This window comes from Molothrus aeneus, chromosome 12, assembly GCF_037042795.1.
Source record: "Molothrus aeneus isolate 106 chromosome 12, BPBGC_Maene_1.0, whole genome shotgun sequence".
Classification (NCBI taxonomy): domain Eukaryota; kingdom Metazoa; phylum Chordata; class Aves; order Passeriformes; family Icteridae; genus Molothrus; species Molothrus aeneus.
In genome coordinates, this window is record NC_089657.1 from 5,700,797 (window position 1) to 5,772,602 (window position 71,806).

The window sequence follows — 71,806 nt, forward strand, 5'->3', positions numbered from 1 at the left end:
GCTCCTCTTTCAGTCTGGTTTCCATCACCCAGGACATGTGCTGTCACTTTTGGCTTTTCAAGGAGCCTTCCTGCACATCACAAGCCTACTGAGGTAGATGGAGGTCTCAGAATCTGAATTTTTGACTGGCCAATAACTCTCCCTGCAGTACAAAAAGAGATATTTAATGCTGTATACACTGACAGCCATCTCTAGAATACTGAGCACTGCAATCTTGGCAGAATTCATAAACAAATTTTGGCCACCTTCCAGTGCTTTCTGAATTTGTTTCCCAGAGATGGGCAAGAGGAGGAATACTCTCAGCCCCTGAGGACAGTGACTTTCAAATTCACCCATTCAGGCAGTTGCAGAGCACTTTCCTAGAGCAGCAGTGGCCTCAGGCAGGCACAGCCCTGGGGGCTGACACATCTGGGCAGCTCAGAGCTGCAGGAGACTGAGCCCACATCTGTCCTCAGTGCACCACTCAGCCACCTTGGTTTCTTAGCTTTCATTTTCAGTTTTTTTCATTTTAGTGGAGAGGCACAAGAGCAGTCTCATCAGTTTAACCCAACCCACAGGTAGGTTTTTGCAGCATGGCACAATGAAAACTGATGTACATTTTCCCAGAAAGGGCTGTAATTAATTAAAAATACCTATTGCAGCTTAACCATTTAACTCTAATAGTGAGCCCAGTGTCCAAGACGTGTGTGCACCAGGTGAAATGCATGGATGAACATTAACAGCAATCTGGCACAGAGCTGGGACAAAGCCTGAGGGTGAACCCAGCTCTGCCTGAGACAAACCTGTAGCTGAGGTGCTGTGGCACAGATGAAGGTGGAGGCCAGGCCTTGGCATTTTGCATCCTTTGGTATGCCAGGTGCTCCTCACATCTACACCACCATTTGTCACAGCTGGTTACATCCTCACATCATGTTCAATGCATTTCCCAGGCACAGAATGAAAGATGATCAGGGAAGTTCTGAAAAACCTGACAAGGGGAAAGTGGGAGATTAATTGCAGCATTAAGGCTGAGTGTGGCACAGAGTGGGAGCTGGAAGAGCTCTGCTCCAGGGGCAGAATCTGCAGCGTTGCTCCTTGTGGAGGACCCCTGTGTTTCCACTTTGACATTTTGGTTACTGATACCACTGTCCCCAGAATCCCCAGGGTAAAAATGAACTGCTGTGGGCATGGGTGGGATGGAGGATGGATGCCCACCAGGCTTGCCTGAGCTCAGAGAACTGCTGGGCTTGTCCTGCTGCCCACTCCAGTCTCAGAGACCATGTAGCACGGGATGGGAGAGCCCTTATAGAAAAGCAAAATAAGCTTCTCCTTCATCTGTTTTTATCCCCCTCTCCCAGATCCGTGCGTATCTGAGGATGGCAAATGTCAGGCATAGCATCAAGACAGTCACCTCTCAGCAGATGGGAGTCGGGGGGGAAACAAAACTCTTACAAGTTTATAGCAGAGGACAGTGTAAAAAGGCAGCTAAACCAAAGCAAACAGCCTCGGGGGCAGAGGGAGTTGGGCATCTCTGCTGCAGAGAGACGCACACACTCCCTCTGCAGGAAAATTCACCTCTCCTGCTGCCGGCTAATTAACCCCAGCCGAGCCCAAAGGTTCGGAGAGAAGCACGGGGGAATGTCGAAATGCACGGGGAAGAGCACTCACATTCCAAAGGGAACCCGGCGGGATGAGAGCATCCCGGGGGGAGGATGTGAGCATCCCGGGGGGAGGATGAAATCATCCTGCGGGGAAAGGTGTGAGCATCCCGAGGGGAATGGTGTGAGCATCCCGGGGGGAAAGGTGTGAGCATCCCGGGGGGGATGATTTGAGCATCCCGAGGGGAATAGGGTGAGCATCCCGAGGGGAAAGGTGTGAGCATCCCGAGGGGAAAGGTGTGAGCATCCCGAGGGGAATGATGTGAGCATCCCGGGGGGAAAGGTGTGAGCATCCCGAGGGGAAAGGTGTGAGCATCCCGCGGGGGATGGTGTGAGCATCCCGAGGGGAAAGGTGTGAGCATCCCGAGGGGAATGGTGTGAGCATCCCGCGGGGGATGATTTGAACATCCCGAGGGGAAAGGTGTGAGCATCCCGAGGAGAAAGGTGTGAGCATCCCGAGGGGAAAGGTGTGAGCATCCCGGGGGGAATGGTGTGAGCATCCCGGGGGAAAGGTGTGAGCATCCCGCGGGGGATGATTTGAGCATCCCGCGGGGCTGGAGGAGCGCAGGGCGGCCGCAAGTGCGGGGCAAGGCTGATCTCTAGTGGTGCGCTGCAGCTGCGGCTGCACCGCTCAAAACTTGGCCAGATTTTTTTTTTTTTTTTTTTTTTTAACTTTTAAGTAACACACCAGAATGTGTTTTCTCCCACCAAAGCCAAAGTTTCTGTTTTAGCCCTATGTTTCTGTTTTAGCCCTACATGTAACTCTTGGAGCAGTGTTCCTCTAGAGTACCAGGCTTGTGGTACTCTAGACCAGACAAAGTTTGTTTGGATAAAAAAGGAAAAGGTTGATTTTCAATCTTTCTAGAATTTTTCAAAGTTGTTCAAAGTGATTCTCTTTATTCTCTGCTGAGTTTTTACTGGTTTTTATTTCCTTCCCTGCCCTGTCCAACCTAGCTCCTCCTATGACTGATGGAAGGAGGAAAGGTGGAGGAAGGAGAAGTAAATGCCAGACTTGACGTATTTTTCTTTTGTTTTAAATGGTTTTCTTCGTAGTTCCAACAAAAATAAGTGGTGGCCCTTCATGAATAATATTTTCAGGGTGAGAGGAAAGTGTGCAGGTCTTGCACAATGCAGAAGTTCATGCCTTGAGCTGGTCAGGGCTGGGCTGGGCAGGAGCCTCTGGAGGCTTGAGGGCATGGTGTGGAGTCATATTCATGCCAGCACAAGCTGGGAACACACACACACATGTAGAGGAATCTCTCCAATTTTTTCCAATCTCTCCAATTTTTTTTTACCTTTTCGGGACCTCCTTGGCTTGGGTTTTTGTGGGGTACACACTTCTCCAAACTCCTGAGTCCTGCTGGGGAATCCTCCTCATTCAGCTGAATTCACAGTTCCAGAGGCCAAGGGTCCATTTGGGGGCCTCTCAGAGGGGGCACCAGAGTGGGTCTTTGTCCTCTATCCCCCCTCCAGGTATGGCTACTGTGCTCCCCCATTTGGAGGCCACAGTGATGGAAGACACACCTAAAAGTCTTCCTGCTTATTTCTATAAATATTTAAATAGCTGCTGCAGGGCATTGAAGTTTTACCTGTTACAGGCTCCTGATTTTCTAGGTTTTCCTGCCCATGTTGAAGTCATAATGTCATGGCCTGCAAATTAAAGTAGGATGTCTGGAAAGTGCAGAGTGCAACCTGTAGGTAAGTGTATGAAGGTGCCAAGTGTTCTCTGCAGCTCTAGGGAACACAGAGAGGGTAGGAGCCACCAGCCCAGCAGAGCGTGGGGCTCATGGATGGCAGAAAAGCCACAATTGAGGCAATAATGGATCAAAACCAAGGACCCAGTGGTGTCTCAGCAACAACAGGATGTTGTTAAGGCCACTGGAAAGCTCTAGAAGCAGCCTGCACTGGTAGGACTGTCTGTCACATACATACATATATAGATATATATATATATATATATATTTACATATATAGGTGTAAATGTGTATTATATGTTCATATATTATATATAATATATTTGTATTTCTAATAATTAAAATAATATTTATAATAATTATAAATTTATATTTATAATATTTTATATATGTATATATATTTATGTATTTATTTTATATATGTATATGTATATATATTTATAGATTTGGCTTCGTTTTTGTTGTTTTTTTTTTAATATATGGTATCTGTTGTCTGCATGCAGCACATGCACAGGTGTGTGTGCAGTGTCCAGACACATCTGCACATCTGGATGCTCTGCACACTGGCCAGACCTGGGGCCTGGGCTCGTGGCTCACAATGGCCCTGAAGCAAGAGCTGGTGCAGGCCATGTCCCTGGTGTTGCCACCAGCTGTCCCAGCTTTGTCCCCTCCTGCAGTGGCTCCTGGAGCCCTCACTCACATTTCTGTTCACACCATGCAAAGCAGGAGCAGAGGCTGCTGCTCCCAGCAGTGCTCACAGCCCGAGTGTGTTGAGGGCAAAGCCCTGCTCTGCTCATGTGCTCGCTGTCATTTCTCACAGGTAATGGCTGCTGCTAAATCAGCCCCAAATTGGTTCTCCAAACAGTGCTTAACTGCTTACATGCTTAGAAGTAAACCACGTTCAGCTGCCTTTAACGCTTTTCCATCTTTATTTTTATGCATTAAGATCAATTTCATGAACTTTCCTAGGTAAGATGATTGCCATCGGCAGGAAGAATGTAGTAAATTAATTATAGATGTGTGTTAAATTACTTTCATTACCACTCTGAGTTCTGGGAGGGAGTTGTGTGAGCAGGATGACTGATGAAACAGTGTTTTTACATATTCCCCCAGTAATGGATATTTTTACTTGGCTGCCAGTGCTGTTTCTCAGCTCGGAGAAGCTGGAATTGCACATTTCAGAAAATGCAGGCTCACTCTAAAATTGATCTCCAAAGATTGCCAGAAAGCTGTGGCTAAGACAGGCTGGCTGGAACACAAACTCTCTGCTGAGGGCCTTGGTGAAGCACAAAGGTGAACTGAGGGGAGGATTCATCCTGTTTACCTCAGACACACCCAAACCCAAGGGAGTCACTCAAATCTGGGGTGTTGTTCCTACACCCTGACAAAGGCATAACAGCCAAGACAAAAGTCAGCATGAGTGGAAAATTATTTTCCATATTCACCTTATAATAACCTTGGTGCAGGGTATTTTCTAGGGATTGATGGTCAGGCCAGTTTAATAGCTCTCTGCTGAACTTCAGGCTATCAACTTTCCACAGTGTGTCATTAATCCCTGGAAAATATCTAGGTTTATAGCAGATATGAGTGAAAAATAATACACATGTGAAGGTAAGTATAGTGTTCTATATACTGGGATTGGTGAAGGTAAGTGTTTAATCATGTGCTGGCCCTAATTGCTAACTCCAGATGCACGTCAGAATACAAGTAAATGAGGTACAGCTTAGTTACACTGTAATTACAAAGCAGCTTCACTGCACTTCTATTTATATGGTGTATAATTACTGTCTTCTCTGTCTGAAAGCTGAAATCATAATATCATTGTTCCTCATGTGTCATACTGAAATGTGTTATAAAATACTGTATTTTGAAGGATTTCTGTAACAGGTAAGTCAGAGGACAAATACCTACTCAGTAAGCTAATTCTATTTATTTCTAGACTCTGCACTCACAGTCTTTTTTGATTAAAAACCCAAAAGTCTAAAGAAATAAGAAATATGAATTAACATACATCATGTCCCAGGTCATGAGCTGTTAACAAATTTTATTACATGGTTTGTCCTGTCTGGAAGAGTGAAAAGTGGAGCCCAGAAATGGAGAGCAACCTGTGTTCCTTCCCCAGTCCCTGTCTGTGGTCTGGGGATGATGCTGAAAAGAGCTCCCTTCTCACTTCCCATTGCCACTGCCACCTCTGGGATCAAAGATGCACCATCAAAGATGCTTGAGGATCCCTTCTGATGCAGGTTTGAGTGACTCAGTCCTTTGACACATCAGTGCAGGCATCCCAGAGGAATGCAGCCCCTGCATGCCAGCCTTCAGCAGGTGGGTTTTCCCTTAGATCTGTCCCAGTGCTGGCTGTGGGTGTGTGCATGGGCACACAAGGTAGGTAGGGCTATCTCAGAGATTTCCCTGCCCACGCTGCCTCTGCAGGAGCAGGGTTGTGGAGGTTTCCATTAGATTTGTAAAAGTGCCAAAAATCCCCTCCACAGTCTGCTGGGAGAATAATTAGAGTTGGCAAGTTTGCTCAACAAGCAGTTCTTGTACATAGTATTAATGGGTGATAGGTAATGTCTGTGGGTTTTTCACTTAATAATGCATGGAACCTCCTAGATATTCCAAGGATCTCTCTCTGGAGTTGTGCTTTGTGATCACAGGCATAACTAATGGTCAGGAGTGATTACATACTCATTAAAACTACTTAAGAATCTCATCTGTCCAGGAAGGGAATGCCAGGCTCTGCAGCAGGAGGCAAGGGCTTGTCCCTGTTTCATTTCAATCACACCCATTCACCTGAAAAACTCTGCTTTGTACATTAAACAGGATCCAGGATTCATAAGGAATCTGATGTGTCAGAATTAGACCTTGAAGCTGCCATCTTTGGTGAATTATCTTCCCCTTCTTGGCAGCCAATGGATTTGACCAGAAAAACATTCTTGTTTGGTGCCTGTTCCAAGCAGCAGTGTTCCCACAGGACGTGGGAGTTTCTTCATGTGACACATTTTGTGTCTTCTGTCTTCTGTCTGCACCCAGCAGACAGAATCCAAAACCTCTGGAGAGCCTATGGGAAGCCTGTGTTTCTCTGCCTCTTTTTCCATGGATTTAGTCTGAAAAACCTGTAGAAAAATGACAAATTCATGGGCTGGGGAGTTGGGCCAAGAGCTGGACCATTCAGAGATGATGATGGTGTGAGGGTGGGCAGTACTCACTGAGGTGTTTGCACCATCAGACTGTCAGATACTTTATCTGAACTAGAAGCAGACTCTGCAGGAGAAAGGGTTGTACACTGTATAAAAGGGAATTTTGTTACTGGTGGTAGCAGGGTCTCGACCACAGTGACACAGAACATCCCATTCACCCATGGATGTTCATTTTCTGGTGTCAGGATGTGAATGAGCCCCTTTCCAAACCCAAGCTGAAGCACAGCAATATTTTAGTGAGTGTCAGAGGACAGCAAATCAAATCTGTGCTCCTGAGCCACGCTGCCATTGTGGGAAGCTTTGCTGATAGTTGTGAATGTCACTCATCAAAACGCCCTCACACAGTTCTGATAAGTCCAAATAATACTATTTTATAGACAATGTCACTGTCAGTGCAGAGGGCACAAAAGTCATCTTTTAAATTCACTTCAGATGTAATCTGAATGCACCTGTGTTGTCTATGAAGTGTTTTCTGAACACAACCAAATAAATTTGGTGTCAGCTGCCATGGGAAGTGTCCTTCTGAATAATCTCCTGTGTTGTCTAAAATGATTGCATATTTCAAATACATGGGTTGGCACTTCATTTGTTTGTTTGCTTGCTTGCTTACTAATTTTTAACAGAGTTACTACCAAGTTGCCTCTACTCATTTGTGGTTCCAGACTTCTAAAGTCTCCTTGTGTGTTTTGCACTTTCTAGACATGGTTCATTCATTGCATTTAAATGATTTTTATATGTGGGGCAAAGCAGCACCTGGCCCAAGGTGTGATGGCAGAAAATGTCCCCTTCTAGTAGCATGACACTCCATCGTGTGGCAGAGTCACTCCTTTAACATTCTTTTTAAAAGGGAGGAAGAAATGTGCACAAATTTTGCCGCACCAAAGTAATGAAACATTTGAATTCTACCTCGATGCCTTTGAATTTGGAAAGCTAAATATAGAGAGGGTAGAAGTTAGGGCAACTGTAAACAAAAAATGAGTACATGGGATGAATCTAAATCCAATCTGTGGCACTTGTCACACCTCCCCATCAAACACCACCACTCTGTTGGCTTCTTTTGTGGTTGTTGGGGATGATGGTCCAGCATCCAAATCAGGCTCTTGATGAGGTCTGAGCAGCCCTGGAAACAATGGCAATTACTTCTAATAAGGTCACAAGCTAATGAAATATAAAAAGAAAAGTCTCATAATTGCACTCCAAAGAAAGTGTTTGCAATCATCCCTGCACATCTGATATCCCAAATATCCCCCCTGTGCCTAGCACGCATATTTATGGCACAACTCTCACACCTCTTGACTTCCTTACACGGGTGCTTTCCAAACCTAAGTAAATATGAATTTTGTGTTCAATTTGCCACACAAATCACTAAATTAGATGCACAGGCAGATTCTACTGCGTCACAAGAGCTTTTTTGTAATGGTTATTTCATACTGCACTAGTTATTTTTAATAACGGAAGATGTTCTTCGGAAAGTTTGAGAGCTTTCCAAGAAAGGATTACAGCTTGAGTCTGCAAGGTGTTGAATTCATAGGATTTGAGTCAGGGAAGCATTTCTAGGGCTTATAAGTACAGAATTATTTGGCATTGCTTTGCTGCAGTGATTAGTGGGATGTCATGCTCAGGGGTTTGGGTGCGGTGCGGCAGCAGGAGCAGGCAGCAGGGGAGAGTCAGGCACCCACCACTGAACAGCAGCCACAACCACCAACATTGCCTTAACATTGTCTGGCTTCCTACCTGACAGAAATAGTGCCATAATCTTAAAGGCAGTGTAAGTTTCTTTGACAGGAGTGAGTAGGTTAAATGAAATACCTGCTTTGTGTTAGAAGAATTCTGAAGCCTTAAAGACCTACTTATCCAATGAAACGTTTTTTTGCCCTCAGGGGCAGTTTCACAAAGGTATCTTTTCCAGAGGATTTTCACAGATAGTTGAACAGAACACCTTTTAATTAAAAATGGTACCTGTATTAACAAAGTTTTATGACCTAAAAAGCTTGCTTGGGGTTTCTGAGAGACGAGGAGCCAGAGTATCAGCTCCTGTCGTAAGGACAGCTGGGGATCTGGGTCATTGCACTGAGGATTAATTGGTACAACCTGGTGGAAAGGTATGAAAATCATCTTGTCAGGTCCTTGCCAGGTCATTTTGCACAGCTTTCAGTCTCCTGGGCCCACACAACTGGAGCTCTGAGTCAGGCTGGCCCAGACCACCAAAGATATCAAAGGAATCCAAATCAACAAGAAGATGAGGTTGTGACCAAGGGTTCTGTGATCATGTGCATGGAGCCAGGGCTAGAAACCCTCAGGGGATAAACTCCTTACTGAATCAAGAAGCTGCATTACACACACAGGAAAATGCAAACTAATTTAATTTTTTAAAATAGTTTTATTAAGTATATGACAGAAGGCGTATTGGAAAACATTCATGACCTTCTATTAAGGCCTTTTTAAATGAAATATCACAGATATATTTGATAGAAATAAAGAGTATTAAAAACAAGCTCTGAAGGCTAATTATTTTTTAGAGATTTTGTTTTTTTCAGAGAAAATAAAAGTTATGACATAAGGCTAAAATTTAAGTCCTACTGAAGTCAAAGACCACTATTCTTCAAAAAAACAAAAGAATTCACAGAAAAAGTTTTGTACAATAAGACCAGAATTATCTAATTTTAAGAGTACAGGGTATTTATGAAAGTATTTTTACAAGCCTTTCTTCATATTGTGTACACAAGTGACAAGAAAATACAGTTCTTCGAAGACAAAACCATGAAAAAATATGATCTGACCACATATGGGTACCATTGAAACAAAGAAAAAGGAGAACTAACTTCTGGACAAGTTTTAGCTTTGGATTTGGGTGATCTGCCTGAAAAGTCCTTGTTTTCATCTAATCCAATCCACGAAATTCCACAGAAGTCTGATGACTCAACTGCATGATGCCATGCTCAGCATCCACGGCTCTTGGGCATCAGCTGCTTGGTATAAAATACATCAGAGAGCAAATCTTCCCAGATCAAAATTGCCACCACAGGATGAGAGCCTCCCACGTGGTCTCAGCTCCACCTCTGCATCACTGCCCTGGCAAACTTCACTTTGTGCAGCAGGGTGGCATGAGGCCAGCAGGAACTGCAGTGCCAGCAGCAGGAAGGTGCCCACTCCTGCCCAAACAAGGGGGAGGCAGCTGGGTTTGGATCCCCCCCAGGATGGATGCAGCTGAAGCAGGTTAAAAAAAAAGCTTGGCACGAGGTCTCAGCTCTGAGACAGTGCTCAAAATCACCAGTTGTGATTAGTGTGAGGCACACAGCGAGCAGAGTGCACTGTGCACAGGTTTAATGCACTGCTATCCATTGTATTCCCTTTTTCTAGCAAGGGGATACCTGTGCTCAGCAGGGCTTTTGGGCAACTCTGGGCAGTGGATTCCATTTCAGCTCTGGCATGCCTAAGCTTTATTCACTGATGCAAGGATGCCCAAAGCTCCCCTGTGCTTCAGTTCTTCATTTGTACAATTAATTAATAGTGGCAACACTTACTGTCTCACCAGGGTGTTGCAAAGAAAAAGCTCACTAGAAACGGTAAGGCACTCAGAAATTGGATAATAAGCACTTTGTAACCTCCTAGGGAAAAATTAAATTTGCACTGTTGGAATGTAGGTCAAGGGTTAAGCTTAAGATTAAATTTCTGCCCTGCACAGACAAAGCACCTGAAAAGGACTCCTGTCTCATGCCAGCCTTGTCCTGCCCCCCTGCAAAACATCACATTTCCCTTTTCTCTGGGAAATGGGGAATACCTAAAGGAAAATCTTGCAGGAAATTGGTAGGCAAGTGGATACTGCAGTGTCCCAGCAGTTTATGAGAATCAGGACTTGTTTCTGTTCTAGTCTTCTCCTGCAACAAAGAAGAGGATGCACATGGCAGAGAATAGAGTAAAATTTTAAAACCTAGTGTGATTTCAGAGCTGGTGTTCACTTGAGCAACCCAAAAGTCATTTACCATTCAGCCCATGAAAACAGGTTTAAACTTCATTTGTGCCATTCATTTCCTTCTTTAATCCTTCTCTCTTCTCTTTCAAAGGTTCCAGCTCAGGCCCATCCTGTATGGAGTCTTTGTTCCAGGGTTTTTTGCCTTCATTTTCTGTCCTTACAGATTTAGGATCCTCTTCTTTTGCCTTTCTTTCCTTCTCCTCCTTGGCAAGCATACGATAATTATAATAATTCATGATGAACAGAAAGGTTCCTGCCAGGACCATCACAGCTCCACATTTAATGAACATATATTTATAGTCCCCAAAGGTATCAATAAGAATTCCTGTAAAATATAAATTAAAAAAAAAAAAAAAGAAATTTAGAGATGAAGGCAAAGGTATTGTGTTTTCAGATCCTGTATATCAAGGAACAGCCTTGGGGCTTTAGGATAAAATATTCTCTGAACTTCTGATCTCTTCCACAAACATTCTGAGCCTGCAAATACTGAACATGCGCTGCACTATACAGCCTGTGGGTAGCTGACATTGGTACAGGTAATGCTCTGATAATTTGCACAGTTCAGTAGAAGGGGACAGAACCTACACTGCAAAGTCTGGACCTTTTCAATGCACCTTTTTTTTTCCATGCTCCTCTGATCACAGAGCCTGCAGGCAGCCTTTCCACTAACTCCCATGATCAATTACAAGGATGTCCATTTTCCATTTGGCTTGGCAGCCAAAAAGCAGCAGCTTTTGGGAAAACTTTCATGAAAAGGCACCTGCCCACTGGGTCTCATCTCAGGCTCTTGGCAAAGACCCTGTGATTTACCCACCACGGGTCACCCACCAACATTAGAGGAGGCTCAGCTTTTGGTCACAGCTGCCCTTTCTGCAGTTACACTCTTGATCCAAAGAGGAAAGGGCACAGCGTGAAACTGGAAAACATTTGTTCCAGGGAAAGCAAAGATGATGCTGTCAGTGTCAGATAATTTCAATGCCAAGACAAATGTGACAGGTTCCTCTCAAAGGTTAATGCCTCTGCTATGGAGTTACAGAGTAATTGAAGGGAGATGGCTTAATTGAAATGTCACCGTTCTCCATTATGTCAAAATGTAATGCAAATCTTATTGGGATTATGATCCTGAGCATTAATTCCCATTTACTGGGCAACACAGACCATTCTCAACATCCCAAATCCTAATTAAAGTAAGACCCACTCCTAACCTGGCCTTCACAATACAATCTTCCCTGAAACTGGCCCATCATCCCTTAGCTCTCTGACGTTTTGGAAAATGTTCTCCTCCTCAGAAAGAGGGACCTTTAATTACATCCCAATTGACCCTTAATGTTGAAAAGCTGATGATTAATTATCCCGGTGCATTGCACTAATAAGGGTTTTTACAGTCACCAAACAGATTTCCTGATCACAATAATAATAATAATTTTTAACTGGTTTTGGTCAGTGGCTTTTCCTGAGTCATCCCTAGCTGACTTGGTACACCATTTTCCATGCACTGTGTTTTTCAAGCAACTGGTGGAACATCAACCAAACGCTAATTGCAACAATTTTTCCTTTTCTGCTCATCAGGATGACCTAGAGGTCTCCTAAATAGGTTTCAATGAGAATTTTAATGAGTAGAGTATTAGAAAATTCAACAGTAGGATAGTCTTGCCTCTTTTCCTTTGAGAATAAGATAAAGTCATAAAACACATTGGGAACAATTTACTTAGTTCATTAAAGCAGAACCCTGCAGTAGGTTATTAAAATGCCAAAGAACCAATAAATTTGCTGCTTATTAAAATGGTGGGGAAAACCCTACAAAACTAATATTACTGATTATTACACAGAACTGTTTTAGCCTCATTAGCAGTCTCTGGTCATTAACTTAATCTCCCACACAGAAAATTACATAATTCAGAAAACAGCCATTTTAAAATTGTATTTTATTTTGTTTGTCATTAATTAAATAATGAATCTCTAAGACAGCAAGAGGATACAGCTGCTTCTGTCACACTGTATGAGCTACCCAGTAATATGAAGAATTAAACAGCTCTGCAGGATGTGTCATATGAAGCATTAGCCAGATCTCAGTTTTGAATCCAGGAAAAGGGTTCAAACTGCAAAAGGAGCACATGCTACATAGAGGGAATATTAAGGCTGTTAAATCACAGCAGATCACTGGCCTGACTTATCTTTAGATGACTGAAAGTCCTCCTGGACACTGTATTGTCTCTTTGTGGGCTCTGCCTTTTGATATTTCAAACCATGCCATCCAAAATAAATATTTTTTAAAATTACTTTTAGAACAGACTTAAATCTTTCAGCTGCAATAATATGACTGAAATTCCTAAGTGGCATAGTCAGAGCCTTACAGACAAACAGTAAGGTTTGAGTCAACAAGAGGCTTCCACAGAACTGTTGTGTTTTACTTAAATTGTGGTGGAGTCCAGCCTTTTGCAAAAGGAGTCCAGGAGGAGGTGTCTGAAGTGCAAGGTTCTTGGTGTTGTAGGAAGTCCCACTCAGCAAGTTCATTTCAAGTGTCTAAAGAGATCCAGGATTAAAAGATGACTCTCCAAGACTCACTCCAACAGAAAGGAGGAAAGAGGAAATGTTGGAGGAGACCTCAAGGACACCCTTTCCTGTCCAGTTACTAGTGGAAAAATGGTGATTGTGAGGCAGAGAAAACACATCTAGAATAATTTCATGTCGCCCTGTTTTTTTAAGATTTTCTAAACCTTCTGATGTTTACATTCTTGTAGCGAACTTTCTCACACACTTTCTGTAAATAACTTATTGTTTTGCATTATTTTATGGAAGAAGAGAAATTTGATGGATTGTTAGGTTGTCCAGTGGCATTGGAGAGGTGGCACTGTCACCCTCCAATCCACTGTCTCTTTTAGAAAACTATAAATGTTGGAGTCAGAAAATAAACTTCCCTTTTTCTTCACCTTGAGAGCAGCAGTGTGCGCACTTGTGTTGTTTCGTGTCCTATAGTGACGATTTCCCACAAGCTGTGCTTGCCGAAGTCTAAATCCGAGTGAGAGCAGGGGAGGACAACACACTCACCTCCGATGGGGGGTCCCAGCAGGATGGTGCAGCACTCGGCGATGGTGACGAGGCCGACGGCGCTGGTGAAGCGGGCAGCTCCCACCAGGTCCATCAGCGTCTCGAAGAGCATGGCACACACCATGCCAAAGGCCAGCCCAAAGAAGCTGGAGTACACGATGAGCCCCGTGTAGCTGGAGGCCAGCGGGCACAGGAGGTGGCAGGCACCGTTGAAGGCGATGGCGAAGCTGAAGAAGTACTGGATCCTCGGCCTCACCCACCTGCTGTTGGCAATGATGCCCGTGGTGGGGCGAGCAACCATGTCCACAATGGCCAGGATGGAGAGCAGGAAAGCAGCTGAATATTCATCTATGCCAGTGTGCTTGGCATAGGGTGCCAGGAAAACGATGGGGGCGAAGAACCCCAGGAACATGAGCACGTTTCCGATCAGGTAAATCAAGAACCCTCTGTGTTTAAAGAGGGAGAAATCAAGGTACTGATTGACTTTTTCAAAGCAGTCCTTTTCTCCTTCCTCTTCTGTTTTGTTCTCCATGGGGCCATCTTCAGTGATCTTTCCTTTCAGAGCATCCTTCCCTTCCTCAGTCACCTGGGTTTTGACTGGTGCTGTGCCTGGCCCTATGGGTCTGAAGAGAGCTCCTGCCACACAGCAGTTTAATAAAATGGCCCCAAGAATTAAAAAGCTGCCCCTCCAGCCAAAATTGTCAAAAAGGAATTGGTTGAGAGGTGCCAGGGTGCAAAGCATCACGGGGCTCCCTGCCATAGCAAGGCCATTGGCAATGGGTCTTCTCTTCAAGAAGTATTTCCCTATGATTATCACTGATGGCTGAAGGTTGAGAGCAAGGCCAAATCCTGGAAAACAGTTCAGACAAACAAAGGAAGATTTGAGACCCATTTCTCCTCAGCTCATTGTTTAAGGAAATTCCTAGTCAATTGGCTCACTGGTGGCTCTTCAACACAACAATCTGGATGAAAATGTTGCTCAGGGTGTCTCTGAGTTCTGGCTGCCACATTTGGGTAACCAGACCCCAGAAACACTCTTTCAGTCAGAGAACCCCCTTCCTTCTGCACTGCAAATCTCTTGGGTGGCAAAACTAGCACCAAGAATTTGCTTCAGAGGGAACCAAAACTATTCCCTCACAAAATGCTGGTGGGTTCTGTCCACACACAGCAGCCTTGCAGGGGGAGAGGATGGATCTGTTTTTTTAAAAAATAGCAACTCCCAGTTTGAGGAAGGTTGTTTTGGCTTGGACAGTGTCAACCACCAAAGTTCATCCATCCAGGGCTGGCCTCCCCTTCCATGGGCACCCAACTCTGCTGCTGGGCAGCCAGACCTGCACAGAAAATGACATCATCATCCTCCTCAGCCACCCTCCTCACCCTCCTCAGCCGCGACTGATTTGGTGCTGTGAGCAGCTCAGGTCTGATCCAAAAGATTAAGAGGTCTGCAAGTACACAGCAAAACAGCTACTGAGGATGCTAATTACACAGGACCCCAGAGTGTGTCTTTTAATTAGAATTTATTTTTATTATATTTAGATATATAAATGCCATTATAAGTCTGCATTGCTAATTCAGTTGGCCAGCTTCTCCTGCACAGGTGGAATCTGCAGGCAGAAATACCAAAGGCTGTGGTGGTCTCAATTTTCTGTGGTTTTGTTTGAGAGCACTGCCATACAGAACCATAGGATCACACAATCAGTAAGGTTGGAAAACACCCCCAAGACCATGGAGTCCAACCTCTGGCCAATCATCATGAATTAGACCAGGGCACTGAGTGCTACCTCCAGCTTTTTCTTGAACACTTTCAAGTATGGTGAATCCACCACCTCCCTGGGCATCCCATTCCAAGGCTTAATCACCTTTTCAGTGAAAAATTCTTCCTGATATCCAACCATTCCTCCTGATGCCCAACATCAATAATCAATAATTAATCAATAGTATTTTCAAGCATTTCTTTGACATGCAGTATTTTCATAAAAAGTTCATTTTTTCAGAACTCCATCAAAATGGCATTTAAAAGTCATGCCACATATTTTCCACTCCATCATCCAGGAAAGAATGAGCCACATTAGAACAAAGCAGAAACGTAATCCTTGAAATGATTATATCAGAGAACATGAATCCTGAAAATAGGGTCATGCAGATTTTTTCTTGTTCATTAGTCGATATAATTAGTTTGTTTAACTGTGCAGTACATAATTAGGCATATTGCTTTACAGAAGAGAATTTACAAAGGTCAAGGTCCTCAAAATTAATTAAGGAACACTATCATTAGTCACTGATAGAGTAGAATCCAACTGATGCAGCAGAATCCAGCCAATGCTGGATAGTTTCAGTTTAAATGGGTTTGCAAAATTATGATTTTTGCCAAGTCTAAAGTTATTTTTTTTAATTACTTTGAAGTTTACAACATTAAAAATAAATTGAAATGGCAACACATTAAAATAATTCTGGATAGAAAACATTCTCAGCATGAACTTTTTTAGAGACTCCATATGTTAGGCAGGGCACATCTTTGGGAAGTGCAGCCTCCTTGTAATGCCTATAGGGCCAAATTCAGGGTGACCTGGGAACCACAGAGGAAAACCACAGCCCTGGTTAGAAAACACCATTGGACAGAGCTGAAATACAGAAATGTATCTTTTTCCACCTGAGAAGATGCAGCACAGCAGGTGAGAGTTTGCATTAAGTCCCCATTTCCCAGGCTGGTCAGTAAGGGCAGAAATTGAACCATCATTTCTACAGAGTCAGTTTTGGTAGGGACACACCACACGTCTTCCAAAGGAGGAAAATCAGACTGGATGCCAGCTACCCACTTAAACAATAATCATCTCAATTTTTTTTATTATGTGAACATTAATTTGCCAGTCAGACAAATCTAATTTAATATTACCTCATGCTCTTCCCATTAATTAAATTTGGAGAGTTTCAAATTGAATAACTGGAATTTCAATTTACTTTAAGCTTTTGGCTGACTTTAATAGGAAATATTTGCATCCATTTTATTGCAGTTTTCAGAAGCTACAGCAGCTTTTCCATAGCTGGAATTGTTACTCAATAACCACATTTTCTCCCCAGGGATATGACAGAGAGGTCTGTCAGTGGTGTTGCAAGAACAGAAGCAAACCTGTGCTAGAGGGAGTGTCCTTTCCTGGATTAAATACATCTCCCTCATATCAGAAGGAAATAGTGGGGCTACAGGACTCAGCTGTGTAGTTATTGATCTTGTTCTCACTTTATTAGCAAGGAACAATCTGACCAGGTATTTCAGTACTCAACAACTACAGCCATGGCAAAGACTCTGCTCTCAGTCCACCTGCCTCACCCAAGATCCCATTTTATTTCATGGCAGTCTAAGATCCCATTTTATTTCATGGCAGTCTAATTGGTGCTCATTGAGCTAAACTCTGACCAGTCATTACCACCTTGCAATTAGCTTTGAAATTTGCTGCTTCTACCTCAGACTTCAGGAGAGGTTGCATGTTGAAGCACCTACTGAATGCATCCAGGCTGGCACCTGTCCAGGTGGACAGCTTGCAAACCCCATTTCTTTTTCTAAGCGCTGTAGGGAAACAAATGGGAAGAGGCTGTGGGGTTTCCTGTGCATGCAAAGTGCCTCATGCAGCCCAGAGAGCCATCAAGGACAGAGCTGCCTCCACCAGCAGAGCCTGGCTCCTGCTCTGCATGCAAATGGAAACAGGCACAATCAAGTCAGCAGCTGAGATTGCTGTGTCTAATCCCTCCACTGCAAACAGATACTTCCTGCTCTGCTCCTCTGAAGAGATTTCTATTAATATGCCAAAGGCACAGGACTGTAGCAGAGACCTCCTTGTACCAAGACCTTGTTTTTACCTCCATCCCTGTGACTTACATGAGCCCAGGCTTTTACATCAGACTGTTTTCTTTCCAGGCTGGCAGGAAGGAGGCTAGAAAGAGTGTGATGTTTACAGGTTGCCTTACAGTTACTGCAAATCCCCTTCACAAAAGCCTCTCTCCTCATGCAGCAGCACTGTCACAGCTGTGTGATGGGCAGGTGGCTTCCTAATTGCCCTTGAATGCTTCCATGCTAGGCCTGACCAGAAAAGATACTTCAAGCTTAATTGGAGGCATCAAGCATGTTATCAGGCTTGCAAGCATCTTCCCTTCTCTGTCAAATTAATATTCCTTCCCCACACTCCCCCCTGTGCCTGGGGATGATTGGTTATCAGCCAGCACCTCACCCCCACAGCTGCCCTTGCTCAGCAGGCAGGAGGAAAAGATGTGTGATGATGCTCACAGGGGTTTTTGGACTGGGGAAGAGATGAGGATCTGACTCCATGCTTCAGAAGGCTTGATTTATTATTTTATGACATATATTACATTAAAACTATACTAAAAGAATAGAAGAAAAGGTTTCATCAGAAGGCTAGCTAAGAATAGAATAGCCAAGAATGATAACAAAAGCTTCTGTCTTGCACAGAGAGTCCAAGCCAGCTGACTGTGATTGGCCATTAATTAGAAACAACTCTATGAGACCAATCCCAGATGCACCTGTTGCATCCCACAGCAGCAGATAATTATTGTTTACATTTTGTTCCTGAGGCCTCTCAGCTTCTCAGGAGGAAAAATCCTAAGGAAAGGATTTTCCATGAAAGATGTCTGCGAAAAAGATGCACACAAAAATTGTGCCCTGCTCAGAGGAATCAGCACAGCAGTGCAAAGAGAGGTGGGGGTTTCAGCTCTGTACCTCAGGGCTGGCACGAGGTCACCTGTGTGCACTGAGCACTGCCCACACTCTGTGCTGGGTGATGCACCAGACTTGCAGACACGTTCAGGGACCAAGAGCAAGGCCTTTACCAATCCTGGCTCTGTTGGGGTTATGCACAGAGCTCCCTCCTGTCACCTTTTTGGCCAAGTGCTTTAGAACAGAGAGGCTGGTGCCTTCCTACAGCCCTGTTTCTTGTCTGAGTCCTTCTGCTCACCAAAGTGCATGGAATATTTTCAGCAAAGGATTTATGGTGTCCATGTGCTAATCCAGCATTAGTCAACTTAGAATCACAGAATGGTTTGGGTTGGAAGGGACCTTAAAACTCATCCCATTGCAGCTCCCTTGCCATGGCAGGGACACCTTCCACTGTCCCAGGTTGCTCCAAGCCCCATCCAACCTGGCCTTGGACATTCCAGGAATGGGACAGCCACAGCTTTTCTCTCTGCAACCTGTGCCAGGTCCTCCCAACCTCACAATAAAGGATTTCTTCCTGGCATCTAATCTAAACTGCCCTCTGTCAGTTGAAAGTCATCCCCCCTTGTCCTGTCATTTCCCCCTTTGCCTTCCCAGAGGACATTTGTTTAGGAGGAAATGATGCAAGCTCATGCATTGAGAAATATTGGGAGACATTGGTTAATTTTATTTCCCATCTCTTTGTTTCTGGAGTCTCTTTCAAGGAATCTGCAAGATTTATTCATCCAATAATAACACAATTTCATTTAATTACAGTGACAGTCCTTAGGAAGAGTAAAGTTTAAGAGGAGGAGCGCTACACAGGGATTTATTCACTACTGTACAGATTTAATAAAAGAATATTGATATAGAAGAACAGGGTGACAAACTTTCTGTCCCAATTTACTTTGCTAGTGGCTGGTTTTATTGATTTTAAATGTTGAGCTCACATTTTCACATTCAGAAAGCAGCAACACTTAATGCATCTGCAGAGAGATTGGGAACATTCATTAAACCATACACCTGGCAACCTCAGAAGCCAATTTGAACTCATTGTGTCATGCTTCCAAGCAGATGTCCTAGCTGCACTGGAATAAACTTTGGCAGTACCTTATCCAAAATAATAAACCAAAAATACTTGCAATTAAGCATCTATACCCACAGAGGTGGAGAGCTCTATTCCATCTACCTTTAAAAGTAATAACCTGGCACCTGCAGGCTTTAAAGATGCTGGACTGAGCCTGTGCCTTATTCTACTTGAGTTTCCAATACGGAATTTCATATTTCAATACAGGCAATTCAAATTGGAACTTCAAGAAGGAAATACAGGGGGGTTTTGGGTTTTTTTTCACAGTAGGGATATTTTTGGTCAACTCCAGCAGTTCTTGTTTTCAGATAAAGGACCTCCTCACCTCACAAGCTGGAAATGGGCAAGTGAACGGAAATCTCATCCCATGTATCTCACAGAGAGAAGATAACACACAGAAAATAGGAACAAGGGTGCTTTCTTTATAGTCACAATTGTACCCAGAAGGACTTGCTGTGCCCAGGGTAGAGCACAGCCAACCTGGGTTTGCTTCAGGGGGAGCTGAGGGCTCTGATGGGCACCATGCCCAGCTCCTGGCCCAGAGCACTGAGCTGCACAGAGCACAGCCCTGCCTGGATCCCACATGCCATGTCCAGCCAGGAACACAGCAAAGGGAGCTGCTCTTTGCTCAAGTTCATCTGGAGCATTGATAAGGAGTGTGGCAGTCACATTTTCTGGAAAAATCCCTTTGCCCAGGATTTCTGTCCTGGGAAGCTGAGAAGCCTCAGAGGAAAAGGAAAACAATATTATCTCATTTGCTTCTCCTGGGTTTTGCTTCTTTGGAATGTGGTTGGAGATTGTTTATCCAACAGGTGATTGTTTCATTGGTTTCATGTGAATTGTTTTGACTCAGTGGCCAATCAGTGCCAACTCAGAGTCACAAGTTTTCATTATTATCTTTTTAGCCTTCTGTAAGTATCCTTTCTGTACTCTTTAGTATAGTTTTATATAGCATTCTTTAATATAATATAGTATCATAAAATAATAAATTGGCCTTCTAAGAACATGGAGTCAGATTCATCATTCCTTCCTTCATTTGGGAACCCCACAAATACAATAAAGGAGGGCCTTTGTCCCACCAGATTTTATCTCCCAAGCTTTTTATCTCTCCAGCTTTCCTGTGTTTGTGTTGGTGCAGACATTGCCCAGGCATGCCAGCCCCAAGCCATCAGAAGGGAGCCTCACTGTGCAGGGAAGGAGGTGCTGTGTTCTCACCTGTGATGAAGCCCACGCAGATGTAGAGCTGCAGGATGCTGGTGCAGAAGGCAGCTGAGATCATCCCCACCCCACACAGGAGCCCCCCAAACATCACCACGGGGCGGCTGCCGTAGCGGTTCACCAAAATGCTGCTGATGGGACCTGGGGAAAGGGGGCAAAAAGGACCTTGAGGTTGTGTCTTCTGACAGAAGGGCATGTTTGACACACAGCAGGTAAAGCTCTGCAGTACCAATGGGCCTGAGTGCTGCTGACAGCTCCTAGGGTGAGCTCAGGAAGAAAATGGAAAAGCAGAGATCCTCCACATGGAGATGGCAGCATGTCCATTGCCATGGGTGTGTAACCACACACCCATGGCTCCTGCCCCCAGCATTTCCATGTGTCACCAGAGAAGGGAAACAGCAATAGCAAATCATGTGAGTCATGGGAGCTCCTTGATTTATGATGATGTTAAACTGCACACACAGAGCACTGACTCATATTGTGAGGCAGATATCACAAATGCTGTTGCATTTTTAATGCCTCTATTTAATGCAATTCCAATATTGCTGACCAGGACCGAAGCTTCAGCAGAACAGTTGTTAATTAAATCTTAATAGCAGTCCATGTAGGTAGGAAATATTGGGGATGATGGATTAGCCAGAGCTCAAAAGAACCAGTTTGGACTTGCATTTATGCAAAGAGGAGGTTCAGGGCAGTGCAAAATTATGAAAGAGGGAAATGGCTTGACAAAAACTGTGCACACTGAAACAAAGCATTGAAATCGGAGGAAGTGAGACCAGTAAAAATCAGAATCACAATAAGATAAATATTGGAGGGACTTTGATGGTACCTCAGGACCAACCTCCTGCTCAAAGAAAGCCAGCTCTGAGAAGCCAGAACTAAGAAGCCAGAACTAGAAAAGCCAAGCTGAACAGCAAAGAGCAGTCCAGAAGTCCCAGCTGTGAGATGTAAAGAAAAGATTCTGTATTACTAAAAGTCCTGAACCCAAATGCTTCAAAAGTGATACTGGAAATGAGGAAGGGGAATAGAGACAGATTCAATATCTGAATTTACCTGGCTGTTTGTGGTGCTACTCATCAGACAGTAATGGTGTTTCAGAGCCCAGTGTGCCTGCTTGCCTTCATTCCTGCCACTTCCCACACCACTCACACACACAATACTGCAAACTGGTATTTTAAAGCCACAGGCATCTCTGAGGAGCTTGGCTGTGGGACCTACCTCACCACAGAGCCATGGTGGAATATTTACCTTTGCTTAAATAATCTCAGTCAGAAATAGCTCCAGAGCTCTCTGCAGACCCTGCAAACCACAGAACTCCTGATCACAGGAACAAAACCCAGAAACCCCAACCCTCCCTCAGAATGGCTGACAGCATCCAAACAAGTTCTCAGCTGTTATAATGTGCAAGAACAGAAAGCAGTAGGTATGGCTGGTTTAATCTGGGGAATGAAGCCCATAGAAATAATTTCCATTTGATATCTGAGGTCAAAACACTCATAAATTAAATGCACACAATCACAGTCTCAACAACATCCCTGTAACTGTGATCTGTGATCTAGTCCCATCAAATGCACCATTCAATTAAAATTTCTGGGTGTCTATAATTTCATGGAGAGTTTTTCTGCTAATCCTGTAACTGGATTCACACAGGTGCATCCTTTTGCTGCACAGAGCACTACAGAATTCAATGAGAAGTTCTGGGGAAAGGGATATACATTTGAGATCAACACAGTGAGAAAGACACCCCCTTCTGAAGAGTTTCCCCCGGTCAGGGCCTGAACTTGCATTGTGCTTGAGCTGCTCTCAGCACGTCCTGTAACTCAATAGATTGAGCCAATGTTCCTCAGAAAGGCACCAACATATTCATCTGCAGCCTCAGGGCATGCAACTCTTCCATTTTTCAATTTTCCACATGTCTGCATTTCTGCAGAATCAATCTAATTACTCAGCTAAGAAAATGTGGTTTCCATTACCTTTGCCCACTGGCAGAGGGCTTTCAACCTGCAGGATGTTGTACCAGGGAGCAAAGCATTTCAAGCCCACAATGGTCCTGCTAAGGACAGCAGAGGACTGAGTGGGGATGCTGAGCCTCATCCTGCTGCTGGCTCCACTCAGAGCTGTGCCTGTGGCTCTGCAGCTCCCCTGGCTCTCAGGGACCTGCTCCATCACCTCCATCAGCCCATGGTGAGAGCAAGGAATGCCTGCTCAGAAATACTTCACTTGCAGAGCAGGGTGCACACCCTGAGGCTTCCACTTCTGCCTGCAGTACAACTCTGCAGCCTGGAGAACAACAGTTTGCACCAAATACCAAATAGCCCCAAAAGATGCAGCTGGGATCATGGAGCCCCTGGAAGACTGATGAAATGTAAAGCACTGCCCTCAGCCCATATAAATCACTCTGCTTTAGTGCCTGTCCTGTTTAAAGGCTCTCTTTTCTCATACCTGTGGCAGATTTCCATTCTTTGTTAGCTGGTACATGAAAGGCCATGTCAAAGAGGCTGCTCTTGGTGGCAAGAGAAACACAGAGACTCGCCAGTGGGGAATGCAGCAAGCCTCAACTCATTTGTTAGCTTGTCCAATTACTTTTCACCTTGAGTTTTGTGTTTGCACAAGTGAAAAGGACCCTGAAGAGGAGACTGTAAAATCATAAAAAAGCAGCAAAATACCCTGGGCTCTCCTCTCTTCCCCTCCACAAACTCAGGCCACCTTGTCATTCATTCTTCTCGAGTCACTGAACTATGATCCAGAGAGGATCATAATGCAGAGCTGGCACGTAACAAGAAATATCAATCCAGACTGGCTTAAACTCTTGCAAGTATGACAGTGCTCAAAAAATAGACACCTGAATTGCCTTCCTGTTTTCCTCAGCAAGCCTTATGAATTTTTTATGAGCTGCAAAACTTCCAGTGCCCGTGTGAAACACTGATGTATTTCTAATAGGGATTAAAACATTCTCCTCTCCCATACCTCTGACCCTGTGTGTGTATATATATCCCTTATTTGTAAGGTCTGGTTTGGCTTTTTTTTTTTTTTTTTCTTTTTAATTTAACTAATAGTGTTCCTCCTTTCTGGTGGAACTTGGCCTGGGTGAATTTCTGCTGCAATATTTTTGTGTAGGGCTTTCAGACAAGCAGTGAGGAGCTGAGGCCCTGACAATCTGTAACCCAGAGGCTTCCAGCAATGTGGGTTTTTGCCCCAGGTTTCACAACACTGACCTTCTGACAGTGTAAAGTGGCACAGAGCCAGTGCAAATGTTCCAGGTCAGCTGGTAAAACCATTTGATGACCACACAGGTGATAGAACAACAACACTTTAAAATACTCAACTGCACAGACCACCACTGGAATATCTGGGACCACCAGTGTCCCCACAGCTGGGGCTGGAACATGCAGCTCAGCTTTCCCTGCTTTTCCACAGTGGCTCCAAAGAGCTCTTCCTGCCCAGGGACACTGGCCAGCACCAAAAGGACTGCCCAGATAGTTAATATTTTCCAAACTATTGTGAAAATACAAATAGGAACTCGGCATGCCAGGATTGCCACTGACTGTGGGGAGTCACTGGGGACATAAGAAGGAGTGCAATGTACTCAGAGGAGAGGGAAAGGGGGGGGAAATCGTTTATACTAATGGAACAAAGTCTATTATTACACCAGTAGTGAAACAACAACAGGAGCAGGCCTGCAATTTCCTCAGTAATAATCTCACTCTCTCCATGGAATAACAACCCTGCCTTTGGCTTGGTAATTTATCCACCAGGGTACCAGCCCATCACAACAGAGCAACCTCCTCATTACCCCTGAATGAAAGCAAGTGCCCCCACGTTATTAATGAGCTGCCAGACCCCCCCAGCCTCGGGAGATGGGGGGGATCAGCAGCAGCTCCTGGTAACAATGCTCAGCCTGACAGGGAGGCAGCCAGAGAAAACACAGGGCCCAGCTGCAAACGTGGGGAGAAAGGGATGAGAGGGTCAAACCTGCAGCCTTTCACTCTTTGTCATGCCAGAAGAGGCTTGGGTAGCTCCTGCTTTTGAGTGCTTGTGTCAGCAGGGTGTGGAGAGCTGCTGCTCCCCCCCGAGCCCTGCTCCTGCCTGCTGCAGGTCCCTGGAGGATAACTGGTGGTACCTGCTAATCATGAAGCCTAATGATTATTAGTCTCAGCTGCTTGGTTCAGATGGTTTGGTTTTCTCCTGCATGGGCTGAGGAAGCCACAGACCACAGACCCTTCCTCAGGCAGTGCTGCTGGGGACAGCATGGCCACACACTGGGGACAGGTGGCAGTGAGCACACGCCCCAGGTGACAACCACAGTCTCAAATATTCCTCTGCCAGACCTGACAGAGCAGCTTCCAAAGGCCTGTCCACACCTAAATCACACTGATGCCTTCTATTAGTGGTACATTACATTGCAAATAATCAATTTTAAATAAGGAGGCTGAAATCCAGCACATGCCACAGCAGCTCCAACAGCTAACCTGGCCCCAGAGAGGCTTCATTTGCTTCCTCACAGGTGAGGAGAACAGTCAGCTCATTTAAGGGGTAATGGCTGCAGCTCCAGCACAATCCCTGTGAGATGATTCATAAGCCAAGCATGGGAGAAATTGTGTGGACAGGCATTATTGAGTCATCAAACTGGTCAGTCCTGTGGTGCCTGGGCAGGACTGGCACTGTGCTCACTGGGAAGGTGTTGAGGGCAGTGATCCACTGCAGCAATCCTCCCTCCCCTGCACCCACCAGGGATGCCCTTGGGAGCACAGGGACCCTGACCTCCCACCTGAAACTGGCCACAGCAGCAACCTGATGTCAAAAAAAAAAAAAAAAAAAAGGAAAGAAGAAGAAGAGAAACAAAGCAGACAAGGCCCAAATTTCAGAAAGACAAAGTGTTCTCTTCCTTACCCAGCAATCTCATCTGATCAGTGCTCTGGCATTTCAATTTCCACATTACCCAGCTCAGATGCTGTTCCTGCAGTGCAGGAGGAGCCACAGGCCCGCAGGTCCCAAACTGGGGCTGTGGCCAAGGTCCTTTGTGTCACTTTGAGTTTAAGCAGTTAAATAACCTCTCCTGCAAAGGGACAGCACTCAGGAGTTCCCCCAGCTGCAGGTGTGGATCTCACCGTGCAGCAGATCACAGCTCAGACCTTCACAAGGTCACAACATCACAGTGTTTGAGTTGCTCTCCTGTGATTTCTTTAGCTGCCCTTTTGCCCTGGCAGGACCACTGGCTGTGATCCCTTCCATCACTGGAAGCCCAGCTGCAGGGCAGGAGCTCCCTGTGTGGAAACCCAGGGCACTGGGAACATTCCTGTGTCTGCTCTGGGGTGCCCTGACACCCAGGGGAGCACTGGCTTTGACCCTCATCCATGGAGAAAGTTTCCCTGACTTCAAGATAGACTGGAACCCACAAAAGTGTGAAATGGATTATAGAGAGCAGTGTAGGGGTATCACTGGGTGAGAAATTGAGGTTTTGGGGTTTTTAGTGTGTTGTGGATGGAAGCAAGATGGAGGGCACAGGGTGTCATCCTGGGTTTCTTCTTCTTGCTGCTTCTTCCTCCTTCTCCATGGGTTTGGGTGGCATTTTGTAATTGGGCAGAAAAGTCCCCGTTGCAGCTCTTTGGGATCAGTTATTGGGTTAAAAGGGAAAATAATCCAAGTGTCAGCTCTTAATTGGACAGTTTAGTCCTAAAAGACCTTGTACCAAGAGGTTGTTGGCCATTTTGTGCCTTCTAATGAAAAGCTGCCCAACTGACAGCAGTGAGCCTGCTTTACTGATCAGAAATAATAAACACCCGAGTCCCAACATGAACTACTGCCCCAAGTGCCTTCAGTGCAGACCCAGAGAAACCCACAGCTGGTATCCCCACATGGCTGGAACATCCATTCCTGGAGGTCAACAGCCCTTGGTCTCTGCTCTTGACAGGCTGCTCCAAGCTTGGCCCCTGCCTGCTGGTGGTCTCCAAAGGGCTTTGCCCACCCTGGGACCCTGCAGGACTTGACAAGAGTTCAGTTACAGTGGAGAGCCCATCCTGGGGCAGAAGAGGATAACAGAGGATCACAGGTCCTGCTTCTCAATTCCACTGCAATGCTCTGGGACAGGCTGGCATCTGGGGGAAAGAAGTTTTCACATGTTTGAATTCCACTTGGGGGGAATGGATTATAACTTACTCCTTGTCTTAACACCATTAACAACTCCCCAGCCAAAACTCTTCACTTCCTTCTCCCTAGTTCTTATTAATCTTGGTTTTTATTAAGTCTATCACATCTCTATTACTGCTGCCTGGTGACCTTGGTAGCTCCAATGAAGGGCAAAATGATAAAGCTTTGTGACCAAGTCCACGAACACAGAAATATTTCACCTGAACCTACAGTGCTATTATTGCTTTTAAGTAGAACAGAGCTATTTAAAAAAATAAAAAATATAAGCCCATACGTGGTGACCTTGCAGAGCTGGAGTGCTCTCTGAGAGTCAGGAGAAGTATATGAACCTGCAGCACCATCCATTACACAAATCAAATCATTCCTCATCCAGCTTTCTTATCAAAACCTGGGATTCTAATGGTGCTGCTGCCCAGGGGATTGCCCCTGCCTGGGGAAGATGTCTTGTTTCCACAGCCTGGGGAGGCTGATGGGGTGGGAATCCCAGAGGTGGGGAGGGTAAGGAAAAAGGTGAATTCCATCATCAGGCAGGTCCAGGGAGCACCTGGCAGGGCTTGGGCCAGGATAGCAGGATGCTGGATATCCACAGCTCTGTGAATAAACAGAATAATCTTCCTCCTTTTGTTCCAGCCTCCACAAAATACCCAGGTGGAAAAGCAAAAAGGGAAATCCTGGTAAAAGCCCTACTCGAGAATGAATGTTTGTGGAACCAGCTGACACAGGTGAACATAACCTTGTCCTTGAAAAAAAACCACTTTCCTGCATGCCTCAGTTTCCCCTTGTAGTGCTGTGGTGCTTCACAGCTCTTTGAAGGCAACTGAGATGGGTGGGGAGCCCTGGGTGGGGTTTTCTGGAGGCAGAGGAGGTTTTGATAGAGCCTGGGCTGGAGCAGGAGAGAACATTGGCAGTTTTGATTAAGTTAAAAACTGCAGAATCAAACTCATTATTAATATAGCTTTATGCCACTGCATGTTGTAAGGTTCTTTCTAAACCTGTCACTGCAATTTATCATGCTAGCAGTGTAATAAAATACAGCTATAAAATTTTGGATTAAATGTTCAAGGTCAATGGTGGACTTTCAGCTTCCCTATCTCTTCCTTGCTGCTTTAGCAGATGCTCTATTAAGCACTTACAAGCTCTGGGAGAAAGTTTTTTTGGAGGAAAAGATTTAGCTGTGGAACATTTCCAGAATTAAATCTTCAGGTAATTTGATCTTCACCAAATTACAAACCAATAAATAACAAGACTAATAAACACCGGTTGTTTCAGGTGGAGGCTTTTTCAGCAGAAGCACTCTCATTTTTATTGTGTTTACAAAATGTGGCTCTCTGATGCTGTCTTTGTAAAATAGACAGAGATTCTTTAATTTTAAGGGAAATTTGGATGTGAGAGAGCAGCACCCTGGAGATTCTGGGGGGAGTTTTACAGCAGGGTATAGCAAAACCGAGACAAGACTCCACTGCAGGGCATTCTGAATAAAACCAATGATGGTGCTGATGCCATGGGCCTGAGCTTTTTATGTATTAAAGGGCAACAGAAGCAGCACATATTTACACCCACAAGCTGCATATAAACGTGCACAGCAATCACAAAAGAGTGAAATTCTTCAAAATTACTAAAAAGAAGCTCCAATGTCCCCTGGTGTTGCCCCAGCTATTCAAACCAAGCAGCTGAAATGACTCTGCAGGAGGATCTGCTCTCTGAGCTCTCCTTGGATGATTCCTGTTATTCCATTATGAAGATGGAGGAAGCATTTGGCCACACAGTCACCATTTAAAAAAATTTAAAAAAGAAAATGCAGATCCTGTCCTAGTATTAAATTATTCTGTCTATTCTGGCACATGTGCCAGGAGGCTGGCTCGTTGTTCAAGCTCTAACAGTTGGCCATAATAAAAGATATTACTTCTTCCCACAACCCTTACCTCTCTTGCAGCCTCACTGGAGACCATAACAGCTACAAGAGCATTACTGCTATTAAATTAGTGGCATCACTATTCCTCATTTTCAGAATGTTTGGCTGTTTCCCCTGATGCTGAATAGGGCAACTAATTTACTAGCAAATTAATACTGCTTATCTTTTCTTTCCTGAGAGCTCTGCTGCCTCCTGCTTTCCCTGGCTTTCCCCAGGGACACATCTGTGGCCTAGCTTGAAATGTGCCACCCTTAAAACTGGGACAAGGGCAGCTCAGTTTGGTGAACCTGGCACCACCACACAGCCCAGATCAGGAGGTGCCGAGGCCAAAGGCTTTTGGCTTTGCAATGAAATTTTTTCCTAAACAAAACTCACCCCTGTATGTGAGGCAGAACCTTGGGAATGTTGGTCGTGTGCTGGCCCAGTGCCCAAGGAGGCAGTTTGCAAAAAGCCCTGCCCAGGGGCACCTGGCAGCACGATGGGTACCCTGTGGAGCTCCACATTTTGGGACACTTGCTGTGTCCTCCTCCCCCCCAGAGCCTGTTACCTGGGGGCTGAGGAGCAGCTGAGAGCACCTTTAGGGAAGGATGATGCCATGGCCCTTGGCCCCTTACAGAATCAGAGAATCATTAAAAGACCTCTGAGATCATTGATCAGATCCTTTTTCCTATTTTTTTTTCCATGCATCGAAAACTCTGCTCTGTAATACCTTTCTCATTTGGGGTAAGGCACGAGCTCTTCACCCATGACAAGAAAGAAAAGAGAAGTAGAAACATGGTAAAACAAATCCTTCTCTATCAGATTGATAGGGCTTCAGCCTGTGGGATTTGGTCGGAGAAAAGCAATGTTCCCTCCTGCTCCTCACTCCCAAACCTCCCAGCCTGCCCTCTGCAATTGGAAATGTGGAATTGCTGAACAGGAGCTCTGGCAAGAGCTACAAGTACCCCATCATAAAGTCCAGGCTATCCACTTTACTGCACAGTAATCTGTTTTACTGCTTGTATTATAGTGACAGAATTGTTTTCTGCAACCTAGTTGAGATTAAGAAACTGGGGGATAAGACACATTAACTTCTGTAATATATATTGCCAGAGCCCTGGCTGGTGTAAAACAGCTTCCTGGGGGAATTCAGCAGAAAGTGAAGGGCAGAAACAGTCCTGGCTGCTGATTTTCAGTTTTAGTCTGAAAAACTGGAACTCCTTTGGTGCTACAAGCAAAGCCTCAGGTGGTCACTGTAAATCTGCAACCATGCTGTCAAAATCAACACAGCTTCTCCAGTGGAGATTTGGGTTAGTTCATGTATTTTCAGAAAATAAGCTTCATTTGCATTATTTATGAAATGCAAATGCAAGCTCTGCTACAGTGTAAGCAGCACAGTCCAAAACAAGTCCTTAGACCAAGGAGAGCACCAAGGAAACCAGGCACTGTGTCAACAAAAGCTGTGGCCAGTGAAAACATCAACCTCTGTGTGCCCTGCAGGGCACCAGGCTGCCCCTGGGGCTGCAGGCAGCTGGGGTGGGGCAGGGATTGCCTTCCATGGCCACACCTGACACAGCAAATTGGCCTCTCCACACCCCAGGGACGTGTCCCCCCCTCCAGGGACGTGTGCCTGGTGCTTCGTGTGCTCAGAGCCCCCAGTGTCCCCACAGGGCTGCAGGCAGCATCAGCACACACAGCCTGTGGCCCTTCTGCCTCACTGGGCAGAGGAAGGGAAGGGATGGACAAGCTGTGGCAGTAATCATCTGCTTTGGTAGCTCTGTTAGCTGCTCAGGAGTACGTTGAAATCTTGGCTTTTTTAGAATTTCTTATTTTGGAAAGATTAGCAAAAATGTTTTCTGTTTTTTCAGCAGAGCAAATCAAGCCTTGCATGCCCACAGTTCCAACAGGCACTGCCACAGAGCAAAGCCTGGGGAGCTGCCCTTTAATGAGGATTTCCAAATCACTGGAGTCATGCATTAGCTACACCCACTGTGGTGTTAAATGCCCAGTCAGTCAAAGCAGAGTGTTAAACACACTCTTGGGCACTCCTGTTTCATTGCTCCATGCTCCAGCAGCTCCCACCATGCCCTGTCTGCAGCCCCTGAGGCACCCAGCACCCCACCAGGGGCACAGGGAGCATCCCAAGCACCCAGAGCACAGGAGGGGAGGCTGGCAACTGGACACTGAGCAGCTGCAAGCAAGAGATTGTACAAAGAGATTGGAGGATTTTTTACTAACAAAACAGGATGGGATGCTGGGATACATTCCTTGAGCTTTTATTGCAGCATCAGCTGCACTACGTGGTTGAGACAATAGAAAGATGACAAAAGCTCGTGTACAACCAGCAGCAGCCAAAGATTTCTTTGTTACAGAGCATTTTAAAAACTTTCCAGCCAATAGCATATTGCTAAAGCTTACAAACAATTGTTGTGGCCAACCACTAAAAGCACACATACACCTGCTGCACACAATGCTTCCCTGTATGCCTTCTATCAACAATATACAATACACTATTATTAAGCTTAAAACTTCTTGCTAAGCATATTTTTGTACAGTCTTAAGGTCTATCTTAACCAAACCTAAAGCTCAAGCTATTGTTTCATGTCCTTGCTTGCTGTACTATTGCAACTTTTTTCTACTTTCAGACTTTGCAGCTGCAGCTAGTTCTATGTTTTCTGTTCTTTCTGTTTCTAAAACCTACTTTTACAGCTTTCTAGAAATCATCTGAGCTTTACTATTTCCCTCAACAGTCACCTGCAATTCAGCTGTATCATCCCCCACATCATTCATCAGGGAGAGTGAAGTTAAAGCTCCTGCAAAAAGGCAGGAGATGCTCAGTTAATCAGGATAAAAGTCCACTGCAACATCCCAGGTACAGAGCACACAGCACTGACCTGGAACACTTGGAGAGACAGAGAAGAAGGTGGGTTGGAAAATGAGCAGCTGGAAGGGGGCAGAGGGGACCAGAGCAGCATTTCACCTGCTCCAGCACCTTGTTGGCCATGAGCTGAGCCCCAAGAGGCTCAGGCTCCCCATCCAAATCCCTGTGAGCAACTTGGGGTGCTGCCAGGTGCAGGGTGGATGTTCCTCACTTGGTCATGGTCAGTCACAGAGAATCTCTTCCACACCAGGGGAGGGGACAACATTTTTTCATTGGAACACAAAGCAGAGCTGCCAACAGCTCACAGAGGCATCCAGGGAGCCCACAGGTAAATGCCTTGGCACATTTATTGCAGTGTAATGGGACAGCCAATGGGACAACAGCACTGGCACAAGCAGGGGATTTCTCTCTCTAAACCACTGCTTGGGTTCTGCCCTCCAAGTGCTCCATTTGTGGGTTCTTGTGTGGGAACTAATATAGGAACTAATATAGGAACTTTGGAACTATAGGAACTTTGCAGAGCTCATCTCTGTAGGACCAAGTCTGGGTTACAACAGAGTGGATTACAATAGGTTCTGACTCAAGCCTCACTTCTACCCTACAAACTTATACAAAGCAACTTTTATTTTCATTAGCAACTGTGTTGTTCAAGAAGCACTACAGTGCATTATTAAGGGAAAAATAAAACCACCTTTGTAAAAACAAAGATTATTCTCAGAATTTCTTTAATCGACAGGATAAATATTGATGAAGCTTCCTGCAATTGCAGTGTGGTTCCTGTCCACCTCCAGCTGAAGATTTAATCAAGGGCAGCCCATGTATTTCATTCAGTCATGAAAGTGATATTGAAATCATAAAAAAGAGCAGAGTTACAAGCACTGCTTTACAACTCCTAGGAATGACTGGCCATTTCATTGCTGTCATTATCAGCTGCCACAATAAACAAGCAGCTACTTAATTTATTATTCTACTCCACACTCAGCCCTGGCTGAAACCCAGACCTAGTTATTTCACACCAGCCTGTTCTCAGGGCTTTTTCCCCCATGCCCATAGAAAGTTTTCACAGGTAATCTTCTGATTTCTGGGCAGGAGCCCCCCAGGCTCCACATATGACATGTCTGCCTAAACAAACATTTAGAAACACGATCAGAAAGTGAATCTGTGGATGGTGGCCATACCGATGGACACTTGGTTGCTCTGCTCTGGCCCAGAGTGGGGGTTTCTGGCTGCTCTTACAGCCCCGTGCCCGGGGGCTGGTGCAGGAGCACTCACCTGCACCGTAGGTCGTGGCCAGCATGATGGAGGAGACCCAGGCGATCTCGCTATAGGACGTGCCAAAGAAATCCTGGATTTCTTTGAAGAAGATGGCCAAGCCTTTGGGGAAGGCATAGGCGAAGCCGATGGAAACGAAGGCGCCGAAAACAACCACCCATCCCCAGCCGCCGTCCGGCGGGCCGGGAACACGCCCGGCCTCAGCAGGGGCCGGCATGGCCGGGGGATGGCTCCGGGGAGCCCTGCAACAGAGGGGCAGGAGTGGGGTCAGACCCGGGATGCTGCTCCTTTGGACCCTCAGTCCTGGGATGCTGCTCCTTTGGACCCTCAGTCCTGGGGTGCTGCTCCTTTGGACCCTCAGTCCTGGGATGCTGCTCCCCAAACCGCCCAGTCCTGAGATTCTGCTCCTCTGGACCCCCCCCAGTCCCCGGATGCTGCTGCCCTGGAACCCCAGTCCCAGGATGCCGCTCCTTTGGACCCTCAGTCCTGAGATTCTGCTCCCCTGGTCCCCCAGTCCTGAAACCTGGACCCCCAGTCCCAGGATGCTGCTCCTTTGGACCCTCAGTCCTGAGATTCTGCTCCCCTGGACCCCCAGTCCTGAAACCCTGGACCTGCAGTCCCGGGATTCTGCTCCCCTGGACCCCTCAGTCCCAGGATGCTGCTCCCCTGGATCCCCAGTCCCTGGATGCTGCTCCCCTGGACCCCCAGTCTCAGGATTCTACTTCTCCAGACCTCAGCCCTGTGGTATTCCTCCCTAGACCCCCAGCCCGGGACGCTGCTCCCCCCGAGCCCCCCTGCCCTGCCGCACACACCTCGGCCCAGGTGAGTCCCTTGTGCTGTGCCGCCCCCGAGCCGCTGGGGCCGCGCCGGGGGAGCGGGACGGGGCAGGAATGCCACGTGTACCGGGGGAGAACCACCAAGAGCGGCTGCAACCCGCTGCTCCGCCCCGCCCCGGTGCCTGCCGAGCCCCGGGACACTGCCGGGACACTGCCGGGACACTGCCGGGACACTGCCGGGACACTGCTGGGACACTGATGGGACAATGCTGGGACACTTCCGGGACAATGCTGGGACACTGCTGCGACAATGGTGGGACACTGCCGGGACAGTGCTGGGACAATGGTGGGACAATGCTGGGACAGTGCTGGGACAATGGTGGGACACTGCTGGTACACTGCTGGGACACTGATGGGACAATGCTGGGACACTGCTGGGACACTGCTGGGACACTGCCGGGACACTGCTGGGACACTGATGGGACAATGCTGGGACAATGGTGGGACACTGCTGGGACACTGCTGGGACAATGGTGGGACACTGCTGGGACACTGCCGGGACACTGCTGGGACACTGCTGGGACACTGCCGGGACACTGCTGGGACACTGTTGCGACAATGGTGGGACACTGCCGGGACAATGGTGGGACACTGCTGGGACACTGCTGGGACACTGATGGGACACTGCCAGGACAATGCTGGGACAATGCCGGGACAATGCCGGGACACTGCTGGGACACTGCTGGGACACTGATGGGACAATGGTGGGACACTGCTGGGACAATGGTGGGACACTGCCGGGACACTGCCGGGACACTGCTGGGACAATGGTGGGACACTGATGGGACAGTGCTGGGACACTGCTGGGACAATGGTGGGACACTGCTGGGACACCGATGGGACACTGCTGGGACAATGGTGGGACACTGCTGGGACACTGCCGGGACACTGCTGGGACAATGGTGGGACACTGATGGGACAGTGCTGGGACACTGCTGGTGCAATGGTGGGACACTGCTGGGACACTGCCGGGACACTGCTGGGACGCGGGGCCCGCGGGCGGGCCGGACCCAGCTGCGGAGCGCGGCTCTGCCCGGACCGCTCCGCTCCTGGCGGGACCGGCTCAAACCCCTGGGCTGTCACATCCCTCGCTCCAGCTGCCTGTGCCCTCGCCTTTCTTCGCCCCCAGCCAAGGCAGCAGCACCCCTGACCCCGCGGGTGTTAATTAAACCACCTTCAGTTACTTAAATGCAAATTGTTCTTTTTTACTTCCCTGTGTTTGCACCTGCATCCCTCCTCTTTTCTCAGTCTCAGCTCTTTTCTCCTCCATACCAAGTTGTCTGCTGCTCTCCTGCCCCTGGACCACATGATCGTTATAAAAGAAAAAGGAGAGTGATTTTTTACACTCCTGGCCCTGGACCACATCATTGTTATAAAAAAAAGGAGAGTGATTCTTTACACAGGTAGATGCTGATTGGACAAGAGGGAACAGATTTAAGCTGCAAGAGATTTAGATTAGATCTTGGGAGAAAATTCTTCACTGTGGGTGTGACAGGGCATTGGCACAGGTTGCCCAGAGAAGCTGCCTCATCCCTGGAAGTGCTCAAGGACAGGTTGGACAGGGCTTGGAGTAACCTGGGACAGGGGAAGGTAGCAGGGGGGTTAGAACGGGATGGGATCTAAGGTCCCTTCCAATCCAATTCAGAATTCTGTGGTTCTGTGATCATTGCAGACTTCTGCCCCCCCGTTCATGCTCACCAGTTTCCTGTGTATTCTAGTTTTCACATGGGGCTCTGCTTGGGAAAACATTAAGCAGTGTTTGCTCTGGCTGGGAAGGTGCAGTTTCACCACAGACCTTTTATCTTTCTCAACCTTGCCTCCCCCTGGCTTAGCTAACAGCCCTGTGTGTGTCCCATTTTTCTACTTGCACCACAAAGCAACTGAGAGGGGGAAAAAATCAGGGCCTTGCTCTGCAGTTTACCTGGCACAGTTAATCTGGAGCTTTGAAATATCCTCATGACACAACTGTAAGATGTTTTACTACTGCCATTTCTTTCTTCCTATAAAACTGAGTAAACTCAAAATGACCAGAAACCTTTACTCTCACAGTGTGATGACTTGGGGAGTTTCATTTTGGTACAGCCCTGACCCACTTCATGGGCTGTGAGGATACCAGCATTCAGTTGTTTCAGTGTTCTGTTAAAAATCAAAAATAAGGCCAAAATGGAATAAACACACCTAAGATTGAGCCTGGCATATCCTCAGCAGGATCAGGGAAGGTGGGAGGACGGATGGAAAGCCCAGGGAGCAAGGAATGAAGAAGAAAGTACAACTTCAGCCATGGAAGCTGCAACAATTCTCAGCTGGAAGATGAGAATTTCCTTCTCCAGAACTACTAAATTGTGGGTCATGCTAAAGAATGGCCCCTGCAGCCAACCCAGCAGGGCACCTCTGGGTAAACTTTCACACAAACTCGTGGCAAACTCAGAACTGGAGCAGGACAGCAGCTGCAGCAGGTGATATTGGGGGCAAACAAATGATTTCTAAAGATGTTAAGTGTGGTGTTTGCACTGCTGCTGCTGCTGCTGCTCTGAAGAGAAGCTCACAAGCAAAGCAGAGCAGCCCCAGGGCAGAGGGTGGCAGTGACACTGGAGATCCTGGGCTCCAAGGTCAAAAAGGACTTCCTGGGAATTCGGGGGCCTTGGGCTCATCTCAGAGCAGCTGTGCCAGTGCTCCCCCTCCATGTGGGGAGCACAGGCTCTCCCCTGGGACCAGGCTCTGCTTTCTCATCCACTGACAGCAGACACTTCCTGGAGGGCAGGTTTTTTAATTTGCTGGCAAGCAGCAACAAAATTGATTAAAATTGCAAAACACCTTTCCAAATGACTCGTTTCCCTATCACAGTATTCCATGTAAATAAGTGCCTGCTATTGTAATTCCCAGTGCTCCAGAGCTGCTCAAAGAAGAGGGGCGTGCAGGAGCAAAGCAGAATCTGAAACCCTTCCTCTCCCCCCATCTTCCAATCTTCACAAAGCTTTCTGTGACAGTTCCCAGGTCAGGATTTTCTAATCAAATGAACTAATGACCTTTACTTATTGAAGCCCAATGTTTGATGGACAAAATTTAAAATTACAGAACCACCGAATGGCTTGGGAGGACAGGGAGCATCCCCCTGGCATGGGCAGGGACACCCTCCAGCACACCAGGTTGTTCCAAGCCCCATCCAACCCGGCCTTGAACATTTCCAGAGATGGGGCAGCCACAGTTTCCCTGGGCAACCTGTGCCAGGGCCTCAGTTCACTTTACCCATATAGTGGAGCACTTAACTCCCCCCAAAAAAAGTGACAAGTGAGGAACAACTTGAGTGGTTTTTCTTGTCTTGGAAAAAGAAAATAAAAAAAAACAGGGTCAGGGGAAAACCTCTGGGCCCCCTCGAGAATCAAAACTATTTCTGTTTATTTTCAGTGAATGACTTTGGGACTTGGAAATAATTATATTCAAAGCCTTTTATGCAAAGCAGTTTATAGCAGCCAAAGGTAAGAGCTACAACTCTATAACTCCAACAGAGTTTTTCCTTCATTGAGTCTTTGGAAGTCAATTAAAGCCTTTAGAAATTGCTTCCACATTACATAAAAAAATCCATACCTAGCTCTGCTGCTTGAAAACAGCATCTGGTAAATGCCAGAAGAGGTACCTCTGCACTTCTTTAAAGGGCCTTTAATGGCACACCCCATTCCTTAAACCTGCTCTATTGTCATGTTCCATTTGCTCATAAAATGCAGCAGCAGTGAAATCCAATCCACAGCCAGTTAAAATGGCTGAATTAATGGACGAGAATATAGACAGCAATTTTCTGTAAAACCAAAGGGCTGGACCCATGTGATACCATCACTGGAAGATGAGAATTCCCTTCTCCAGAAGGGAATGGCTCCTAAATTGGGTGTCATTCTAAAGAATATCCCCTGCATTTGCCTTGTGTGACCTGTCCTAGGAGAGAGACATCCCAGTCCTCAAAAAATAGGCCCATTTATTTGTGTTCCTAATAAAAGTCTTAACTTTTTCCAAGGGATCAATCCATACAGATACAGAGTAATTCTTGAGAGTAGATTTCAAGTCACCAAAATTCTTGGCTCTGGACTCCAACCAGACATCACCATAAAATGCGAGCTGGGGGACAAAGCATCGCTTCCCTTCCCAGGAGCACAGAATTATTACCCTTGTACCTTGTGTTCTCCCCACCTGAGCATGACCAGGCTGATAAAACACATTCCTCTGTGTTTAGCCACAAGATTCCAGCACTAATATTTCCATGCCTTGGTTTTTAATTAAGGGGAACCTAACTCTGGCTGGTGCCTCCTGGGGCACTGAGCAGCAGGAGGGGTGCAGGCAGCACCCAACCAACACGTTCCAACAGGAATCTGTTGGTCAAACATGGTCAGCTCACATCCCCTGACATCTCCTTGGCTGTTTGGGAGGAGGGGAACCTTTAATTTCCATGCAGTCTCTTTGCTGCTGTGTGAGATGTTCTGCTGCAGGCAGAGCCACCAGCCCCTCATCCCCTGCTCCTGGTGGTGGGGTGACACTGCACAGAGCCAAGTGACATCAGCTGGCACCAAAACCACCTGGGGCACTGGCAGAGCCTCCTGGCTTTGTTTTTCACTGAGTAATATGTTTTACAAGGGAGTCAAGGAGAGGCCACAATAGAAAGTTGTGAAATATCAAACTTGCTTTTTGCTAAACCCCAATATTAGTAACATGAAGTGCAGATAGTAGAGGGATTCATGACATGAAATATTTTTTTCCAGAGCCAGGAAACCCCTCAGACAGCCCCAGCCCTGTGTCTGTGCCATCAAACCAGCTAGGTGCATGAAGCATAACTGCAGGATGTGCTGCTTTCCTGGAGAAAACAGAATAAACCAAGCAATAACATCATTTCTTCTGTTTTTCCCTTGTTGCAGGAGTTTAATCAGCAGGTCAAACTAAAACATTCTTTGTTGGTAAAAAGATGGTGACAATTAATCTAGGTCTAATAACTGGAATGCTTTCACTGGGAATTAAAACAAATTATTCCTTTGCTATTGCATCTTTGTCTCATTTACATTTTAATCCCAGAAGGATCTTCCTCTGTTATATTTGGAAAAGGACTGCACAGAAAGGGAAAAACAACATGGTTGAAGTACTCAGAGATGCATCGAGAATTTAGCTACAAACTTTTATGGCAAAAGTCTGGTTATGCCAAGTCCTAACTGGCTGAAGATGAGGAGAAATACTGTGTTTTCTCCAAACACTGCTGAATGCAGAGCCTGAAGGCATTTCAGATCGTGCACACAAAGACAGACAAACAAACAGCTGGGGCAGGAGGTTGTGTTGAAGGTGCAATTACACATTAGCCAGAGCAGAGCAGGTCACTCTTTCTTTGTACTGAAAATAAAGGGGACTCCACTGGTGACAGAGGGAAACCTCTGCCTCCCCCACCCTGTGCCTCTCCAGGTCCAGACTCAAGCCTTGTCCTTGCTGTGAGGTTTTAGCACAAGATAAGGAGTCCATACATTTTTGCTCAAGGTTAACACTTAATGAATAAAGACTCAGTGTGCCAAAGTAAAACCAGTGTGGTATCCCACCTTGTCCCAGCCTGCCTTGCCCACCTAGCCTGCCTGTCATTTCTGGTGGAAGTATTTTTGTGAGGGTTTCCTTCCTCCCTTCAGTGAAAAAGAACCAGGTTAGCAAAGATCTGCAGCTTAGACAGCCAAAACAAATCTGGTGAATTGTGGCATATCCAACCCCTCCACCAGCACCACATCCAAGGCATGGCCCTGAGCAGCTGTGGCACATCTGGCTGCAGAAAACCACTGCTGTCTCCAGCCCACCTCCAGCAAACTCCCAAGGAGCTGTCAGCAGGGCAGAAAAAGCATCAGCTGCCTCAAGGCTGCCTGAATAACTCTTCACCCAGCTGGAGAGTTTTAGATCTCATTAAAGCCTCATGGTGTTTGAGAGAGCAGAGATGTTGCAGGATCACCCTGCAGAGTGAGCCCCGCTGCAGAGCAGCAGAACCCTGGAACTGCACAATGCTGACTGAGCCTGAATTGAGGGTCATGACCTGGGGACAGGGGGAGGTCACAGCAGTTTCCAAGTAGTCTCTGGAACACCACTGTTTGCAGATCATAGTACTCCTAGTCATTACATAATCCAGGTATTCTCCAAAAAAAAAATTAACCCCACCTCACCCAAGTTTTAAGATGATGGAAGGATAGTCAATTGTAAGTACAGAAAAATATCATAATGAGGCAGCTGGGGCTTTGGTGTGGGTTTTGGTTCCTCACCAAATAAAATTGTGATTGTAACTCCACAAGGGTGTCCCCTCCTGACATGAGCTTCCCCAAGAAATCTCTCTCTAGGACTGCAGTGTTCTGGGAGCAGGAGCTGCTGTTTGCTGCATGCATTTAGGACACCTTTGATCTGCTCCAAGGAAAGGCATGGTGTGAGCAGCAGCTCCTCACAGTGCTGGTCACCAGTGAGCTCTGGGCAGTGTAGGAGAGCAGGTGGGAGGCAGGAGAACAGGACCAAGCCTGCAGCTCCTTGGAACAAAACCAGCTCCTCCTGATGGGGTGGAGGAAAGCCAGGAAGCTCCTCATTACCCTTCAAATTCAGTAAAACACTGGGATATGGAAACAAGAGACAGAAACAAACCTGGGAGGAGCTGAGTGCAGACACCACAGGGTGCAGAGAGCTGTTTGTAAAACCCCTGTGCCCTTAACAGAGGGTGGTGCAACTCTCAGGATTGCTGGGGGTGAACTCAGCAGGCTCCTGGCTCTGAACTCTCTGTGCTGCTCTGCCCCTCTGGCTGCCCATTGTCCAGCAGATTGGACACAGTGCTTTAGCATTAACTTTCAAGGTCTCACACAGAGAGTTCCTAAGGAACTTGCTGAGCTTCTGACATTGTACATCCCTGTTACCCCACAAGGACAAAACCAGGAGACTTTTTGGTCCAAGTGCAGTGTTTACTCAAGCCTGCTGTAATCCCAGGCTTACAGACTGACCTTCCCCAGAGCTCCCTGAGTTGCACAGAAATGATTCCCTGTAAGATGTGCTTCAAAGAGGCACCTATTGCCTAGGTAAGGTTCACAGGGCACTCCATTGCTTCCCATTCCTGAAGACCATTGGGGAAGCCCCCTTTCCTAAAATGATTGAGGCTGAAATTTGCCAGGCTTCTAGTGCTACAGTTCAGCAGGTCAAACTCAGCAGCTGAGAAATGAAATCCTGGCTCCACTAAAGGTGATGGCAAGATGCCTGATGACTTCAGTGCAGCCCAGAAAATTATATTAAATGTTTCTTGAAGCTTTTTTTTTTCTATTTACTCTAGTGCAGGGTGTCCTAAACAACTGTTTTATATACAGATAGCTGCAGCTTTTCTGTATATAATGCTGTAAAATAAAAGCTGGGGTTTGAAGGGATCCCCTGCATTCCTCCAACCACTCTGGGTAGGTTTTGTTGGTGCTTTCCTCCTTCCCCACCCACAGCATGCAGCTTCACTGGATGCTACAGAATTGCTGTAGACTTATGTTGCTATAGCTGAAAGGAAGATCAAATTGAGTATTCAATTACTTATGCACTCAAAGGTATTTATTCCCTGAGATGAAAGTCCTAAATCTGTTATTATTGCCATTCCCTCTTCTATTACTATTAGCATTCTGCTGCTTTCAGATCTATGGAGATGTCAACACCAGTTACTGGCAGCAAAACTGAAAGATGAGAACATGACAGGGAAATGTTTAGAATTATGAATCATGCTCAAAAACAGATGAGACACTTGATCTCCCTTAATTCTAGAAGAGTACACAGGGATTTTTCCTCAGATTTATGTTTTTCCATTATCTATTTCAGATGCTGCAGGGATTTAAAAGCTGAGTGAGGTGAAGAGCAGCAGGTACTGTCTGGGGGACAAACCCCAGAGAGGAAAGGTGCTCTTGGAGCAATGAACACAGGGGTTTGTGACAGGGACAGGACCCCCCTACCAGCACTGAGTTCTTGGCCCAAAGTCTGAGTGAATATAAATGCAGTGCTGAAAAGGAAAACTCGACTTTCTTCACAGCATCTCACATTTTCCTGCTTGTGCTGCACCCTCCTGTTGTTACAGGTGGCATCTGGGGAAGTCAGGCACTTGCACACACAGCTCTAGTTTATAATAACAGCTCTGCAGCAAGATGGTGTCAGAAAAGTGTATTTAAAGATGGGAAGATCAGTGATGAAAGCCACAAATCTGATACTGCAATGGCTTCTTCCCCCACCAATACCACAGCCAGCATTTCCCTTGCTGTCCTCTCCTCTGTTTCCAGCCAGATATCAAGAGCTCTCACTCAGGGAATGTGGAGAATAAAAAACCAGAAATCCCCACCACTCTGAGACATGTGCAGTGTCTGGTGCTCAGTTTCAGACCTGCAGCTTCCAGAGGGCCCTGAACAGCCACCCTAAGGAAATGACCCCTCTAAATGAATCTCTCTGGAGTCTCTCACTCTGCCTCTGTCAGCCCTTCCCAGCTCCTGACACAAAACCACCGGAGCCAAACCGCAGCCAGAGGATCCACAGCCATTGTTTCAAGGGGAAATCAGTGTTCAGTGGAGCTGCTGATTTATTCCCCCTGGAGGTGAACCCTTCTGTCCATCTGCAGCAGAGAGCACAGCCCAAAGAGCCCAGGGAATCTGCCTCACTGACAGTCTGATCCACTCCAGCCACACCTGAGGAGGCTCTTTCATCCCTCACACCCCTCTGGTCACACACATCTCCTTTCACCTTAATCCATCCCACACCAGCTCCTTTTTTATTGCCATGTAAAACCAGTTCCTAAAGCCCACAAGAGTGTGAGCCTTCTGTCCCCAGTGTGTACCCCTGATCTTTGCAATGAGTGACCCAGGAAGCCTCCAAAGCACCCAGTCCTGAAGGTGAGAGGGTACCAAGAAGATCCCTCCATGTACAAATTGCTTTGTAATAGTCTTCCCCAAAGAACATCAGAGACTTTTTTTTTGGGAGAATACAGGTTTGGGTAGGTATGAGGTCACTCACACTCGGGCAGCTATTCTTGTGTTCTTAAGTGTTAATCCTTTTACCTTTCACCCTTGCAAAACCAGCTGAGAACCAGCAGGATCTGCTACGAGCCCAGCAATGACTGCCAGCAGCTGCACCTCACAGGCACCAGCAGCCTGAACAAGGTGCTCTCTACTGACCATTAACAGCAAGATAAACCAGCTGCTCAGATCAAAGTGGCAGTCTGATAACCTGGAGACATCCCTCAGGGAACACCCATTTGATGATTTCATTATGAGGACAGCAGATATCTTCCCACAACAGCAACTTTTGCAGCCAAGGTACAGGTACCCAGTGAACATTTTAATCTGAAGAAACCAGTGAATGTGGGTTTTTTTAAGATTCTACAGAGAAAAGTCTAAAACATCATCCTTGCTTATTTGAAGCAAGATTTTAGCAACAGATTTAGGGAAATACTTCAATGCTGTCTCAAGGTATACATGCATATATTCCATATCTCATATCTGTACATCAGCAAAACTTTGGGGTTGAGTTTCAGTGGCTTCTCTGCAATCATGAGTACAAGCCACACATTTTTGTTTCAAAAGGAAAGACAAGAATAGGAGCAGAACAAAAGACTAAGTATACTGAAATAACTGCCCAGACTCAAATAATTCCAAGCCTCTACTCACCCACGCATAGCAAGATTTCTGATGAAATAATAATTGATGGCTTCATATATGTTGGCAATAAAAAACTCAGCACTACTGGTTTTCTCAGTTTTTCCAATATGTATCATCAGAAAACAGAAAGCCAGGCTTAGAGTTAGCACTTTCAGGAACTTTCTCAAAGAAATGCATTCTCCCCTTTGGGTGCAGAGCTCAGATCTTCTCTTTCCAAAGGAAGATCCAGCCTTGCTTCACTTACCTCCTCCATAGGTGGTAGCACACATGATGGATGTTGTCCAGGCAATCTGGCTGTAGGAGATGTTGAAGAAAGCCTGGATCTCTTTAAAGTAGATTGTGAAAGCTTTGGGGAAGGTAAATGCAAACCCAATTGAGATGGAGGCTCCAAACACCACGGCCCAGCCCCATCCTCCATCGGGGGGGACATAGCCCAGGTCTGACAGGACTGGAGGAGACATGGTCAGGGCAGATTCCAGAGCAAACCCTGCTTCCCAGTGTCCTGCAGAGCAGAGGAGATGTGTGTTGTACAGAATGTTCATAACATATGGTCAGGAATCATTTTAAAGCAAATTAAAACGATTTAGAGGTACAGAGAATCACCCACACTTGAAGCCTTAATCCTTTTGCTGCCTTTTAACAGTTGTACTGTTCAATTCTAGCACAACCAAGATCCTCCTTCCCTCTGCAATAACCCTGTCCAGCTCTTCCACCTGCATTTTAAATGCATACCCTCAAAATACTCCCATGGCCTCCATGCCCAGGAGCAGAGCTCAGTCCCAGGTGAAGTCAGTGCCTCCACTTTGTGCTCTCTGCCACATCCAGCCTGTGGCTCTGTGTCCCACCTTGGGAGATGGCTTCTGGAGGTTACTCCTGCCACAGTCCCTCAGGAGAGAACCCAGTGCTGTGGCTGTACCTTTTTCAGGGTGAATTCTTCATTTTGTGCTTTTCAGGTGTGGGTGGGAGTCCTTATGATTTCAGGTGATTCCGGCTCAAAAGAACAATCCTCATGATGTAAGCAGCAGATGAGCAGCCCCACAGTGGGCCCAGCTCCCCTGTTCTGCAGGGGGACAGGGCTCTTCTGGCTGTTGCTTCCCTCAAACCAACAACCAAACTGAGAAAACGCTTGCAAAGGGGCTGAGGTGCCTTCCTACTTATGGGCAGCAATTCCACTCGTGCCTGATGCCTGCCAGGTTACCAGATTATGCTCAGGAACAGCACAGATCAAAGAGGGCATTCACTCATTTGCATTCTTCCCATTTTCCCTGGTCATTAAAATAAAATGAGGATAAAAAGAAAAAGAAATAAAACACGCATGTCTTTTCTGTGAATCTTTCAGATACGTCAGGGATGAGTTTTGGAATCCCTTTGCAAAATAGTTAGACCTCCATTGAAAACTTTGTCCTGTCCTGACAGACAATCACTGATTTTTGTTCTTGTCATAGACTCTATTCACTGTCTTTTTTTGCTACAGACCAAGACCATTCATCTGCATTTATTTTTAATTGAAGGAAATTTATGTAAGCCCATGTTCAGTGCTCTAGAGGCCCTCAAAGGGTAGGAGGTTACACTGGAAGGGGCTCACCACACACCTGCTCCATCCTCACCCTCATCCCTGGGCATCCTCTCCCAGCCTCTGTGGGTGAGGAGCCATGGTCAGAGCCAGTCTAACAGAGATTGATTCACTGCCATTTACACACAATCACAGAATGGTTTGGGTTGGAAGGGAGCTTAAAGATCACCCAGCTCCAACCCCTTTACAGGGATTTCACTGGAACATGAGAGGAACATGACTGTAACTGGAAAAATTATTAGCCCAAAATGCTAATATTTAATAAATCCACTCTAATTTCTATCTGTATAATGTCCAGGATTGCAAGTTGTTTGGTTTCCTGAGATTTCTTTGCTATATCAAGAGATGATCAACTAAGTATTTTACAATAAAATTATAAATAATAAGGAAAATGCCCCGTCACACTGTGAGGGATGCTGTGTTTTAATTTCAGGATCAGCAAGGTTGTACCTGCAAAGTTTCTCTTGCTCTGATATTAGCTAATAAACTGGTCTGATAGATATTTATGAAACTTATTTTTCCCTAACAGGTACCCACAGTATATGGAACACTTTGATGCAGAGTCTGTTATACCCTCTCATCTAAGCCTTTCCATAAAGGGAAAGTTGTCTTTGTCTGGCACAAGTTGATTTGTCAGCTCTCTCACTTTACCCCTATTTCCTTTTTGTGAAGTTAAAAAGTCTGGATATCCCATTTCTCCACTTACCACTCTCTGCAGGCTTCCTGCTTAATTTCTCTTAGTTTATTTAGACTTATTCTTTGGACAAGTATTCTGGATCTTTTCTCCACTATCATTCAAACCTCTTCAAGAATCTCTCTGAGGTTACAAACAACAACTTGGAAATAAAGGAATTCCAGGTCTCTTGCACAATCAAGGCCCTTACATCTCAATCCAGTTGACATTTACCATCCTCTTTCCTTGACTTATTGAACTGCCATCATTTGGAACCAACAAATACAATCACAACCTTCCTTCTGTAACCCAAATCAACTGGGGACTATTCTTGGACTGCACAATTATTTTTCTACACCGCTCGTTTTACTTGGTTGGAGCTGGGTTTTCTTGCTAGATGACGGCACCTCGAAAAATCAAACCTGACTCTAATGAAGCTTCACCTGCTGATCCAAGGGCTCCCTGGGGCCAAGATTCCCTCAAGCCCAGCACAGCACCAGACACAAACACTCACTGACCACTGGGCTGCTCCCCGTCCGGCTCAGACCCCGTCCCTTGGCAGTGCCGGCTGCTGGCTCCTCTGGGAGAGACCTGCTGCCTTTTAAACCCCTCTGCTGACCTTGTCCCCCAGCCCAGAGGAGATCAAAGGTTCTACTCTCGCTTGGAACAACCTCTGCCACCTGTTAGACCCAAAGGCTGCTGTATCTCACATTAACTCCTCTTGAACGGGGGTGGCCCTTCACAGCAAACTCTGCATGCGCTGTGCTTGGAATGCTGGCATGTCTCAGCTCCCTGTGGATGTTGATAAATTATTTGTCAGATATCACTTTTCCTTGTACATATTAACTTATTCTTTCTTTACAATGTATTTTTGCAGGCTCTGCTCCCACTTTGGTCCAGGGAAATTTGCATATGGAGGTCTTTGCCCAAAATGCCCTGCTACAGGCATTTTACTCCTCTGCCCAAAGTTCTCTTGCGTGACTTCTGGGTCACCCAAAATCCTGCATCTGATTGATTTTGATCACCCAATAAATGGCATTGACAGGCCACAGCAACACTTATCCAGGGGTAAATATCACCCTGAAGTGAGGGGAAAAGATACAGAAAATTCCTCAATTTTTTACCAGTAACCAAGCAGTTGACTTGGACTATTAAATGAGCAATGTCCATGCTTTGTAAAGGTTAATGTAACCCAGTTTCAGTAGGAATGTTTCCACCAGACTTATGTTGCAAATCCTCATTTGGGGGATTTAAAACATTCCCCTGTTGTGTTTATAATCCCAACGCTGCAACACACTACAGAAGCACAAAAGAAAAATGGGAAAAAAACTGATTGTAGGTGGGCAAGGGAACTGTTTTCAGCCAATCTGAGTAGAAAATTAATCAGAAAAGTAAATGGAGATAGGAAAATGATACATCCCAGTTAACTTTGCCAGTCAGCATCTCCTGTAGCCCATATTTTCTGCCTCGTAGCCACATGCTACATCCACATTCTTCCATAGCAGATATATCTTCCTTGCAAGGACACAATTAGTGCCCAAACCCACACACAAGTTCCCAGTTTGCACCAGCACAAAAGGCTGCAAATGGTCCTCTCCCAGCCAGCTCAGATGTTCTTCTCACAACACAGGACACACAATACACATCTCCCATTTTAAAAGATTTTTCTACCAGGCACTTGTAACAGCTTGATAAAAAAGTCTCCAGGGGTCAAAAGACAGCAAAATAAATTCTGGGGAGAAATCCATTGAGGGCTATTAAACACAGAGATGTCACCTCTGGCATTGCAGATGGCAAATTGCTGGAGCTTGGGGAGTATTGACAGGCACTCCATGCTTGTCTCCCCAGGCACTCACCATTAGCTCAGAGTCAGGGAACAAATTCCAGTTGCACATTCCTTGGGCTGATCGATCCTGTGGTCCTGCTCTTTCTGCCTCACCAGGCATGGCTCCAACCAGTTATTCTCTCTAAAAATGTTTTACAGCCAGAAATATAACAAGCATACCTGGTGCTTTTTCTGTGTTCTGAAATGAGTAAATCCTTAAAGGCAGCTGTGGGTGCTGTGGGGATTTGTTGCAGGTTGCTGGAGGTGCATGTGGTCCTCTGTGCTGCACCCATGGGAGGGCACCAGGAGCTGCCTGTGGAGGAGAATGCAACCACCCCAGACCTGGAGTTCATGGGAGTAATTCAGTCCTAAGGGTGTAGTGTTGGAAGAACGCCACTGTAAGATAGAATGGCATTGCAAGAGATGAAATTCCTTTAGACCCTTCAGAATTAATTAACTCTACTCTTCCAAAGATGTACTTTCTGTTTTGCTTGTGGATACCCAACAGTTCCCTTGACACTGAGCCATTTTAGACTGGTGCTTTACCAAATCAAAACATGGATTTGCCTTTGTTAGATATTGTCCCTCCTTCCATCTCTGTGTTAACAGCAACTGCCTGATTTATATAGGTTTTTGCTGATAGTTAGTGGCTATGACCATTTCTAGTGCACTTCAGATACAATAGCAACTCATACTATTGAGACTGCTCTTCAAAATCACTTCAGAAAATCTTGGACACCTCCCTTGTGGCTGAGATGGACAAAAGCAGCAGAAACTCTACTATTTCATTGGCCTATGAAAAATTGAACTTGAAGGACTAATCCAACTGCTCTTTCTTCTTAACACTTGCTCTCCATATACTAGTTTTGATATAAAATGAGGCATAACTTTTACTTAAAATGTAAATGTTCAGAATAAAGACAATTTCAGCACTTAATTTATTGGCTGTTGGAGAAGGTTAATTTGATATTCGCCAATTATTCCTGCCCCTGAACTTTTCAGAATCTATAAAGAAATCTGTTACTGAAGGAACATGAACTGAATCAATCTGGAAGGGTTTAAGGTAATTCAGAATTTATCTGCAAATCTTATTCTGCAACTGATGCGTCACATACCATCCTGACTTCAAAATAATTGATCTAATGGGATTTAGAACTGAGTTTATAGATAATCAAAAATTAGATATTTATCATTAAACAAAAGGATCAAAAGCTGGCACAAAGTGAGCCTACAGTTCACAGTTCTTACAGCTGTGTGACAGTGAGGGCTGCAAAGCAGAGGTCATGTGGAGATCTAAGGAGACAGAGGGCATTCCTTAAAACAGATAGATTTGGTACCATTTAGGTTGATGTTTTACAGGTATGTTATCATTTCTAGCACTCAGTGACACTCAAAGGTCTAAATACGCACATAGCATGGTAAATTGTGGAGCTGATCTGTTAAGAGACAGCAGCCTGAGGTTATTTGGGCACAAGCTCCAGCTCTGTTACCCTGGAGTGCCCTGGCTCACAGCCACAGAAAGAAGGAGGGCAGAGGAGAAAGCTGTGACCCACTTGTATGAATTACACAGAGGTCCTTCCATGCTGGGAAGGTCTCCCCATCATCCAGGTGCTACAAAGAGTAGGGCATAATGCTTCACCTATTTCCCTTTTGTTCCTCTTCAGGCAGATCTAGGCCTTCTCCACTCAAAGCTTGTGACATGCAGGAATACAGCATAATCCTTCAAAAACAGTAGAACCCAGCACTTTCTACCATGAGGAAATACAATATTCAGGGTTCTGTCCATGTGCTGGATCGCTCTCACTGTCTGCTCACTGCCGCCCACCTCCTCAGGTGGAGACTGCTTTAAATTGCATTTTGTAGAGAGCCAAAGCTTTCAGAGATGTACAGTCTGTACAGGATTTGTGTTCTATGATTGGTTAAAAACAAAGAGACCCCACCAGCACCTTCTGAAAGGGAAAGTTGACAAATGCCTTTGTTGTACTTCAGAAATTCCTCTTGGAGAGATGTTAGAAATCAGTTGGTTTTGTATCTTATACTTGTTAAGTAATTTGATCACATAATCTTTGTAAAAGTTAATAAAAACCTGCCTCTTAAAGTAGATATTTGTACCATTATTTGTGTAAAACACAACAATCAGCAGTGAGGCATGGGGACCTTAGTGAGATATTAAGAAATGGGGGAGGTTCCAGTTTTGCTGGTCTCACTCTTCCATCTTTGAGAGGCCCAGGGGGAGCACATGTGCAGAGAGATAAGGAGAAAGCAACAGCTGGATGGTTACTTCCCCACCTCTTGGCTGCACACAAGTGCCAAGCTGGGAGATACTCCCCTGCATGCAGCATGCACTGCACAGCTCTGGGGCACAAACACAGTGGATAAGTTCATTTAATTAATGCTGTTTTGCTTTAGGGGGTGTGCAGGGGTTTGTGTGTTCCTGTCCTTCAGCAGAAGCTTCTAAAATAAATCGCTTCCAAAAGGAAGTCTCTGAAAGAAAAAAAAATGCCCAGTAAATAATTCCATCCCCAACCTGCAGACAGGAAAAAATCTCTCAAGGGCTCAGCTACCTCTCTCTTCAAAAAAATACATTGGAATTTACTTTAGTACCCAAAGAAGGAAATTGGAATTTAGTACCCTTATTGACCCTTAAAAGAGTATCATCATTTGCAAACCTGTGGCTCCCTTGGTCAGCTGCTCACCCTCTTTGCACCTGAGCAGGTTAACCTGACCCTGCCCAGTCATCCTCCTCTGTTACAGCATTGGCATTGTAACACAGGCCAGCACTGAAAGGATTTCACAAGAGCTCCACAGGAACTTGGGGCACTGGGGGACAATCCATGTATCTGTTCTTTGCCACAACAGCAGAAGAGAAATTAGGGAATCAAAGAGCATGGTTGAATCACTCCTGTCCCTCTCTTGTTCTGACCCTGCTCCCATCTCCTGTGTGCTTCCTGCTTATGCAGGAACTGAATTCCTTTTTTACTCACACAAGTATCTTGCTCCCTTTACCCAATTTCTTGTTCATCAGCTTGCATCATTTTAGACCCTGAAGGAAGTGATCCTTTAAAATCAACCAGCTCTCTTGGACCCCCATGCCCTGCAGGGCCGTTTCCTATGGGATTGCTCCAGGACCTCTGAAGAGGCAGCCTGGAGAAAGCCTCATGCTCTTGTGCTCAGGTGGCCTGTAGCAAACACCCACAGCAGCTCACACTGCCCAGACTGCCCTGAGCAGAGCCCTGAGTCTTGACTCACTCATCACCCACCCCAAGACACCCTTTAATACATCCCAAGTGCTGCCACCAGATCCACAGTGCCTCCCTGGTCTGTCTTTCCCAAAGAGTGCAGCCCTCCAGAGCACCATCGCAGCCACAGGAGCCAGCCCAGCACAGCTCTGCAGTCCCAGGGCGATCAGAGCCCCTGACTGCACACAGACACTGCCTGCAGAACCTGACAAGGTCAGCACAAGAGAATCAGCACTAGAGAATCCCATGGTGTTTTCCCAGGCTGCCATGAGTTGGCATCTCCACTGGTCATGAGAGCCTCTGGAAGGGAACAAAGGCTCTCAACCAACCAGTATCATGTACAAGCAGTTCTGTTACAACCATCACTGCAGCAGCTTTGCTTCGCTTTAATAGCCAGGAGCCTCCAGTTCTCAGCTCTGCAGCAAGGGTGCTGGGAAATTCAGTGTAAAAAGGGGGCTGGGGGTTTCCAATACACAGTGTTCTCAGGCTGGAAATCCCCTCTTGCCACTCCTGCTGGGATGCCAACTGCAGCCAAAGGCATGGAGAAAGGGAAGGGAAAGACCATGTTGCCTGTGTGTAAACAAACCAGAAGTTACAGCTGAACAGCCACAAGGAATGAGACAAAAGAACAAAGCAACTTCCACATTAAAAAAAAAAGTGACATTACACACAGGTGAGGCACAAGTGCAGAAATAGAAGAACTGAACAAACATCAAAAATACATCAGATTAATTTTCAGAAATTTACTAAAATGCACACAGATTTGCCACAAAAACAGTTAAACTCCACTGTATTTCAACAATAGGTTTATTTTAAGAAACATAACATGACATTAAGTAAAAATGCAAAATTGTGCAATTATGGCAAAATGTTTAAAAATCCACACATTTGCCCTCATAGGACTACAGTACTTCTTACTAACATACCTGAGCACTGAATGTTGGATGCCACTTCTCAACAGCCTCGCAAACAGGGAGCTCTTGGATCTCTTGTAGAACATACACACACTGCATGTCTGGTGCACCAAAACTGCTCTGAGTTATTCTAAATTTCATTGATGGAAGCAAGTGGAAATTACAAAATGTTTCCTTCTAAAGTAACTAATAATTTTGGAAGAGATTTACACTCACCTAAGTTCTTACAACACTAGAAATTCATTTCATAAAGGGAAATAAACAAATGCAAAAAAAAAATTCCAAATGAGCAAAATGTACAGATCACTGTTCAAATATTATCAGTACCTTTGGTGCAATTATTTTTTTTGTGCTGTGCAAGTTTACTTAAGCCTGACTCTAAAGCAAAACTTTACCAGGAATCTGACTTTCAGTGTAACGTAGAAGCATTTAAGAATTGGCAAAATGTCACAGCTACATTACTGTCTCAACAAACTCCCCATGCAAAAGATTTAGTATATTCTACTCCCACAGCAGTTTCCAGGATTTAGCTTTCAAACACATGACAGACTTGGATCACACCCTCAGTTTGAATGGTTAAACAGAATGGAGATCTTCGTACTTTAGTGCAGATAAACAAAATTAACAAACCTACTGCAGAATTAACCACAGCATATTGTACTTCTATACATCACATGACCAGTCAACTGCTAACTCAATTCTATTTCATAGTTTCAAGTAATATATTGAAATTTGTTCTACTAAATAAATATAGATTGTCAAAAAGCAGCAAGAAATCTTGTAAATAGTCAACCAAGCTAAAAAACAAAAAAAAAAGAAACACAAACAAAGAAACAAGGAAAAAGTTACATAACACTTTGCAAAAAAAATGGTTTTACACACAAATGCAACACTGTTAGGGAGGGTGCTTCAGAAAGCTTGCAGCTAGAGGCCTACAAGAGCGCAAAGAGAGCTAGCCAAGGACTAAGGATCGTTAGTTAAAAATTAAATTACTTGTACTTGTCAGAAAACCCCTTACTCCTGGCTATGAATATAGATAAAACTATCCAGAAGAAGAAAACTAAACAAAGAAACAATACACCTGAACACTGCTGGAAAATGCAGTCTTAGCGAGAATTGCCAAATTCAGGAAAAAAACCAAAATGCGGGTGCTCGCATTGGAAGAAGAGTTTGGTGAATCTCTGGAAGATGAGGTATGTAATGTAAAGAGGCATTTTTATTTTGCTTTTCATTTCACAGTTTTTTGTTTGTTTTTGCCTCTCAAACATTTTGTGCAAGAATTAATAAATAGAATCAAGTGAGTATTTTCATGTATTAGGAAGATTCCATTTGGGAACAGGAAGACCACATAGTAAACAAACATTATCCAAATCCTCAGCCATGCCAGGGGGATAAACAATGAGCTAAATATTTGGCTGACTGAAATATCAGCTGCTAAGCCAGATAATGGTAAGCACTTTCAGGCAGTGACGGCCAGTGCCATGTCAAGTTAACTGGTTTACTTAGGTTAACAGAAAAAAACCAGAAATGAATAAGATAACTTAAAGCTCTGCAAAAAGTAGAGCTGGAAGAAAGCTGGTAAACCTGATGCAAGTTTTAGGAGTCCTCTTTTCCCTTTTAAATCCAATTTTCACTACTGAAGTAGAGGCTGAAGGTCAAACTTACTTACTTTTAAAAAATAAGTTAAATGTTAAATACATAAAGACAAGTGTTGCAATATATTCCTTATTCTGTATTTCCCATAAGATAATTTAAGCCATGGATGCTTATTGTCAATTTTGCTTAATACACTGGATAATGCTTACAGCTCAGTAGTGCAATTTTTCACATTATAGATCAGAAGGAAATAGAAGATAGCTGGGGGCTTGACTGCAAAGTGAAAAGAAAAACAACTTGCAAAGTTAAACCACACTTTTCCAAATCACCAGAGCACATGCCAACTCTGCACATAGCACTGTACTGTAGTGGAGACAGAATGAACACTCCACACAAAGAGAAAAAATAAAAGAGAATCAGTATTATTAAGGCCATATCCTGTCACCATTCTGTGCAAGAACACCACTGCAGTAAAAATGTTAGGTTAGAAAAGAATCTGATGACAGGACAGGGCCTGAAGACAGACACACACTCCATGGAAAATAACAGGCTGTCTTAAACAGTAGCAGAAGGCTGGCCCAGTTCAGACAAACAAGTATTAAAAATGTACTAGCACCATCAACTTTTGGGTTAAAGCCCTTTATGGGGTGAAAAAAAAAGTTTTAATCAGTGTTAAAAAAAAAAAGTTTTTACAGCACTACACCTATGTGGCAAAAAACAGGTTTTGGGGTTTTTTTCCCCACTATCATTAAGCTCAATCTCAACAAAAATCCACAGACAGGAACTGGTACAACAATATGAACAGGCCTCCATCCGGGGCAAAGGTACTCCACAATCCAAATCTGACTTGAGTTTTTCTCCCAAATTGCAGTGCACAAACAACATCACAAACATCTTAGCAGACTTCAAAAACAGTACAAAAAGAAGAGATCATTATGAATCAGGATCTACCATTCCTCTCTATGTACTTTCAATCTAAATTAGAAAAAAAAAAGCAACAAAACTTAGTGATATTGCCTCAAATTTTACCCGTATTAAAAAAAAAGAGAAAAAGAAGAAAAGTCACTTCAACACATCTTGGACATCCTTAACTATTAATGCTAGATTTTCTTTCACTGTAGTGCATAGTTATCCTGGCTCTTCCACTTAATTTGCTTTTACCACAAAAAAAACCTTTAGTATGACATGATTAAGTGTATACCAGAAAAAAAAAATGCTGATAATTGCACTTTGTAACCTCCTTCTAATTTCCCAGGAAAATATCAGTAAATATGAAACTGAACCAACAAGTCCCTCCCCGGACTGCAACCTTTAAAGAGCACCCATCCCCATATACAAAAAACTGTCTGTTTCATCTTACAATAAATACTGACAGAATTTCTTTGTTTTCTTTTAAGACATGTTTTCTCTAGCATCAAATTACCACTGAAATCACTAAGGCCTGTTACTGAAAAAAAAAAAAACAAACCCAAAAAAAAAAAAAAAAAAGAATTTAAATAACTTTCTGAAGACACTGCGGATACAATTTAGCAACAACACATTCAAAATGCCGGCCTAAATCCCAGAGCCTGTCTGGAGTCTCGTAGACTTTCTGCCACTGGTCAGTGACCTCATCGTACTGGTAGAGTGAATTCTTCCTGCTGGTTCTGAAAACGTGCTCTTCAACAGTGACTTGAGTAGCTCTGACAAAGAGATGGAGTTTGTTTTTGAGGAGAACAAGTTTGATGTATGGATTGATGGACTGGTCGCAGGGGAAGTCTTTCTTTCGAGTCCACTTGTTCTGCTCGATGTCGTAGGCCTCGACGGTGAACATGCGCTGATGGTTCCCGCAGGTGCCTGCGATGTAGTAGATGGAGTCGTTGTACACTGTGGCCAAGCCTTGGATCCTAGGCACAGTCATTGGGGTCAGAAATCCCCAGTAATCCTTCTGAGGATCATAGCAAAGGAAGAACTCCCCTGAAGAGAGAGGAAAAATAAAACACAACTCATGCTTTGTTTCCAGACCAACAGTTCCGCAGTAATTGAGCTCTCAGCTACGTCCTTCCACAGACACAAACACTCTAAACTTTCTAGAGCCTGGATCCCAAAACAAACACCCCAGGACCATCAGCTGCTTTCCTTTTAGTGCTTTACAAAAATATTAACAGCATGACTAAAATCTACTTCAAGTTTCTGGTTCAGCTGAAGCAGAAGGAATTTGAAGTATATTTTACACAGAAATACGTGTAAACACATATTACACAGTATATGGAGTTTTTAGGCATCCTAGAAAGAAACACACTTTACACAGTTTCTAGGTATCCTGTATTATTTCTAAACCATGCTTTTTAATCTGGGACAAAACCTTTCAAGATTCCAGTCTTGAAATATCTGAAGTACATTTGTTTCACTCTGTAACATCTTCGCAATGTGTCATCTGCAGATGGGGAGTTTCACAATGATTTGCTCAGGTTTAGCAGTTTTCAAACCCTGAATTCTGTCTTATACTACACTCAGATTTTGAAGCTACTGGTATCAGGTGGCTGGGTTGCACATTTAGGCTGATTTCCTGAAAAGGAAGCCAGGGGAGGACCTGCATGAAGCTACTGATTCACGGTTAGGTTTGTGGTTAGGTTATAAAACACCTCTGCTGCTCAGTGCACAGAGCAGCAGCTACAGACTGCAGATAAAGGAAGTTCAGGTGACCAAAAACTCTGTACATTTCATGAAAAATACATGGATAAAGACTACCTTGACTCCCTTACATTTGCCAAACACGAGCAGAATTCAAATCATACATGATTTCACCTGGCTATCTCAAGAATTTTAACCAAGCTGTTGTGTGACCAAACACCTCAAGTATAACAAAGAATGCAGAAATGAGACAGTAAAATTGGTGGAACAGAGTTTAAATCTTACAGATAATACTAATTTTGATTATTCAGTTTTGTTCCACAGTGCAATCTCCTGTGACTGACACTAGCATTCCACAGGCATTTTCACACTCTCATCAATTCTTATTGACTACTTCTATCTAACATAGGAGTTTTCCCTAGAAAAATTACTAAAAGCTGACCTCTCTGTACTACAGCACAGCTCAATCAAGGCTGTTTCTAGCCACCCATAACACGACTCTTTAGAATTTGCTGGTTAGCACAGGAAGTAGCTTATTTGTGTGAGCAGTCAGTTGTCACTTAAAGCACTGAAGCACAGAATCAGAGCAGCTGAAATTTGTGAACAAGGTGCACTCTTATTCTATAGGTTATAATATCATCCACCTTTTATCAGGTCTAAGAAACACTAAAAGAACATATACTAAGTTCAGTATTCTTCAGCATTCCTTTCTAAACACCTAAAGCAGACATCTGACCCAAGAGAGATTTAAAGAACTTTTTAGCACAACAGAACAATTTAAGGCTACAACCAACAAGAGTAGAACATGACACAGAAACAATGGAAGAAGAAAACTGCAAGTCACACGGAAGATCATGAATGCAAAGTCAAGAAATAATGTTAACTTCTTCTGCTAAATAGTAAGGATTTTACAGGATTCTCTGTTTTTTCCCTGTGATCCAGCTTTGTATGGAAGTGACCCAAGAAGGAGCTGGTGTGCATCTGAGACCCCAACTTGTGCAGGTGTTTACAGAGGTGGCCCTCAGCAAAACAAAACTGGGACACCTCCCCCTCCCTCCTTCTTTCCCACTTTGTGGCCCTCTTACCACAGCCTCAGAGCAGTCTCAGCACTTTCCAGTGTGCACTGAATGTAAAAGCAGTGCTGTAATTACTGTCCAAAGGAACAGAGTTAACTAAGAGAGATGTTTTATCTCTTTCTAGTTTCTAAGATGACTTCAGAAAGCACGGTAGGGCAGAAATGAAGGCTTAGAAGTCGTTAATCAACTTTTACAAGTCACCAAGAATAAGACACTAGGAATTTTCTCACCTTTAGCCAACTAAAATGCAAAGTGCTTTTTCATAGGATAGTATCTTTTCTTCAACATTGGTGCATTTCACTCAGGTAAAGATTTAATGAAGAATTTTCAAAGTTAATTTTAATATTGTATTGTTGACTCAGAATACCACCAAAAATGCCATCTTTGCAATAACTCAGCACTACAACTTAGTGACACATTCCCAAGGCACGAGAATTCAAGCAGCAACCTCCAGTCTTCCTAGCTCCCCCCCTCTTCCCTCCCACCCCATTGCCCAAGGGATTTTTCCAAATTGCCTAAGTCAGAACAAACAATCCCCATTTCCAATAAAACACCAGAGAGGCAGTCAAACCACCTTACCCTGTAAAACATAGATGTTATCCTTATACTCCACAGCGCTGTGGAACTCCATGGCCACGGGCATGGGGCACACAGCTGTCCAGCAGTTCTCCCGGCTGTCGTAGCACTCCACAGACTTGAGGGAGTTCCTCCCATCTCCTTCATACACTCTGCCCCCGATGGCGTAGAGCTTCCCACAGCAGTGAACCAGCTTGCAGCCTATTCTGGCCCGCAGCAAAGGAGCCTTGGGAATCCACCTATTGCCAGAGTGGTCGTACAGCCAAAAGTCACTCTCGGCTCGGTGGTCGATGGAGACCTCGCTGCTGCTGGGCCTGTACCCACCCGCAATGTAAATGTCGTTATCAGGAGACACCAGAATTCCCACCTCCCTCAAGTCATTGGGTGGCTTGCATAGTTTAAACACTCTCCCTGTGACCGAATCTAAACAAGGCACTGTTTGCTTCTTTCCTGAGTGTTTGTGGGCAGCATCGAAGCATATGATCATTTCGGAAGCGGTCATTCCAAGCCGTTGTGTGTAGCCATTGGCACTGGGTTGTCCCTTTTGTACACAGCTTTTGGCCATCGCCTGTGCAAACACGGGAGGGATTTTCTCTAAAAAGGTCTCGTCCAACAGAGGCATACGGATGCATTTGGCAAATATTTCTGGAAGGTGCACTTCTCTCTTATTTTGTTCGTGCTCAAACCACCTTATAATGCTCTCATAAACATGCTCTTCTTTATCTACATTTAAATCATCACTGTTGAGGATACTTATCAGTTGGTCTTTTCTCAACTGAAGAAACTCTTGCTCTTTGGTGACACTCAGGAACTTCTTGCGAATGTAGTCTTGTGACCTGTCTTTGAGTTCCTGATGACCATAGTGATCAGCAAAGATGAACACCCCAATGGAGTTCTGTGGGTCCAAGTGACTGATCATGTATTTAGCACACTGGTCTTGGATGGAAGGGATCTGGAAGATACTGGCTGCAGTGAACAAAGCTTGAACGTTGGCCTCTGTCAGCACTACTCTGGAGGTATATGCATAGTTCAACACTAAATGCATCGACTCTGCCTCGACACCAACGATCCGAACTTCCTTCTGCGTGCTCTCGGTAAGGCCGCTCGTGAACATCGATCTGCAAGGCACAAACACCCAGCACTTTGGCTGCAATTACCTTCACCAGTCTGCCTGCAATTACCTTCAGCTACAGGCATAAAATTAAATATATTGTACAGCCAGCCCCAATGCATTTGCCCCTCTGTCAGCACAAACACGTTTATCACAGGTGTTACACTTTCCTGTTGGGGTACCTCAATGTAAGATCATTTCGACACTTACTGAAACAAAAGTAGAATTTCTTGCTTAATTATCTCACTAACCCCATGTTAAAATTCACTGAGTTTACAAGCAAAGGTCTTGACATATCCAAGTCTTTGCATTCAACCTTCAACAAGTTATTTCGTATGCATACTTCAGCACGCTAAAATATGCAACTTGAAAAGAAACAAATAGTTTCAATGTGTTCTTACTGTATCTCTGATACTCTCAGTACTGGGGGCAGTTTTGCTTGGCTTAAAATTGAGTGACATTGTCTCCAATGAAACTTTCCTTTGAGAAACAGACACTTTTAATTCATTGACCTTAAGGGAACAGTAATCTTCACTTGCTAGGTGCACTATATTATCTATAAACACACAGAACTTATTTTCATTAAATGAAAATCTAAAAAAACCATACCTAGGCTAATATTCTGTCTGCTTTGATCCCCACTAGAACAATGGATGGTTGTACCTGAAATAAGGACTGATTGCAGCAAGAACATTCCTATGACAGGAGAATGTTTTCCCATGATCCACTTCCACCACAATATCTGTCAGCTGTCCTTCATCATACATGGTCTTCAGCTGTTGGAGAATACTACAGGCATGGAAGGGGTCCATTCCACTGTTGACTTGGTTTGAGGGAGGGACTCCGTTCAGTGTTTGTGAAAACTGACTTGGTTCTACAAAGCAAAATTGAAACTTTTACAGAAGACACCCAATAACAAAAAAAAAAGCCTCCAAAAATTCATACACCAGCCAAAAACCCACGCATGACCAAGAATTAGCACAAATTGATAATCCATACTTCCTCAGCATCATCATCCTTCAACAGCAAGCCCAACATTGACAAGGGTGGGTAAATACATAAAGAGACCTCAGTACTTTTTTTTTCCTTTTCACAGTGTCAGTTACCCTTCAGCTATAAAGTTTATACCCCTTTAAATTTTATCTCCATTAAGGAAAACAATACAAATACTTCATGCAACTGGGGAAGGGGAAATCAAGTCAAGGAACACAACACTTATTGACCCTTAAAACAAAAAGGGACACAGAGGAATTAAATAAGTCCCCAAACCACCCCATCATTACACAAGCCTGTATGTAAATATTTAACTTCACATTGAAACAGGAACTGGGTCCTGCCTTACACAAGTGATGGTTAGAGCAGAGGTTCATGAAGAAACAACCCTACAATAAGTCTTAACTTAAACTCACATAAATTTCTAGGTACAGTTACATGTTTTCTCTGCAAATAAAACAGAATTATAATTTGAAATTTCTCACGTGTGAAGGAGCTCATATATCACCGTGGAAACATATTTAGCCGAGCATATGCTACTAAATAACATGTGATAAGCCTAATGAAGTAAATCCCAAAGTGAAAATTGAGCAATAGCTCGAGCACAAAAATCTGTTTCGTAATAGCACCAACATTTTTACGCAACAAAAACAACAAAGGAGAGCTCAAAAGAAAAACATTAGGTGGCCAGAGCTGCAAATCAGGTAAAGCTGCTGACTGCAACAGAGTGCTTCCAACAAAATTTAGGCAACACAAAGGGGCAAAGAAGAGAAAGAGCACACCCATTTTCATGGAAGCCTTTCATCAACCCCACTCCCTCTCCTCTCACACAGCAGGGGGGTCCCTCCCTCACGGGACAGCCTCACACAGCACAGCTCCTCTCCCGCACAGCCCCGCTCCCCTCACGCCATCACCTCCCACAGCCGAGCTCCGCTGCCCTCGCAGGGACCCCTCACAGTCCGAGCACCCGAGCCCCTCACACGGTGCTCCCCCCCAGCACAGGCCCGAACCCCCTCACCGCCGCTGCCCCCCAGACACCCCTCAGCACACAGGCCCCGGTACCCTTCACCAGGAGCCTCCCTCTCGCCCCGGGCGCTCCCCCGTGGCCCCGCACCGACCTCCCAGCGCTGCCATCCTGGGCCCCGCTCGGGCAGCGGCTCCGGGGGCGGCCCGGCAGGAAATGTCACCGCGCCGCTTCCCCCGCTCAGCGCCGGCTGCGCACCCCGCAGCATCAGCAACACCAATTGGCCACTGCCCCCACTGCCTGCCGGGATATGTAGTGCGGGCAGGCAGCCCTTGGCGCGCGGGGCCTGCCGGGAGTTGTAGTCCCTCCACAGCGGGATGCCTGGGAGTTGTAGTTCTCGGGGGGAGGCGGGCCCTGCCAGTCGCCTAGCAACGAGGCGGCGGCGCCTGGGGGCGAGCCGCCATTTTGGGCCCCGGGGCACGGCCCGTGGGCACCGTCAGCGCCTTGTCCCGGGGGTTTGGAGCCTGTTCCTTCCCCACCAGGGACACCCGGCAGAAATGGCCTCTCCAGAGGGGTAGATTACTCCCTCTGCCTCCAATCCCTGCTATTCTCCTGCCCACGCTGAGCTCCTGGGGCAAGCCCTGGAGGTGTCCCCCGGAGATGGCCGGCGGGGCTGGCGCCAGCCTCAGTGCTGAGGGCCGGCAGAGAGGGGCACAGGAAGGCCTGCCAGCGTCCTGGTGCTGCAAGGGTGTGCTGAGACCCACAGCTGTGTGAGACTGAATTCACCTTTAACAGAAACCAATAACCGGCTGCTTGGTGTGAAAGCTGGTTACACAGGAATATTCTGAATTTTTTCAGGGTTGGTAAGCCCAGCATGCTGTGAGCAGCCAGATCAGCCCTACCTGTCCCACAGAGCTGCTGAGTGACTGCAGACACACAAGTGACCATTTTATTATCCCTGACCCTTAATATCACATTTCTCTCTCCATCCCAGAGGTCAAGTCGATGATAGTCAACAGGTTTTCCAGTTTACTAAAGCAATTAGCTACTGGTCTCATTTTTGGGAATGGTGTCATTATCAGGTGTTTGCTGTGGAAGAGGTTTTGAGTTTTTTTTCTTTGTGAAATACAATTAATGAAGAATTAAATAATGGAAGCATTGCAAAATTGTGTCTATTTTTCCTGGTTTTATGCAAAATAGATTTAAGACAGCTTCACAGCTTTTTCATGGGAAAAAAAAGCAAACAAAACCAATTTGAATAATATTTTAAAATTAATTTCCCGTTAACTCTCAGAAATTAGTAGCCTGAGTAGATGACCACTTCTCCAAAACAGGTGAATTTAAAGGCAGTTGCACCCCACTGGTTTTACTTTTGCTTGCAAGGCACAGCCTTCCCCTCACTCAGCAATTATCAGTGGTGTCCAGGCTGCTCCGATGATAATGCTGCACGAGGCAGGAGTGATGGAGACTCTGATGAAGGAGGTGTACAAGAAAATAGAACTTCACGTCTGCAAATCGATTCTGCAGTTTTCCAATTTCCCCATTCAGCCTGTGAAATTGTCCCTAGAAATGTGAAACGAGGGGATGGAGAATTCCTCTGCTCTTACCCTTTAGCAAATGACATTGCCTGATACAGTTCATTTCCTTCGGTGTGGGTGTGTGGGCCGGGCTGGATTAGTGTTAAAATGCAGAAGCCAAATGTAGAATGTTTTTTAATACAAATCCCACACCGAACTGGCACTTTGGAGCACTTGAAATAGCTTACCTTTGTATGGTTTTTGGTGAAGCAAGCAAATTGCCATACAAACAGGTTTAGATGTGCCTTAAGAGGTATCAATAGCAGCACTTTTGCTGAGGCTGAAGCCTTTCTCGAGTGGAATAACTCCATCACCCTCTCCCTTCCCTGGATACCTCCATCAGCTCTCCTAGGATGCAGCACCATGGAAGCCTGGAGGTTTTCACCCAGTTTTTCACCCAGCTCTCCATCCTTATTCCCTGGAACTCTAAAGGGCAGAATGAGATGTGTTCCCTGTGCAAGCTGCTCTGAAATCCATGACAGTCACACACCATGTTAAAGCTTCATATAAATGGCATTTGCATTGCACACAAATATTTGAGCCTGTTCTTTCTGAAATCACAAGATTCTTAAAGAATTCCATTTACCTTCTGCTTCATCATTTCTTTCTCCTCTTGTTGTTTTGTCTGTGGAGTGATGCAGACCCATATTTGAGTGTAGAAGTGAAAAACTGGGTTCTTGGCTTGATGCTGCCACAAATTTCTTCATGCTGTTGATCAAATAATTTGATTTCATAAATTCTGGCTTTCCAGGAGACAATGGGGAGCTGTGAATAGACATATTCATGTAAATCCTTTTATCTTATAACAGTTTTTGGTATGTATTTTAATAATTTTTGGTACTTTTAAATTTTTTTTTAGTTCTTCTGGCAGCAATGCACTGAAACCTATTTTAGGATTTTGCAAGGATTCAAAGTCCTTGTAATTGAGGGACCAGGATGCTTTCACTTGTGCTTTAATTTCACACCTAATTTATCATTTCTGGAGATAGAGCTTGAAAACACACACTTGGTGGTGAAATTTTCCCATTTGATATTCCAAAGGTTCAAAATAAAAATGAAATTATGTCAACTGATAAGGAATAAACAGTCTGTCTGTGATTAGAGAGATTGGACTCCTTATAAACTCACAACTGGCACTGTGTGTTCTGGGATTCTTGCCTTCAGAATAAAAATGTCTTTGTCATGAGCTCAAGAGAGAAAATAGGAAAAGGAAAAAGTTTCAGGAGAAAGTGGACAAAATACAAACTTTTTCAGATATTTGAGAACTCAGAAGATATCCATAAAAAGAGTTGGGGCAAACCATGAAGTTGTTGAAAAGGTTTTCCTTTGTCATTGCACCTGCAGAACAAGTTAATTAGCAAACTGGTTATTCTGGTTGCCTTCAGCATAGGGACAGAGAGAACATCATGTCTATGAAATGGTTGGTTTGGGTCCCCTGGGAGGGACCTGTCCCAGTGCTCCTGCTGCACCAGGGAGGGTGCACAGAGCACTTTTGGAACAGGCAGCTCTTGCCACACCGTATTTGGTGTGTAGGAAACTCCCCATGTTTTCTGCTGTCAGTAAAATGAAGATAAGAAATACAACTGGACCAAAATTCAAAGAAAATCTGAACCAGGGATGCAGCTTTAAAAGGGAACACATTTTAATATTCCCATTTTCATTTTGGATATCATGTTTACTTTAAGAAAGGAAGGCACAGCCTATCCCCACATATAGCCTGCAAAGAGAAAACCAAGGGCTGCAGAAGCTCTTTAGTTTTTCTTGACAACATTATGAATGGTGACATTTTTCACGACTCCTGAGTTTAAACAAGCAAACAAAAATCCCACCAAAATAACCCCACAGTGATTTCCAGCAAAATTGTTTACCTATAAAATTTAAATACAAACTAGTAAAAAAAAAAAAAAACAAACAGTATCACTTCCTAACTCCCAAATATGTCTCAATTACTATTTCCAGTTTTTCTGTTATTTGTACCTGTTAATTTGCACTGTGACACTGTGAGAAGCAATAGAGCTGATGCAGCTCCGAAAACCCCTCATATTTTAATTGGAAAAATCTTGATATTCACTGTGGAACAACCTAACCTTGAAAAACAATCTTTTACTAGGTTGTCTTTAATGCATAAAACACTGCTCATTTTCTGCAATTCTGTCACCTCGGGGCACATTAATTTAGCTGCACAATAATTTAATACATCGATCCATTGATTGGAGCAGAGAGGTTTTTGTTTAGCGGTTCCAAGAAATCACACATTTCTTGCAGAACCCGTACAAAGACACTTCTGGCTGCAGTTTAAGCGGGGGGGAATTGCAGATCATGAGGGAAAGTTGCCCTTCAAAGGCGATCGATCCCGCCCCACGGAGCACAGTGGGCGTTCCATCAGCAGAGAGGGCAGCCTGGCAGGGGGCAATTAATGGGGCAGAGATGGGAGCGCCTCCCTGATTACCCCATGCCAGACATGGGCTTGGCCCTGCTGAGCCAGCCTGCTAGAAACAAGAACCCTGATGAGATATGGCTCTGCTAATGTCAAGAAGTGCCACTTCCTAGCAGCAGGAGCAACTTTATTGAAACCATCTGTTGTTTTGGAAGGCACATGTGCGCACACACACACACACACACACACACGTATTTCCTCCTCCCAAAGTCTTTAACCTTTCTCTTAAGGCTGACTGAAATTGCAGGGCTAATCCCTCCTTAATCTCACAATGACAGGCTCTGCTGTGGTCAGCAAGTCCCAGCAGCTGCTACAAGTCGGGGTGACTGGTGCCATGTGGGTGATGTGACAGTGATGTATCCTGGAGAACAAAATAGCCATTCCTCCACTGTCAAAATAAAGTTTGGCAGGACTAGTGTGTGATTACCAGGAGACTCAAAGAGAAGGCTGAGGTACCTGCACCGAGACAAAGTCTCAGTACTCAGCTGGATCTCACTGCTCTGTGCAACACAAGGAACAGGAAGAAGAGATTCAGTGAGTTTGGTCCCCCTGAAAATCTCATTTTTCAGCAGGTATAACCCAAAGCCATCTGAAAGGACACAGCCCTCTTCCAGCTTGTCAAGTCTCTAATCATCAGTTTTATAGTGATCCTTCCTTAAGACACCAGGACCCTTCTCATGGCTGTGTTAGTGGCGAGCATCAGAGCCCAGGTTGGCAGCAGAAAATGTGGCACTACCAGAACATCCTCTGAGACTGAATTACCTCCAGCCTCTTTGCAAGTAATGTATTTTTGTTGGTCTTTCATGCATATCTGTGCACTTATTTCTTATTCCTAAAAATGGTGTTTAAAAGCACCACTTAAATAATAACCAGCTCCCAGCTCTTTGGAGCAAACACTGCATATCAGACCTGGAATCTCCAAAATCTCTCCTGCCCACAAACGTGACCCTGATCCCCCAGGCTTCCTGGTCACTGTAAAACAAACCACACACACATGTCAAACAATGCCCCATCCAGAGCAGGAGAAGGTGTGTTTCTGTCCTTGTCTTCAGGGTTTGAACAAGTGGTTCAATCTCATCTCCAAGCCCTTCTGGCTGTGTCCTCTCTACTTCCAGACAGCCAAGATCAAACAGACCCTTGAGATGGGACTTCAATGCACTGCTGTAGATGCAAACTGATCTCACTGCAAACTGATCAATGTGATTCAGCTGTGGGAAAGGTGCAGCCACTTCCTGAAGAGCAGAGATGGATAGAGAAAGGTGAGAGCAAAAATAAAGTGCCATTTCTGCCTGGAACAAGCCAAGAAAGGCAAGAGCAAATTAGCTTTCCTCCTTAATTGTGGGAGCCAGTGAAACCAGAGGGATCTTTTAGCAGAAAGTAAACTTGAATTACTCAACACCATCCTGTACCCCTGGGCTATTCTGAAGTCATCACTCAGAGCTGGTGTATTTTTGAGTTCCTCCTCTCTTCAGTAACTTTTTTTTTTTTGGTATTTTGAAGAATTTGAATATAAAACATACAATCCCCAGAGCTGCAATAGGAAGAAATGTAGCATTCCCCTTCATCCTTTCAGCGTAAAGAAAACTGGAAGCTTAATACACTGGAGTTCTTTTTATATCTCAGAAGTCCTGTAGCTTAAAAACAAATATCTCAGACCTCTAACTTTTAATGGCTATTTTGAGTCAGTACTATCTGAAAAGATGGGGCAGTGTGGTGTTACTCAGAATTCAGAAAGGTAACAACCAGAAAAAATCTTAACATCCTGGAGAAGGTCATGGATAGTGTGGCCATTTTGATAATAGAGGAAAGCCCCATTTGTCAACTTCCATTAGGGAATAGTTTTAATACAGAGAATTAGTTTATTTTTTAAAAATAATGAAACAATGGGTGTTTTACAGATACCCCAATAGCTTCCCTTATTTACTTGCTCCATCCAAATTCAACTGCATAATTTATATTCTGTGGACTATGATTAAGTTCAATTTGGAATATTTGACTGTAAAACTTCAGTTTACATATTTCTGTTTATTGGCAATTTTTACTTTCTCCTTGTGGTCAGTATCTTTATTGTTGAATGGAGGGACACTGAACTGAGGTCCAGAATGAACAAGATAACTGGAAGTCAGACAATGGCTGGATTCCTAGAAATTATTTGCAAATACTGCATTAGAATATACAATAAGGAAGATGACTGATTCTGAAATCTAAAGCAGCAAGATGGGTAATGAGCTTTTCCATCATTTCACCCCCAGCACCCACAAATTAGGCCACACAGGTTTAGCTCACTCATTCTTTTCCCAGATAAGGCTGTGTCCAACTGCAGTCACTCAGCTTTAGTCTGCCCCAGGGAGATTCCAGCAACATTTGAGCAGTGGTGATGCCAGCTGGGATGCAGAGCTGCCACCCAATTTGGGCTCCTAAAGCCTCAGTGACAGAGCTCCTCTTGGGTCCCTGGGCTTGTCACAGTGCACCTGCCTGCACTTCCCCACACCTCCTGCCACTGCACCTCTGAGGCACAGGAGCCCTTCCAAACTGAATTCTCCTCTGCAAACTGGTCTTAATCATCTGTGGGAGATAACTCCAGTTTAAAAGGCCATTTGGAAAAGTGCCTTTTTGAAAGTCCTGACACAGCACAGCTTTAAAGCCTGGAACTGTGTTCCACATACAGGAGGCCTTGAACTCTCCCTGGGCAGCCCACTTTCATATCCTCTTGGATGGAACACTTTCATATCCTCTGAGCTTATGTATTTCATGGTAATAAGCTGTGGGATTTAACTGTGCTGAGACAACATGCCTGCTCCTTAACCTAGCAGAATAAAGAAGAGCTTTCCAAATAAAAATAGTTAAGATGAAATGGTTTATATTATACTGAGACCTGGCAGAGCATTCACTTTATGCTGTTGGGTGGCAAGGGGAAGGCTGTCCAAGGTTTCAATTCTGAGGTTTTAAAAACTACACCAAAAACCACTACCTTGACTACTGCACATCCCTAGGGTGTTTTGATAAACTGACATATAAATAAAAGTAGAAAGTCATATAGAGATATCTGTATTATCCTGCTGTAACATCCATCCATATTTAAACTTAATTATTTTGGTCTGCTACACAAGTTTAAGAGCAAACACTAAAGGCCACATTGGAATTGAAACCCAGGATTCTTATTTATTCATTTGCCCCAGCGCACATGCCAGGCAAGCACAGGAAATACAATTCCCACAGGAAATCCAAGGCAGTCACACTAGGAATCAGGAAAGCACCCAGCCTGGAGGATCCATCACTGCTACATCTGCACTTTTTTAAAGCCTGCTTGTGCCCCCAGGACTAAACCTGCTGATCAGCCAGGCTACAAACTGGTCTGGCTGGGCCAGCCCAGTGCTGTTGCCATGGGCTCCTGGTGAAATCCTCAGGCCACTGCAGCAATTCCTCAGCAGGCTCAGCTTTCCCTGTGCAGATCCACAGATCCTGCCTTGGGAAGGGCTCCTCCCCTGCAGGGAACCACCTTTCTCTCCTGCTGCCCCAAGCTAACAGGAAGGGAAAACTTGTCCACCACATGAGGAGCAGGGCAGGGAAGGAATTGAAGGGCAGGGCAAAAGGAAAGAATGTCTTAACTCATTTTCAGATTTGTCATGTTTGCTTGTCATAGGCATGAAAAACTCTGAGTTTGGTTCTCTTTACTAATAGTAGCAATAGTACAAAGGGAAATAGTGCTAAAGGTACAAGGTACAATAGATACAAAGGTACAATAGTGCTAAAAGGGAAAGTCATTTTATTGCCATTTCTTTCTTGCAGAGATTGTTCACATTTCAAGCATGCGCTGTGCAGGCAAGATCTCAGGGCAGTCCCTCTTATTCACCACTCTTTTTACATTTCAAATCAGGGGAAATTAAAATTTTCCTCTATTTGCCACAGATGGCAATTGCACTTTGGGGACCTGGTAAGCCAATAAAGTACCATTTTTAGCAATCAGCATAGCCACTCAGCTAAAAGATTCAAATCTATATAAATAAGGATTTTATAAATTCAGATCTGAATAAAGGTTCATCTTTTATCATTAAAAAAATTTAAACTCAGTTCTGTCATAGTCAATATGAATATCCCTTGGAGGCAAAGGAAATGCTGGGAGAAAATTCACAGTAAGCCAGACATTTCTCCACAGAGTACTGGAAATGAAACTTAGCACAGAACTTCATTCTTTCAGTGACTGAAATATCAACAGTTGGGAAAGCAAAAGCAGGTACTTGTTCAGGGGGCTCCTGTCTGCTAATGGTAGTAGTGCTCTATGTCCTCCTGAATTTATATGCAGATTATTGATCTTGGCATTGCAGCTTTTATGTCAGGAGTAATGGCCCAAAGCATACATACATTAAACATAATATACATAATTTGGGCATATATGTAATACATTATGTATTGTATCTCCTTTCCATGAAATATATAGGCCTGTCATTCAGCTAAACAGAGATAGACCTGGAATTAGATACAGCACACATTCTTAAGTGTAAAGCATCTGTTTCAACTAATATATCTTAAACCCTCTACCTTGGAGCCAGGGGCCAGGCTCAGCTCCTGCCTCATTGTTCTCCTCTCGAGCTGAAATGTGGGATTAGTTCCACTCCCTGAATTCAATGCATAGCTAAGCTTACCTGATGTGACTCGAGGACAGCTCCTCAGCAGGGAGGTTTGAAACCTGATTGATAGAGGAACAGGAGCAGAGAAACTGCCCAGCGAGCGCAGCGCAGCGGCGGGAGAGAGGCGGAGCTGTCCCGGGTCCGGGGGAGCTGGGGATGCTCCTGGCAGGGCACACGGGAGCAGCTGGGGATGCTCCTGGCAGGGCACACGGGCGGAGCTGGGGATGCTCCTGGCAGGGCACACGGGCGGAGATGGGGATGCTCCTGGCAGGGCACACGGGGGGAGATTGGGATGCTCCTGGCAGGGCACACGGGCGGAGCTGGGGATGCTCCTGGCAGGGCACACGGGCGGAGATGGGGATGCTCCTGGCAGGGCACACGGGGGGAGCTGGGGATGCTCCTGGCAGGGCACACGGGAGGAGATGGGGATGCTCCTGGCAGGGCACACGGGGGGAGCTGGGGATGCTCCTGGCAGGGCACACGGGCGGAGCTGGGGATGCTCCTGGCAGGGCACACGGGGGGAGATGGGGATGCTCCTGGCAGGGCACACGGGCGGAGATGGGGATGCTCCTGGCAGGGCACACGGGAGCAGCTGGGGATGCTCCTGGCAGGGCACACGGGGGGAGCTGGGGATGCTCCTGGCAGCCACACACGGCAGGGCAGGATGAAGCTCCAGAAGTGGCTGGATCGGTGAGGGAAGGAGGAGAAACTCAGTGCCAGCATTTTGGAAAATTAGTTGATTGGAAAGTTCGAATTGCAAAGTTTGGGATTTTACACGGGAGTCGCTTCCAAAAGCCCTTTGGTGTTTCAAGAGCATCCGGGTTTTCTTTCTTAAATGTTACAGTGCAGAGAGGAACACAAAAGAATTAGCAATGGCACAAAGGAGATGAGCCAACGCTGAGTGCCAGAGGAAGGTGTGAATGTCACACCACAGCTGGGGCCATGTCCTGATTTCTGCCACCTCATCCCCTGCCAGACCTCACCTGATGTGTCAGATGAAAATTCAGAGTGAAAGAAAGAGCATAGAAAATAAAGGGAACACACAGACCAGCAGAGATGCCTTGCAGAGACAGGGAATTTGTGTCCTGTAGCAGTGATCTCACTCCAACCTCTGCTTCACCAGGTCTGCCCACAGAGCTGCCCATATCAGCATTTCTCTGTGAAGTCTGTCAGCAGCACAGCCCAAACACTCTCCCTTCAGTGACACTCCTGCCAGCAGGACTTGGCTGCTGCTGCATGCCAGTGATTTTAGTTTGCTCAGACACAAAGGGCTGGTGCAGATCCACAGACAAAGGGGATGTGTCACCAGTTTAGTGACTTCTGGGTCAGGAGCAGGACAGTGGGCTGCCTGCTGTCATCATCCCAGCAGCCAGGGTATGCCAAACCCCCTGGGTAACCTCTGCTGGGCTTTTTCCATGAGGAATACAGGATGGATACTTAATGGCATCACTAACTCAAATTTTCACCTTTAATTTACACAAACAAACAAAAAAGCCAAAACCAAGAAACCAAAGACTATTTTGTATGACCCTAAGGTGGAAGCAAAGAAAACAAACCCCAGCCCTGTATTTGCCCAGGCTGGCATTTCCCCTTCACTTTGCTCTGAGCCAGACCCTTGACTTTTACCTCCATCCTGTTGATTTTGAGGCTGAGTATTTCTGAACTGAAACTGTGCAGCTCAGCATCACTTCAGAGCCTAACTTTGCTGTTTTACAGCAGTGGAGCATCCTTAATCAAAGAAAAAGCTCAGGAGAACAGCAGCACGTAATGAATGCAGTCCAATTTCCATCCAGCAATATTCATTTCAAGGCCAGGATCTTTCTGCCTCCCTGCACTGCCACACATTACCTGCCAAACCTTCCCACACTTGTGGACTGGAACAATACCAGAAATGTTGATTAGAGTTAGTCAGTAAATAACATAGGATGAAAACAAATTAGGTAGTAAAAGGACCCTTGAGAAATTAGGAAAAAAGCTCTCTAGCCTTTCAGCTTATTCATGATTTACCAGAAAGTTGTATAATGTAGCAGGCCTAAGAGCCAGCTAAAATACTTCTAAGACCAAAATATCCCAGTTTGAATTATTATGGTTCCTACTGAAAGCCTGGGGAAGTATTTAAAATAAGTTAAAAAGAAAACTGACACCCTCCCTTCCCCCCACCCCAAACCTTTGATTAAAAAAAAAAGGCAACAAAAATGCTAATCTTCTGTGGTTAAGCAGAAAGGCTTAAGAAGTGGCTGACAAACAACATGAATTATTCAGGGACAAGGTTACTGCTATTCCATACACATTGCTCCAGAGTGCCAGCACAAAGCCACACAAGCACAATAATTTCTACGAGTGTTACAGTGATAAAATAGTTTCGAGTAACCTCCTTCAATTGCATCAACATAATATACCCTTTCTGGGCCTTTAATGCTCCATAAAAGACTCTATAAAAATGAAGGGCCTGATCCCAGCCAAAACTGAACAAGTTTTATAAATGGTGGGACTTCAGGAGGGCAAGTGTTGCACTGTGTTGAATGGGTATGGTCAGAAGCAGCCCCATTCTTCCATCTGTTCTTGTGACTCAGATTTAGAGTTTCCATGTTCATGATCATCACCATCTTCCCTGAGTCCACAAGAAACCTTGTCCTGTTGCAGACTGCAGTCACATCTCTGTATCTGTTCACAGGTTCATTTCTTTAGCAAGAAAAGGGGGGGAGGAGCAGGCAGTCAGCTTTTAGAGATGAATGACCAGGGCAATTGCCCAGACCTCAAAGCACAAGAGGGAACCTGTGCAATACAATT

At 45.1% G+C, this 71,806-nt stretch overlaps 2 protein-coding genes across 3 annotated transcripts; both read right to left on the reverse strand.

The window, feature by feature from the left end:
* Positions 1-10,533: 10,533 nt before the first annotated feature.
* LOC136561727 (monocarboxylate transporter 2-like) lies at positions 10,534-43,682 on the reverse strand. 2 transcript variants are annotated; one of them, XM_066558165.1, is made up of 4 exons: positions 43,466-43,682; positions 20,551-20,694; positions 13,550-14,398; positions 10,534-10,826 (listed from the first exon to the last, which is right to left on the reverse strand). In XM_066558165.1, the coding sequence occupies exons 1-4, from the start codon at positions 43,680-43,682 to the stop codon at positions 10,534-10,536; spliced, it is 1,503 nt and encodes a 500-aa protein (XP_066414262.1). The 2 variants fall into 2 exon arrangements, with proteins under 2 accessions (XP_066414262.1, XP_066414261.1); XM_066558164.1 differs by lacking the exon at positions 43,466-43,682 and adding an exon at positions 32,745-32,961.
* Positions 43,683-54,533: 10,851 nt separating this feature from the next.
* KBTBD8 (kelch repeat and BTB domain containing 8) lies at positions 54,534-60,560 on the reverse strand. The gene is made up of 4 exons (XM_066558198.1): positions 60,529-60,560; positions 59,081-59,291; positions 57,310-58,424; positions 54,534-54,997 (listed from the first exon to the last, which is right to left on the reverse strand). The coding sequence occupies exons 1-4, from the start codon at positions 60,542-60,544 to the stop codon at positions 54,534-54,536; spliced, it is 1,806 nt and encodes a 601-aa protein (XP_066414295.1). The 5' UTR covers positions 60,545-60,560.
* Positions 60,561-71,806: the final 11,246 nt, after the last annotated feature.

Coding starts and splice junctions, on each gene's coding strand:
- LOC136561727 (XM_066558165.1), bottom strand. CDS start 43,682: ATGTCTCCTCCAGTCCTGTCAGACCTGGGCTATGTCCCCCCCGATGGA. Junction 14,399..20,550: donor CTGCGTGGGCTTCATCACAG/GTGAGAACACAG, acceptor ACTGTTTTCCAG/GATTTGGCCTTGCTCTCAAC. Junction 10,827..13,549: donor GCTGGGACCCCCCATCGGAG/GTGAGTGTGTTG, acceptor TATATTTTACAG/GAATTCTTATTGATACCTTT.
- KBTBD8 (XM_066558198.1), bottom strand. Junction 58,425..59,080: donor GCAATCAGTCCTTATTTCAG/GTACAACCATCC, acceptor TGTGCCTTGCAG/ATCGATGTTCACGAGCGGCC. Junction 54,998..57,309: donor TAACATCTATGTTTTACAGG/GTAAGGTGGTTT, acceptor CTCTCTCTTCAG/GGGAGTTCTTCCTTTGCTAT.